At 35.9% G+C, this 72089-nt stretch overlaps 1 protein-coding gene and 2 pseudogenes across 1 annotated transcript; all 3 read left to right on the top strand.

Moving 5' to 3' along the window:
- The first annotated feature begins 13561 nt into the window (after window positions 1-13561).
- Window positions 13562-14134, top strand: LOC139437881 (olfactory receptor 7A5-like). The gene has a single exon (XM_071212779.1). It carries the CDS (start codon window positions 13562-13564, stop codon window positions 14132-14134), a length of 573 nt encoding a protein of 190 aa, XP_071068880.1.
- A 2440-nt stretch (window positions 14135-16574) lies between these two features.
- On the top strand, window positions 16575-56219 carry LOC139437880 (olfactory receptor 7A10-like; annotated as a pseudogene).
- A 12836-nt stretch (window positions 56220-69055) lies between these two features.
- Window positions 69056-70008, top strand: LOC131276748 (olfactory receptor 7A10-like; annotated as a pseudogene).
- The last annotated feature ends 2081 nt before the right edge of the window (window positions 70009-72089 follow it).

Below are 72089 nucleotides of genomic sequence, written 5' to 3'. Positions count from 1 at the left end.
GTAGTTAGCCACCTTGAGGTTCTTGTCAGGGACAAAAAGGCAGCCCTTCAAGGAATGTCCAGGTGAAGGAGGCTAAGGAGAGATACTTAAATTCCCCTGCAGTGATGGAGGTGGGGAGAAGAATTTCTCAAGTGTTTGATGGGAACAAAGAGCACAGCATCCACTATTGACTAAGACAAGTTTCTTTGGTGATGGTTCATTAACTTTTTAAAATAAATTATCAATATTTTATTAGATGCCAGATTGTATGTGGATTGTGTGATCCCTTTGTCTATTCCTCTGAGTTAGAAAGTTTTCATTTGGACCATCTAAAAAAATGAATATGAATTTAAGTTCCATTCAATCTTCAATATATAAAAACCCAACTTAAAATGGAAGAATATCCAAAGCATGCTTAGGGTTCTAGACATGCATTGTAAGAAATAAATCTTCTTCTAGAAGAAAATAAGGCTCACCTGATTGTGGAGAAGAAAAAAAAAAATATTCTCAATCTTGCAAGAAGGGGCCCACACCCACAAAACATGGCTGGCATGCCAAACAAAGAAAAATGATGCAGTCTATACCCCTAAGCCTAGCATGCAAGTCCTTTCTCTGTTTCTCCATAGAATGCATATTTCAGAAGTTACAACCTATCTGAAAAGACCTAACTTTCACATGCAAAATTTGTGATTAACAACTTCCCCGATCACATTCCAACCATTTTAGTTTTTACCTGCTCCCCTTTGCCAAATAAGGAATGGAATTAAGTGCTGCATTGGTATTGACTTAGCCCTTTCTTGGGCAACTTTTTTACTGCCTACGGGACTGGCTTAAGCTGGTTTCCTTTGTTCCTACTTAACTGGGGAGTGGGAGAATGAGGAGGCTACATTAATTAATATTTTCTTCCTTTATGTGAAAACTAAACTAATCTTTGTTTCTTAGATGCATTAACCCCTTTGTTATCTAATCCACACTAAACTTCTCTAAATCAAGTTATTCTGGGTCTAGCAAGGGCTGGCTATTCCCAGTGAGACCTGAATTAGCATCTTCTTCCCTTCCTCCATCTCTGGGTGAAGTTATTGAACATTTGGTAATTACTTATTCTCTCATTTCTCAAAATCCCTCTAGTCTTGTTCACTGCCAAGAATGAATGGTCCTCTAGACATTTGGCATATAGTCAATTATTCAAGTAAAGGTAGGATGGATGAATGAATGACTTTTGTGAAACTTTTATTTCCATAAGACAGCAGAATGTTTCATCACACTTGAGACATAGCACCTTAGCATCTCACACGGAAAATTTCTGAACTGAAATCCATTTCCATGGTAACCTAACTCTTCTGCACACTAAGCATCTTCATGGAATATTCCTTCCATGCCCTACATTCACACATAACCAGACTTTCACTTGAAGACTACTTAACATGAATTTCAGGTAGACAATGGCCACTCTCCAGATCCAGTTGTAGTGAGAATACCCCCCTCCTACATTCATTTCTCATACAAACAAAGCCTTCCTCCCATGCCTAAGGCTTTATTGTTTCCTTCCTTTCTTATACTATCCACTCGATAACTAATTTCTCCTCCTCATTCCCAGGGCCTGTGGTAATTAGCAATCATATCTGGCTGACATCAAACATCTCAGTCTATGATATAAACCCAGGGCATTTAAGACCTGTCTCCTTCCTGCATACCCCCTTCATTTCATCTATGCTGTCAAAAAATTGGCTATTACCTGGGAATGAGCACAATGGAAACATCTAGATCTTGATCAAAGTGATGATTACATGAGCGTTTGTATGTGTATATATATATATACATATATAGGATTATCACATTTTGATTTTTTAAATTGTGCTTCAATTAAAAGATAGTCATCAGCATTTACAAATTGGATGATTTTGAATTATATATCCCATCATTCAACTTCTCTAAAATGTGTTGATGCAGCATTATTGTTTCCATCTCTCTGAGTGGAACAACAGAGTGGAACAGAGAAGCTATCTTTGTAAATAGGCATATTATCCATGGTCCTTGGAAGGGTTGCCATGAGTTTGGTGACAAATGATGCAAAATGATTTCTTGCCAGATGCTGGATGCATTTCTGTATGGATCTTTGTTTCTTTCATAAGTGAAGTAGCTCATTTTGTTTTGCATAATAAAGAGCCTCCCACCACAGAATGGAAGGAAATGTGTGGAAATCATATAAGGGACTCATCCTAGCAGGTAAGGAAAATTTGTCTAAAATAAATAAAGAATTATTATAACTCAACAATAAAAAGTGAAACAACCTAATTTACAAATGGGCTAAAGATCTGAATAGAAATTCCTCCAAGGAGGAAAGAAACATGGCCAATAAGCACATGAAAAAATGCTCCACATCATAGCCAACATGGGGAAAATGCAAATCAAACCCATAATAGGATACAATTTCACACCAACTAGGATGGCTATAGTAAAAGATCAGCTAAAAGCAAGGGTTGGTGAGGGTTTAGGGAAATTGAAACACTCATACAGTGTATTAGACAGCCAAAGAGGTGCTAATGAAAAATACCAGAAATCTTTTGGCTTTTATTTAAGGGTATTTATTTGTGTTAGAAACCCGCAGTTATTGGGCAATAAAGCATATGTTATTTCCTCACCAAAGTCTGTTACCATGTGTTGGAGCAAGATGGCTGCTGATGCCTGCAAGGGTTCAGGCTTCCTGGGTCCTGTCTTCCTGAGGCTTATTTCTCTCCAGTCTCAGCTCCTCTGCTCTCTCCACAAGGCAAGCTATAGACTGCAAGGCAAATGCTCATCTCTTTTCCCTGGGCCACTGCTATGTCCAATTAAGCCTTCTCTCCTTCCTTACATATCTGCTTCCCTGTGTATTTAATTCCCAGGCTCCAGGATCAAAACTCCCACCTCCCTTTACTGCAGTGTGTTTTCTCTGTGAGTGCCTGCCCACTGAGTTGGAAGGGACTCAACATCTACTGATGTGGCCCATTCAAACTGTAATAATTGTTTAATCAAGTAAAAGGGAAATCTCAGAATCCAATAGAATCTAATAGGCCCAGAGGAAACAGACCATTTCACAAACGTAATCCAATATCTATTTTTGGAATTTAAAAACCATATCAAACTGCTACAACCACAGATAGAAATGTAAGATTTTTCAGCCACTTTGGAAATCATCTGACAATTCCTCATATGTTTACATATAAAATTACCATTTGAATCAGCAGTTCCACACCCAAGAGAAATGAGAACATATGTCCACACAAAAAATGTGTACATGAATGTTCATAGCCATACTTTTCATAATAGACAAAAGGAGGCAATTACTCAAATGCCCATTAATCAATGACTGAATAAATAGAATACTGTAAATCCAAGTATACAGTGGTTTATTATTCTACAACGAAAATTATGATGTTCTGATACACACACCAACATGGGTGAACCTCAAAAACAATCATGCTAAGTGAAAGAAACCAGACACAAAACCATATATCATATGATTCAGATTAAATTAGGCAAATGTACAGAGAAAAAAACCCAGAGGAATTGGGGATGATGACTAAGAAGGGCCGGGTTTCTTTTTGGGTTAATGAAAACTGATTGTGGTGTTGGTTGTTCATTTCTGAAGCACTGAATTCTTTATTTTAAGTGGATCAATAGTGTGGATTTTGAATTATATATCCATTTGGCTGTTTTAAAAATAAAAGATAGTTTCTCTGATCTTGGACTCAATTTGACTGATGCCTGTGAGGGAGAGGAGGTGGGTAAGGAGGTGAACTGAGGTGCTGGAGTTCTGGGTGGGTCCACACAGGAGGACGGTGAAGGCTTCAAGGAGGCCCAGCAGGGAGAGGCTCAGCCCCATGTGGGTGACCACAGTCAGCATGAAATCTTCCTGGATCCTGAAAGAGATAAGTCATTTCAACTCTTTTTTATTTGGACCCTGTGGCTACCTACAACCCAGTTCTTAATAACCTCTTGGTGTTGGGTCTATGTCATTCACTTATGATGGGATGTTTATGAGAAAAGAAGACTCCAACGTTCTCCTTTGGTCCATGAATCCTCCTCTTCTTCAGTATTCTACACCTCTCTGTCCTACTCAGTGATATATTTAAAGTTGATATTCTCACACATATTATGTATGCAAAATGTCTAGTCACATTCATTATTTATCTTCCATTCTAGGCTGATAAGAAAACTTCCCTATCTTGGACAAAGCTAAAAATATGTTGAAAACTTGAGAATGTTTAAAGATCATTCAACATATTAAACAGAGGTGATCAAATAAGAGAGAGGGGAAGAGTGTAGTTTTTTGAATGAGTCTTATTAGTTGAGTGAAAGACAAACAGATGGGATGGCATATTTACATGAGATAGTTTAGCATTAGATTTAAGTTTTAAGCCTACTTGCTTGAGGGTTGTCTTGCAGCAAAAATGAAACACTAGCTTTAAAGGGATAATGATCATGATTATATCATTTGCAAACTTCAGTACTATTTCAGTGTCCTCATGAAGGCAGAAATGAAGTGATGGCAAATTGAAGATTGTACTTTAGGTATCTTAACACTTTTTATTTTCTATGGTCTTGTTCCTTGTAGTCAGACCAGTGAGCCATGCTTCCAGTGAATGGAATATTCCGGCACTAGGGTCTCATGAGTGGTTAAATCAATCCCAGGCATGGTCTCCTCACTCTTCTGTCCTGTAGCTGGGCCCTGAGTATATGTTTATTGCTATTTATCTTATATGACAATACAAGAAATATTCTTTCCTCTTACCCATTTTTTGCCCACGTATATTTGCCAAACTGCTCCACTGAGAACTTCAGGTGAGATCCTATATCCTATTTGTAGAAATATTTTACATTCTCAGATAATGTGCAGGAAAGAACTATTAATAGTTTTTGCAGTGCAATGAATTCTTGATTCCTCAACAGGAAGGTCAGCACTGCAGCCTCATCCTCAAAATTCCTGATAAAATACCACCTGGGTGTTCCCAGGGAAAGGATTGAGCACCTTTTGCCATTCCTAAATTTGTGTGACAAGAGGTATTTTAAATGTTCATGAAACCTATCCACATATTCCTAGACCAAAAGTTAGAGGAACATATGAATATGACTAGCTTCTAAGCTGCTTGAGAATGTGGGTGCTGAAACAGTACTTTCTACCGTATTTTCAGAATCATACCTTTAATATTTACACATTACTTCAAAGACAACTCTCAAGCAAATAGACTTCTAGATTAGTACAAATGCTAAGATGATGTGGGCTATGGGGAGGGGGGGGAGGCTCTTTGTCTCTTCAGAGATAACCTTAACCTTAAGCTGTCTGTCCTGATTTGTGGGTATGGGATGATGAGAGGCTGCAGTCCTGCCCTTGGTGACCATGGCAATGACTCCAGTCTCAGGAAATAGTTTAAAAATGTAAAGTCTATAAACTTTAAATATTCAAGGGAAATGCAAATAAAATGTGCTAAAAGCTTATCTAGAATGTTTGAAGTCAATACTAAAAGCTTACTTATTGAGAAATGAAACAAAAGGACCATTTGGCCTTTCCACTCTTTATAAAATGGACTCAAAAATCTTGTTCAGGGCTCTGGATTGAAATAGAAACCTCCCAAGGCTGACTGGCCATCAATAAACCATTTTTCCTTCTCAAAATCATTCCTGAGTCCTGGCCTTTCTATACAAAAATAATTGAACCTTTCTCAAATTCTACAACATTTTTGGGGGCTCTCTCAGGATTATAAACGATGGCCAGAGATGGTAGCATTTTGCTGCCCCTTCCAAATCCCTGAGGAGGCTTGGAGGACTCGGATGAATTCCAATCTGGGCACCCCTGGATTAAATTCAATCCAGAAAAGATGTGGGCTCCACCAGAATCTTCCTGACAAAAATCAAGGGCAATGGAAGGTCTGAAAAGAAAGATTCTGGAACAAAAAAGAACTCTGAACATGGAAGAAGGTAAGACTCCCTGGGTGAGCACAGTCTGGGAAGCCCTAGCTTTAATTGCTAGGAGGGGAGGCTGATCACCTCTCAAGAGAACCCTAGTAGCCCTAGAAAATTGGGGGGAAGCTGTTCTCTCTAGGTCTGGAAAAAGGAGGAAAAGTGTGGGGGGGTGAAAGTTGTGTTTTGGGTTTGTCTAACTGCATGTTAGAATCTGGTACTGGTCTTATATCCACTGAAGGAGTTGAGGCTTCGTTATAATAGGAAGGAATGTTTATAGGTTCAAGTCCTAACGTCCTGGAAATTGATCTGGATTTTTTAAAAAACTTGGTTACAGGAAAATGAATCAGCTTTTCTCGTGAAGCTTGGTCTGGGTGTAAAGTTAAACACTGAAAAATGTCAGCTGGACTATTTTGTTATGATGCTGAATTGTGAATGAATTTGTTTTATAACAGATATTAATACTAAGTGTTCTCTCTAAAGTTTATGATGGTTGCAGAGGCAGCCATGCTGGAAAAATATATTTTTGGAAATTTTGGGTCAGATTAGTGCCCTTTGTGCTTCTGTCTGTGTCAGGTTAATGCTAGTGTTGTAGTTGTGTGATTATGTAAAGTAGAATTCAATTGAGCTGGAACCATCATTGGCAAGGGGGTGAATTGATTATAGGGCAAAACTGTGGAGTCTGCATGTTTGCAGAGTCTGGATGTTGCCCAATCTATGCTGCCTTGTCTCTGGCTCACCTCTTTGCTGGGGCTTGGCTGCCCCAGTCTGGGTGGCTGGGTCTCTGGGAGGGGTGCCAAATTTGAGTAAGTTCTGTCTGCTCATTTTAGCAGAAAGCTGGAAAGGGGGGAGTGACTTGCCCCTTTCCAGTGAATCCACACCTTCTATTCATAAGCCACATTCCTATTTGATTGTTGTGCACCTGACTGCCTGGAAGGGGGGGGGAGTGAAGGGGATGAAAAGCAGAATCAAAATAAATGCAGTAAATTTCCCTCCCTGGGGTGTCAAAGGCAAAATATGTTTGTATTCTGTCCAGTTTCTTAGAAGGTATTGTGATAATTTTCAGTAAGGGAATGCACACAGTGAAGGTAAAATTTGTCTTAAAATTATAAATAATTATAAAAATTTTAAAGAAGCATTGTTTAAATTAAGGAATTTAAGTGGCTAATTCCAGAAAGTCTTTATTAGACAAAACATGAATTGATAATACTACTAATAAAAGGTAATTTTATAACAGAAAAACTTGTTGGTGGCCAGCCTACCCTGCCAACTTGCTTCTAAAAATCTGTTTCTGGTATTACATGCTACTAAGTATTTAAAGTGAAGAAAAGTTCATTATTTTAACAAGCTTGTTTAGTGTTAATGGCAATTATATATTGTAAGAACTTTGCCTGGTAACTTAGTATGTGGGATATATGGAATGTGTTTTTATTGTTAAGGAAGTAGGAGATGATTTTGTCCTAAGATAAAATGATTGATTATTGGGAAAGAGTAGAGTGTGTGACAAAAGCAGAATGAATATTGAAAGTGTAAAGGTTTGTGGAAGAAAAATTTTTATAATTAAAATTCTGTAAAATTTGATGTCTGTCTATAAATTTTTAAAATGTTTAGTATCAAGTAGTATACTGATGCAAAGTTAAAAATTTTATTCTTTCCCAAAGTCTCTCAAGCCATTTGTCTCTTTTAGGAGAAGCTTCCTGAATAATCAATATACAAAGAAAATCTGTTTTATCAAAAGAGCTTCTTGTACTTTAACCTCATCATTTCCTGTATTTGAAGAAGAAAGGGTCTTATCTCTTTTAAAAGAACATTATGTTCTAGAAATCAAATCCTGAAAAGTAGCTTTTTATTTCACACTAACTGCAAGAGATTTGTTCTTTTACCTTAAAATAAAAATTAAAGTAATAGTTAAGTTCATTTAATATGTTATAAGTAGAATGAAAAATGTTTAAAAGTGTTATAAAATTAACAGGTTTAAAAAATTAATAAAAACTGTAAGAGTTAAAATATTTTATAAATGCATTTATATTATAAAAAAGTGGAAAATTAATAACAAATTATAACTGAGTAAATTTAGTCTGAAACTATTATTGTAAGTATAAATTCTAAACTAACCTTTCCTTCATTTATGGTTGCTTCAAACCTGACCTTACCCCTTGTCTTTGCCTATGGTTTTCTCACGATAGCAGAGCTTCTACCCCTGCAGTCCAGAAAAAGCTGGAACATCCCTTTCTCCTGTCCTGGTATTAGTAACCCTGCTTTCTCTCATGAATCCAAGCTAAACTAAATTGCTGCCTGGTAGAATTCTTAGCCCTTAGGGTTAAATGACCACTGGAGTTTTCTTATCTCCAAGGACTGGAAAAAAAAAAAAAAAAAGGGAAATCGCCTGCCTTAACTATCAGTGTTCCTAAGAGTGGCAATTCATGAGAGAAACCAGTCTGTCTTCCTGAGGCTTTGAAAAGTCTAAATAAATATACGTAAAATTAATCTTGATGCTTATCCAAAATTCTGCTAAATTCAAAGTAAAATATAAAATTCTGAAACAAAAAAAAATGGTGCTAAAGCATTGGGAATATTTTGGTCACAAGCCATTAGTTAAGAAACAAAATTCTTGTGTAAAACTGCATGGTTATAGTCTAAAACTACACAATCATAGTGCAAATTAAGAAAAGTTTCAGGAGTCTTTGAAATGTTTTGCAGTCACACTTATTCTGTAAATAATGGAAGTTTAAGTAACTAAAGTTATATTTTTGTGTCAAACTATTCATGTCTGCCTATTTGCTCAAATTGTTGTGGTTAAATATGCAGTTATATAAGTAAAATATATTTCTGGAACCCAAGTTAAGCTAAACAGTATATAAAATAATGCAAATTTTAAGTAACATCAATAAGTTGTGTTTCTGTGTCTAACACTATTTGTGTCTGCCCATTTGCTCAGTGTATGTCTTCATACATCAGGAAGATAGTATCAAATTAAGAAGTGAAAATTCTTAAAAGAGCTCTATTCAAATTGTTAAAAATTAAATAGGCAGTTATATATGTGAATAAATATTCTTGGAGCCCAAATTAGACTAAGCCGAATGAAAAAGTCATATAAAAATCAAATTATAAAAACTATTGGAAAAGGGCCTCCTCTTTGCAAGAGCTCTGAAGGCAAGTCTAGGTGTGGCAGATTAAACCTATCTACTAGGCTAGAGAATTAAGAATCAGTTTGCCCTGTAATTTTGCAGTTCAAACCTTTTGTCAGCCATAAAATGCAAAACACAAAAATTAGGTTAGTTTTCACATAAAGGAAGAAAATATTGATTAATATAACCAGGCATCGTACCGCCTCAGTCTCCCACTCCCAGGTTAAACAGCAACAAATGAAACCACTTAAGCCAGTCATATAGGCCATAAAAAGATGCCCAAGGAAGAGCTAAGTCAATGCCAATTCAGCACTAAATTCCATTCCTTATTTGACAAAGAGGAGCAGGTAAAAACTAAAATGGTTGAAATATGATAGAAGAAGCAGTTAAATCACAAACTATTGAGCAGGAAAGTTAAATCTTCTCAGATAGGCTGTAACTTCTGAAGTATCCTATCTATGGAGAAACAGAAGAAGAGCTTGTGTGCTAGGCTTAAGGGTATAAATTGTGTCATTTTTCTTTGTTCAGGGCCTCAGCCATATTTTCTGATTGTGTGCTCCTTCTTGCAAGATTGAAAATAAATTATTTTCTTATCCACAATCAAGTGAGCCTTATTTTCTTCCAGAAGATTTCTTTCCAACCAAAATAAAGGTAATTAGTGGCTCTGTTGACAAATTTCAGTAAGTAAAGAAAGGTGCATAAAAACTATAGAGAGATCTTTCCAGGATTATGATTAAACAAATTAAGTAATTGTATAATGTATTTTGAAACCTGGTAGTCAATGTGCTTCTAAAAAATTATTCATTTTCATAACTTAAACAAAAAAAAGTTTTAGCTTCCTGTAAAGATAAAAAGAGAACATTCCTTGCATAATAATCTATAACAGTTTCAATTTTATTTAGCTTAAGTATAATCACCCATAGTTAACTTATAAACTAAATTAACATTATATGTACAAAATCTTTAAAGTAATAAAAATTTAAGTTCATGTTAATAAAATTAAGCTAAAAAATTGTAAGTATGCTCTCTTAAAGAAATAAAGTAAATTTCTTTGGTTAGTAATTATAATTTACTAAGTTTATTTAAAGGTAAAATAACTAGTCAATGTGGTTGTAGTAATTATAAAAAGTTTGTAAAATATCTCCAAACTGAAAACATTTAAATAGTTCTAGTTCTAGAAGTCATTGTTAACTAAAATCTTGGATTGGTATTAGTTGCAAAAATAACTTAGTGATAATAAAACCTGTCTGAAGGCCACCACAAATTGCACATTTAATTAAATGTTAATAAAAAGATATCTTGATTCAATTGGGAATCTTCTGTTTTCATTTTAACAATGGAAAATAGTTTTTCCCCACTATCACTAAAGTAAAATACTATTATCTTCATGGTAAAATTATATAAGGAAACAGTCATTTGATATATGATGTGTTGCATTAAATTGTTTAAAATATATATAAAAACAAGGAATAAACTTTAAACTTGTCAAACTCTTTTGTGCATTCAAACCAGGCCTTGAATAGATTACAGGTTGCCCCTCCATATGAGTTATTGGCTGGACTGCTCACTAACACCTCAATTAGAAATATTTGCTATATCAGTCTCTGATTCTGCTCCTGAAGTCAATGGAAACTACACTGCAGTTTCAAGCTCCTGCAACAGCCAGTGATGACTCAGTACAGCCAAGTGTACAATGGATATTGCCTCCAGACTGGAACTGTTCCGTAGTGCCAGAGAACACTATGAACCAGGCTGGTAAAACACTGGAAACTCTGTCTAGAATCAATGATGCTGTGACTTGCTCACTGTGAAGAACATGCTAAGTGGAGCCTTGATACCAGGATACTGCACATAAAACTTAAACACAGTTGGTATTATGGCCTACTTCAATGGAGAGATAACATGTAAAGTATTACAAACCTGAAACTTAAAACTATTAATTGCAATCTAAATCATTTGCATTAAATAATACATTAATTAATATTAAGTGCTGTACTCTTATCCTGTACTAAATATATGCCTAAAAATAATAATGTTATCTTTTCTATTTTGGATCAAGTGCAAAAGTATATTAAACATGTTAAATTCCTAGTAAATTCATTTTGTAAACACTTAATAAGCATGTCTATAGAATAAAGTGGCAGTCTCAACCAGGCTCAGTCAACTTACTATATTCTACTGTACTCTACTGTGTAAGAAAAATGAGGTTTGCTTGCTAATAATGAGTTATCTATAGAACAAGTCAAAATTATTAGAAATTGTACAATTAAAACCAAAATGTAAAAAAAAAAAAAAACCTTTATTCTGTACTTCTGATCAGTCCACAGCTAAAAACTTAAAAAATTTCCAACTTGTTGTACTAATCCTGAATGAAACCAATTGCCGAAAGGGTGCCAGTTCACCAGGGGCATCTGACAAAGCACATGAGTGCCAATCATTAAACAGCTTGAAATGTGTCTTCAAACAAAGCTAAGTATCTATTACAATTTCTCTCTTAAAAGAAATAACTTAGGAAAAGTATATATATATACTGTTCCCACCAGCTTTTAAAAAGGAGTGCCATCTTTATAAGCACCTAACCTGTCTACCTCTGTAATCCAATGTCCCTCTTAAAAATGGGTATTCCAAATTTTTAAATTGTTTGTTTCTTTAAGAATGAACATCTTATTAACCATATGAAAACTTCATCCAACTTTGTACAGAATGCCAGACCCATCTTCCTCCAATTAAAATAAAATAAGAGTTTTACACCTTGTTAGGCAATAACTACAGCCCATGGCCAGCAGGAAGCAGTTACAGAAAAGAGATCATCTCCCTTCAGCACCCCTTTAAGATTAAATGTGTAAACTCATTGAGGGTAAAACAAAATTAATAGGTGGATCTGGAGCCTGACTGGAAATCCACGTGAGTGCCGGTGGCCCCAGGATGACTTCAGGGGGGCCCCCACCACAGGATTCTGCTGTCCAGCATGAAAACTTCTAAACTTCTAAAAACAGTCCTGGATGCTACACTAAAGATTGATAAATAAAGTAATCAATCAAAACAACAAACAGCCATCCACCTCATAGCTCCAACAAAAATTATGCCAAAGCTTAGCAAGTTAAACTTTGGCATAAGGGGGGAATGATGTGGACTATGGGTGGGAGCATATTTGTCTCTTCAGAGATCACCTTAACCTAGGCTGTCTGTCATGACCTGTGGGTGTGGGATGATGGGGGCTGCAGTCCTGCCCTGGGTGACCATGGCAATGACTCCAGTCCCAGGAAACAGTTTATCAATGCATACTCTATGGACTTTGAATACTCACAGGAAATGCAAACAAAATGTGCTAAAAGCTTATCTAGAATGTATGAAGTCCATGCTAAAAGGTTACCTAGGATGTAGAAGATATATATGAAGTCAAGCCTATTGAGAACTGAAACAAAAGAATAATTTGGCCTTTCCTCTCTGTATAAAAGGGACTCAAAAAACTTGTTCAGGACTCAGGATTTAAACAGAAAGTTCTCGAGTCCAGCCGGTCATCAGTAAACCATTTTTCCTTCTCAAAATCATTCCTGAGTCCTCGCCCCTCTATAGGCAAATAATTGAACCTCTCTCAAATTCTACAACATTTTTTTTTCCTTATTGTGCCTTTTGGAAGTTTGTGGTTAGATCTTCCTTTGAAATTGTATCAGCTTCTGCCATCATTTGGAAGGAATTTTTCTTTCCCTTGGACCACAAGTTTTCTTTAATATTTTCACAATCTATGACAGTTTCCAGTCTGAGATTGCCAGAAAGGATCCTGAAAAAGTTAAATGGGACTTTTGAATAGACACTGAGAGATGCAGAAATAATAACACACTTGACAGTGGAAAATTTGCCTTATATCAACAGTTGAAAACTATTTTTTTTCCCATGAGGATGGAGTGATGTTGAGGTTATCTCTCTCACACACACATACATACATACATACATATATATGTATTTTTTTCTATTAAATGTCTTATGAGAATGGATGCCATAGTGTCTACTATATAGGTGAAAATCTTAAAGTTCAAAATTTACCATCTAATATATGGCACATCTGAAATTCAAAATCAGGTTTATCTGTCTCCAAAAAAAATTGTGCATTTAATATCATTTTAAAGACTTCAGATGCTTCTCGTGAAAAAATAATCCCATTTTTTCCTGAGTTTTGGGCTTCTGAATTATAGGACTCTAGACTCATTGCTTTGATTATACTTGTCTGTTAGTTATAAATCAATATTTATTCTACATTTGAATTAACTTCTCATAAAATCTGTACAGTTCATGAATGCTTGAGAAAGCCTGAAATTTGGGGATGGAGTTCCTAATCAGACATAACACTAGAGTTTGCACTAGAAATATGCTAAAGACATGATTTCCAAATAAAAATATGGGAATTAAAATGTTCAATAAAGTTTACCTTTTTTGGCATTTCTATTTTCAGAGAGCTGCTTCTTTATATGAAAACTAGTCAAGTTCTTTTTATAATTCCTGTTAATAACATCTACCATATGGAACCTGGAAATGAAACACAAATTTCAGAATTTCTTCTCCTGGGATTAATAAGTGATCCAGAATTACAACATCTTCTCTTTGGGCTGTTCCTGTCCATGTTCCTGGTCACTATCTTTGGAAACCTGCTCATCATTCTGGCCATCATCTCAGATTCCCACCTCCACATGCCCATGTACTTCTTCCTCTCTAACTTGTCCTTTTGTGACATTGGTTTATACTCCACCATTGTCCTAAAGATGCTAGTGAACACTCAGGCACAGAGTGGAGTCATAACCTATGCAGGCTACCTCACCCAGATGAGCTTTTTCATGGTCTTTGCAGTACTGGAAGTCTTCCTCCTGGTTGTGATGGCCTATGACAGCTTTGTGGCCATCTGTCACCCCCTTCACTACGTGGTCATCATGAACCCCCAGTTCTGTGTCCTTCTGGTTCTTGGGTTTTGGACCATGACGGTTCTGCTCTCCTGTTTAGAGGGGCTAATTGTATTACGACTGTCCTTTTGTTCATTTGTGGAAAGCCCCATTTTTTCTGTGAACTTCATCAGATGGTCCAACTTGCCTGTTCTGTAACTTTTTTTGATTACTTAGAAATTTATTTAGTAGCTGGAGTGCTGGCCAGGGGTTCCCTAGCTGGGTCCTTTTCTCTTACTATAAGATTGTTTCCTCTGTACATGCAATCTCGTGAGGTCAAGGGAAGTATAAAGCATTTTCCACATGTGCATCTCACCTGCTGGTCATCTCCTTATTTTATTATACTAGCATAGGTGTGTACCTAAGTCCTGCTGCTTCACACAACACCAATTCAGGTGCACCAGCTGCAGTCATGTACATCATGGTCACACCCTTGCCGAACCCCTTCATCGATAGTCTGAGAAATAAAGACATAAAGGGGGTTCTGAAAAACTGCTTTGGAAGGAAAGCCTGCAAAGTGTCCTGCAGCAGCTGAAAGGCCACTTATAGCAACTCTCAAACTGTCAGAGCTCTACATTGATTTTCTTTGTTCAGTGTGTGCATGTAGACCTGCCTAGAGTCAAGATGACCTCATATATGATGAAGAAAAATTTTGAATCACACATTGTTTTATAGAGCAAGATTTTTTGATGATGAAAGTGTTCTCCTTGAAGTATGAGAGCTTTATTTACATGTTTAAGGAATTTTATTAATGGCATACAAGAATGAGTTCCATTTTCTGAATTTTTTATTGGATGATGTACCTAGTCCTGCTTGAATCCTTCTAGGGCTTCCTATGACTCTGTGATTTCCTCTGAATAGAACATCTGCCCTTGCTCAAAACTGTCATAATATTTAAAGAATTGACAAGTTACAGCCTGGGTATTTACTCTACCATGCAGTTCTTTATCTCTTTTATGTTCAAATCTCTATTCTATATTTTTTCCTTAAAAAATAAAATTTATTGATACTTATTAATAAAGCATATAATCCTTTCAGAGGTATAATCACATAGTTATGCATTCATCAATTTCTAATCTAATTTATATTCTTGATCAGATATAAGTAAACACAGACATTTGAAATTCTGTCTATCATACCTCTTTCAATGAGTGTTTTGATTTACAGCCATAAGTTCTTACTGCACAAACCTCCATGCCCTTGCAAACACTCATGGCTACCTAGATGGTGACATTAATTTTATTTGTTTTTTCTAAACCAATTTTATTAGAGAATAATCACATACCATACAGTATATATAAAATGCACATTCAATTGTTTTTGGTATAATCAAAGATTTGTGCATTCATCACCGCAATCAGCTTTGTTTTTTAAATGTAATTACTTTTATTTTATTGAAGACAATAAGATTATACAAATATCATATAAAATATAGGGGATTCCTGTGGGCGTGCCCCTGGGGCCGTTAGGTATACGGCTGGCCAAGCCGTTAGCTAGACGGCTTTTGCCTCAGTGAGGTGAACTTCTCGAATGGGTTGTGAGTGACGACGGGGCCCCAGTATCACACAGCCAGGTTAAACACACAGTAACCACCCCAGAGATGCAGGCTCGTGGCGCAGGTCTGGTTTATTGGGGAAGTGGTCCAGCTTATATAGGCAGGGGTGGGGGCTTGAGGTGACGTGTCAATTATAGACAGGCTAAGGGGATTGGGATAATATGAAGCAGCTACTTGATGGGATGAGGTAGTTTTGAAGTTGGTGTGCACGGGCTTCTCAGGCAGGAAGCTGGCTAGGAAGAAGGGAGGTGCCTTTTGTGATAGCCATTGTGTATGTTTAGCGGCCATTCTGGCTACATGTTGTTTGCCAGCAAGCTCACCAACAATACCTCCGTTTTTGTTTTATTTCAAGACTGCAATAACTGTGCCTGTCTTAGGTTGTTCTCCCTTGAGAATCTTACCCATCTTTGGCTACCAGTTACGAGTCATTTATGCCACGCAGTTGCGCCTGTCTTAGGTTGCCTCCCTCTAGAGGTCTTACCCATCTCTGGCTGCCAACTGAGCTTTGTGGCTGGAGGGAAGGTGGCTGTGCACTAGCTACATGGCTACACAGCAGTGGTGGCTTCATGTCCTTGTGTTTCTTCTTGCACGAGCGGTTGGTACTGATGAAGCTGAAGTGAATAAACGGTGAAGGCTGAAATGTTTTCTATTCTTTTTTGTAGCCACTTAATGAGACAAGGAGCTACAGACACAACACAGATGATTAGCATTAAAGGACTAATAAGTGGTGTAAGCCACTGTACGAGGGGGGAGTAGAGCCAATTCATGAATGGGGGACTGAATGATTGAGTTTTAGTTAAATTTTTATGCAGGTCTTTTAATATTTGGATATTTTGTTCTACTATACCAGAGCTATTAATGTAGAAACAGCATTCTTCTTGAAGGAATAAGCACATTCCTCCTTTTTCAGCTGTAAGTAAGTCTAGGGCCCTGCGGTTTTGGAGGGTTACACTGGCTAGGGAGGTGAGTTGCTCTTGAAGAGCTTGAAGGAAGGCAGTTGTGGAATCAAGGGCTATTTGTACTGATTCTTTAAAATTACCGGTAATGATAACAATGTGTGCTAAGGCGCCACCGGCAAGTCCAACAGCTGCAAGGGAGGAGGTAAGGCTGGCTCCTACCAGAAGGGGAAGGAAGGTGGCTCACTTGCTATGGAAAGAAGAGAGCAGCTGGGAAGCTTCTGACTCTGTATATAGTATAAACTGCGGGACAATGACTACAGGAATACAGGGACCAGCAGTGGTGGAATTAATCAAGGGTGTGATTGTTTGATTGCACCAAAAAAAGAGGCCTCCTGGGAGCTGGATGGTATCTGTAAAAGAAACATTTTTTATGCAGGTGGAAGAGAAGGAGGTATGGCTGGTTTGGAAGCAGGTGATATTTTCATTGCTGCTCCAAAGGGGGATATGTGTAAGGGGGGAAGAGAGGTTGCTGTGTGTTGTTCAGGAATAGTTGGAATAGTTGGAGATAGAAACAGGGACAGCTGCTAGTAGGGGATGCTGGAGGGAGGCTCACAGGAAGCAATGAGAAATATTAGGAATTCCAGATTGATTAAGGAGAGAGATGGTATTGAGAATTGTGAGCCAAGAGAGGGGATTATATACTAGCAGTTGTTCGTTTAATTGCTTTTTGGCTGTTTTTATATTTAGGAACACCTTGGATATACTGATTGGAGATGAGGACTGGTTGTAGAGACTATAGTGGCGGGAAACCATTATGGATCCGGTGTGCCAAGTGTCACCCCCATGAGTATATAGCATGCCAGTGATTCCAGTAGCCCATCTGTCATTCCAGGGGTCTTTTATATGGTGGTAATAACCAGATTTATTGGCAAAGAAGAAGCTTGGGCAGGACGACTGCCATGGCCAGTTAACAACACAGCTCCAATAGGGGCAGCCTCCATAATAAGGGCCTTGGTAATAGGTGTTGGTACAGTATGCTTTGGTTTGGGTGTGAGGGAGGCAGGCATAAGGTTTATGGCTACTTTGTTGGTATGGTTTATGTGTTTTGGTGCGTTTCATAGTAAGAGGTGTTTGACATCCCTGAGGTGAACAGTGGCCTGTGCCAAAGGGGCACGATGTGGTGCTTGAGCGAGAGGTTATAGTTTCTTTTACTGTGAACATCCAGAGATAAAGAGCTTGTCCATTGACTGAGATAATGATTGAGATAATTAGAGAAAGAGTATGTATAAAAGGCAGCACATGGTGGGTGGGTTATACACAGCAGGCGATAGCGACTAGAAGGCAAATATGCGTTATGAAGAAAGTGAGGAGGAAGGATTTGTGCAGCATTGTCCAGTCACTCGGAGAGCCAGCGAATAACTGGAGGGCTCTAACAAGGGTGACGAAGCTACATAGAAGCATTCCAGGGAGGCTACACAGCTGCATTAGTTTCAGTGGCAGGTTTTACGAGATGGCTTGTGATCCACAAAGGCTGGTCGGTGTTTTCTGGAAAGATACAAGCAAATCCTCGTCCTTGTGTTAGTAGAGGGTGGGTGCCTTTCCATATGTTAGTGAGGGGGTCTTTCCACATAACAAGGGGGACCGGCGTAGGGGCTAGTCTTAGGCCTCCCCAATGCCGGATTGCTGGAGTAGTATGATTTTTGTCAAAGGTAAGGAAGTTGATAGTGACTAGGGCTCTGTTGAGCAAATCTTGGGGGGTTGCTGTAGGGAACTCCCCTGAAAGTTTCTTGATTGTATTTTTGAGGAGCACATTATATTGCTCAACTAGAGCCTGTCCTTGTGGGTTATAAGTGATTCCTGTTTTGTGTTGAATGTTTCAGTCATGGCAAAATTGTTTAAAAGTTTTGGACTGAAAGCAGGGTCCATTATCTGTTTTTATAGTCCAAGGGATAACCATTTGATTAAAGGCTTGAAGGCAGGCTGTTATAACATTTTTTGCTTTTTCTCCAGAAAAAGCAGTGGAGAAGAGAAATTTGGAGAATGTGTCTACTATCACGTGGACAAATTTATAGCGGCCAAACGAGGGGTCATGTGTGATGTCCATTTGCCTCAGTGCGTTTGGATGGAGGCTCCATGGATTAACTCCTTGGGGATGTAAGGGGCCTATAGGAAGGAAAGTTGCACTCACGTGTGAGGTGCTTACACTGGGCTTGAGTGATGTTGGGAAAAAGGTGAAGGAGGGAGTTAGCTGACATGTGGAATTTTGCATGTAGGAGCCTGGCTTAATCTAAGGAGGTAGAGAGTATGGAAACAGTGAGAGAGGAGTCAGCAAGGTAGTGCTCCAGGTAATCCAGTGTGTGAATGGATATGCTGGATATACCAAGGAACTGTACAATTTTCGAGGAGGAGTTGTAGCACTAAAAGGGTGCTATCAATTAACAAACTGGGCTTAACCTTTAGGATTGCATAGGGCAGTATTTGAATGGCATTGACGGCATAGGTGCTGTCAGTGAACCTGTGAGGCTAATTTTTTACCAATATAGGGAGGAAGGCGGCTCTCTTTGACACAGATGGGGATAGTAAAATTTTTAGTTTGCCTTCTCCATAGTATGTTAGTTGTGGGGTAATGGCTACTAGGATGCAAGGCCTCATTTTTATAGAATAGAGCATTTTTGGGTTATAGTTAATTTTCTGACAATCATAAGTAGGATTCTTGGTTATGATTAAATTGTAAGAGGGAAACAAAGTCACAATAAATTGATTATTACTATTTTTGGAAATATTTATGGCCTGATTTTTAACCTACATACAGGAAGGATGGTTACTAATGGATAAAAGTTGATAATCAAATGGTAATATGAGATTATCAATTCTTTGTCTTTCTTTATAGGGTTTAATGGGCAATCGATTATCAATTGGTTTAGGGAATATATGGGTTTTATTCAGATATATATGAAAGAATGAATATTTCCAGGTTAACACTCTAAGTAATGGGGGGTTAGGTATATAGGCCTAATAAGTGTAATAACTGGCAGCTTCCTTATTACTTATGATCACCATCATCAGAAGTTGTAGAAGAGTTCATCTCTTCATTCTGGGGTTTAATCCTTTTCACAGATAACTAAATTTGTTCTCCATTTTCTGAAATGATAAGAGCATAGCCTCACCCCCTTACTTTAACCCTGCCTTTTTCCCATTCATTGCTTAAAATATCTTACTAGAATATTGGTTGATCTTCATTTCCTGTGTATACTGTAGATGTTTGACATTTTCCAGAGTGACATTCCACGGGTGTTAATGAATTATAAACATTAAGAAAATGTAAAGTAAATAAAGCTTTTGCTAATTAATCTTTTGGTGTCATAATACCATTATCTCCCCCTTTTTGTTTTAAAAGCATAATTTTTAGGGTATGATGGCTGCTTTAAACTATGGCTTGACCTGTAGGATTATAAGGAATATCAGCAACATATTGAATACCATATTTTAAAAGGAAAGATTCAAAGGATTTACAAATGTAAGAAGGTGTATTATTAATTTTTAGAGGGCATCCCATTACAGCAAAAGCAGACTATAGATGTGAACGAACATGATGAAACCATTCCCTACTTTGAGTAGTAGCCCACATAAAATGAGAATAAGTGTTAATATAAACATGAACATATTGTAGTTTACCAAAGGATGGTATGTGAGTAACATCCATCTGCCATAATTGATTAGGAGTTAGGCCCCTGGGATTAGTTTCAGCTTGAAAAGGCACCGCTGTTAGTGGTCCACAAGTAGGACAAGTGCAAATAATTTCTTGTGCCTGTAGTTTTGTTAACTTTTGATATTTATTTCATAGGCCTTTAGCATTAGTGTGAGGTTAAAGCATCGTAATCACGAGCACTTTGTAAACACCCTACTAATAAATCAGCTTGAGCATTATTTGCTGTCACAGGACTAGGCAAAGAGGTATGAGAGCTTATGTGAGTAACGTAAATAGGATGCTGTTTTAACCTGATGAGATGTTGCAAGTAAGTGAAAAGTTAAGATAACTCATCAGTAGCAAAGATATGAGCTGTTTTAATATGCTTGACAGTAAGACTTACATATTTAGATTCAGAGACAATGTTCAAGGGCTCTTAAAACATTTGTAAAACTTTAATGATGGCTGAAAGCTCTGTGCATTGAGCAGATGAATAAGGAGTTTGTCAAACCTGGTCTTTTTGAGAAGTAACGTATGCTGCTTTTCCATTACTATTACTATCAGTAAATACTGTATAGGATGGTTGGGCTATGCACATAGCCCTAAAAAGCACTGCAAAAGTTTATTGTTGGGTTTTTTACAGATAGAGGAATGCAGCTGGCTTGATTTGTCTAAGAAGACACTAAAGAAAGTCTTAGCAAGTTTTAAAACAAAGTGATAGCAATACAGATGGACTTCAACTTTTTGCAACAAACTAGCAGTGTTTGGGATTGCTGCATATCTAGTGTTGTTACTTTAATCTATGATAAGAAGTTGTTTCTGTGACATGTACTCTTTTATAATAATTAAAACCATAAATAACCACATTGTACTTCTCTTTAATATTATGCTGAAATATTGGTAACTTTATACACTTTTATGCATTCATAGGAACCTTTTATTCATATGACTTTAATTAATAGAGGGTTTAAGGAAAGAAAAAACTTGTTAATTTTATAACACTTTAAAACAACTTTTATTTAACTTATAACATATTAAATGAACTCAATTATCACTTTAATTTTTCTTTCAAGGTAAAGAACAAATCTCTTATAATTAGTTTGGAATAAAAAGCTACTGTTCAGGATTAGGTTTTGAGAAAGCAGTTTTGAACATTATGTTCCTTTAAAAGAGATAGTGCAAGCAGCACAAGAAGCTATTTTGATAAAGCAGACTTTCTTTGTATACTGATTATTGAGGATAAAAACTTGTACTAAAACAGTTTGATTTGAGAGGCCTTGAGAAAGAACAAAATTTTTAACTTTGCATTAGCATAGTACTTGATACTAAAGCCTTTAAAATTTTATAGATAGACCCATTAAATTTTATTTAACTCTAACTATAAAAATTCCTTTTCCTCCAACTTTCTGCACTTTCAGTATTCACTCAGGTTTTATCCCACACTCTACTCTTTCCAATAATCAATCATTTTATCTTAGGACAAAATTATCTTCTGTTTCCTTAACAATAAAAACACATTCCATATAGCCTACATACAAAGTTATCAAGCAAACTTCTTATAACATAATACTGTGGACACTAAACAAGCTTGTTAAAATAAAGAACTTTTCTTTAGATACTTAGTAGCATGCAATATCAGAAACAGTTATCTAGAAGCAAGTTGTGAAGGGAGGCTGGCTGCAGCCAAGCTTTTTTGTTATAAAATTACTTTTATTATTATTATTATTATTATTAATTCAGGTTTGTTTAAACACTTGAATTTAAACAATGCTTTATAAAACTTCTTATAATTATTTATAACCATATAGACTATAATTATATTATTTTAAGACAAATTTTACCTTTACAGAACACATTTCTTTACTTAAAGTTACCACAATACTTTCTTTAACTTGCCACATGCATTAAGTTCCAAGAGTTTATTGGCCATCCTACTTTAGGAAAAAATACACCTTTTTGCAAAAACTTATTAAATTTCAGTTAGCATTTTCACAAACTTTTAACCAAATATTCATTTAAGTTTTACATCCTTGATATTATCCTGTTTAGAAAAATAAGTTATTTATTTCAATCTAGGCAAGAACAACTTTTTATAAAAAGGCTCATAGTAATTTTGTTAATCAAGACATGTAGATTGTAGAGATTTTATTAACATTTAAACTTAAGTATTAATATAAGCACTTATTTAATTTTTGGCCATTTGAATAGAGCTCTTTTTAAAATTTTTATTAATTTATATTACCATCTGGAGGTATCAAAATATACACTGACATTGAATGAACAGACAAAAACAGAACAATCACGACACAGTAACAGAAACATACAATTTACAATTAACTCATAATTCTTACTTTCTCGGTAGAGCTGCTTTTATGCTGTCCATTATACCACATTTTAAATATAACTTCTTAAGATTTATTCTGGAATCCATGTTGCCTGTAACATGCAAGCCTGTGCTTGGAAACATTGTTATTAGTTTAGTTATCATTAAACATTGTTCAAAGTAGGGGAGGGGGAACAGCTAGCCTGAACTTTTGGAAGGGTTTATTGCTCCTCACCTTTTAAAGCGTTTGGGGGAATGACTGTTATTCCATTAGTAATGTTGTGGGTACCTACACTTTTGGCTTCATTATAATAGAGAGCTTTTTAGGTAATGTAATTTCCGGGGGTTAAAATAGCAAGGACTAGGCTTTTCCAATCAGTAGGTGTATTGTGAGCATAAGAAATGCTGTTTAATAAGATCTGAGCACAGGGGCTATTAAGACTATATTCTTGAACAGATTTACAAAGGTGAGTAATGATTTTATGATGCTAAGGAGCCTAAAAGGGAGGAGAATCTCATTGTGGTAATTTACTGGAAAGAAGTGAGGAGTGAATGGGTGGTGATTAAGGACAATTGCAGTAAGTTGAGCTGAAAGAGGAGGTGTAGAAGGCGCGGCAGTGAAAGAGTTAATAAGCAGGGCTGAAAAGGGAGGTGTAGTAGGCGTGGCAGTGAGAGAGTTAGGCTCCAGCGGTTTTAGCCAGTGTCTAGTGGGGTGCCTGTAAGGCAGCTGTGAATAGCTAAAAGAGTGGATATGAGACTAAGAGGGAAGGCTTTGCCTTTGTGGGGCTTGCAGCTAGCTAATAGGGCATATAACGCCTGTGCTTGTAATGCGTTCTCAGAAGAGGCTGAGTTCTCCATTCTGAGCTTCACTCACCGATATGAAGAGGATCGCTTCAGGTCCCACTGGTTGCTGTCCAGACAAGGTGGGGGTCCCTGTTCAGGGCGCCAGTTGTGGGCTTGCCCCTGGGGCCGTTAGCTATATGGCTGGCTGGGCCGTTAGTTAGATGGCTTTCGCCTCAGTGAGGCAAACTTCTCAAACGGGTTGTGAGTGACGACGGGGCCCCGGTATCACACAGCCAGGTTAAACACACAGTAACCACCCTGGAGACACAGGCTCATGGCGCAGGTCTGGTTTATTGGGGAAGTGGTACAGCTTATATAGGCAGGGGTGGGGGCTTGAGGGGACGTGTCAATTATAGACAGGGTAAGGGGATTGGGATAATATGAAGCAGCTACTTGATTGGATGAGGTAGTTTTGAAGTTGGCGCATGCGGGCTTCTCTGGTGGGAAGCTGGCTAGGAAGAAGGGAGGTACCTTTTGTGATAGCCATTGTGTATGCTTAGTGGCCATTCTGGCTACATGTTGTTTGCCAGCAAGCTCACCAACAGATTCTGATATGACCGGCTCCCCAAGTCTCCCCTATTTTCCTACATTTTAACAACATCCTTCATGAGTGAGAAACATTGATTGTAGTAATGAACAAATTCTGGAGCATTACCACTCAGTGTGCATTAAAGTTTACATTATAGTTTATACCCTCATCCACCGAAATGTGTAGGTTATGATCAGATTTATGATGACCTGTGTCTGTTGTTGCAATGTCATTCAGGACAATTTACACATCAAAAAATGCCCTTGTATTTTACCTGTAGTTCCCTCTCTTTGCCCTCAGAACCTACAGTAGCCACTCTGTCCACATCAATGATATAGTTTATTCTGTTTCTAGAATTACAATAGGTTTATAGTGTGGGAAACAATAGCATGCTGTTTCCATGGTAGCAAGTTACTTTCTGACCACTGGGTCATGCTGTCCCTAGAGATATACATGCAGGTGGCTAATCTCTCTTGGAAACATAACATTCCAGCAGAACCCAGACTTGATATCTCAAGTAACCTGGGCAACAAGATTTATGAGTATATTTGTTTCAATAACATAATAGAACATCTTAGACTTTAGTTACTATCTTATCCACTGTGCACGGTTATTTCATTAATGAAGTTATGGGAATAGTTAACTAGGATAGTTGCTGGTTCTCATGATTGCCTGGGGTATATAAAGAAGCCCCTGATATTAATAAATTTGTCTGATGAGCTTGAGGAATCAATGCTCTCAGATCTCCTGATCCCATTCTCTCTTTGTCTTTCATTCCCAATACTCTTTGGTTCTGCAGCTCTGACATCTGGTGCCCAATGTGGGGCTTGAAGCAGTGACTGCAGCAAAGATTCTTCCAGGGCAGTATTGGGAATGCCAAACTGACAACCTTCCTGAAAGTTTGAGGTGTCCATCAAAGGGTGACTTGAGTCTGACCATGCAGTGGTAAGAATTTTAAATAATCCTGTTATCCACTATGATCAGGGTATGGGTAATCAACCAGGATGGCTGGAAGAATATTCACAGGTACTAAAACTCTCTTAAATACTGTCAGAGTCTCAGTAAAAACTGTTATTTACTTGAACTTTTAGATCTGGTTCAAAAACACTGTTACTGGTTTCAGCTGCAAAGGAAAAATCTTTTGAATCTGAAACAGTGGAAACAGGTAATGAGGGCTCTATGTAGAGCATATGAAAGAGGGGAATCCATTCCTTTATCTGTGTGGGCTTTGTGCCAGCAAATTGCTGCCACCTTAGATCCTTTACAATCAGACACTTTACCCTATGTAAGATAATTGTTCCCAACTCCATTCCTCAAACACCTTTAATGCCTTGTTTATTGCACAGATCTCAATGAGGGGTCTGGATGCCATGCAATTATTATCAGCTTTTCTGGTTATATTATGACCAACTCCATCAGATGCTAATAATCCTCAGGTAGGTGTTGAGTTCCATCTTGAACCAATACCTCTTAAACTATTGAAAGATTTAAAACAGGTAAAAATACTAAATAAAGTCCTTGTTAGTGAAATCAGGCTTGCAAGAAAACTCTCTGTTAAAGTGTTCACTAAGATAAGGAAACTATTCTGGCAGCAACTCTGCAAAACCCCTGCTGTCTACATGACAATGTAGCTGTGGGCTAGTGGGGGTTGATAGAGTTAAGCCATGTTTCCATGCTAAATCTGATTGGGCCTATTTAACCAAGATAATAAAATTAGTATACAATTTTTATCAAGGTTTAAAAAGGAATTTTCAGTTTTAAATCAATAGTTTACTTCTGAACTTCAAGTCTCAGTATAGTCTTACAGAGTAATAATCCAAAAAATGTGTGTTAACGGTCTGTCTAAACTGCTAAATTAGAGCTTAACTACGTTTATGCTGCTCAAGTTATCTTAATTGATTGCTGATAACTAATAAAAATGTTTCCAAGCACGAGCTTGCATGTTTCAGGCAATATGGATTCCAGAAGAACTCTTAAAAAGTGATATCTAAGATGTGATATAATGGAGAACTTAAAAACAGTCATACCAAGAAAATAAGAATTATGAGTTAATTGTAAACTGTATGTTTCTGTCAATGTGTTGAAATTGTTTTGTGTCTGTCTGTTCATTCAATGTCATTGTTTATTTTGATACCTCCGGATGGTAATATAAATTAATAAAAAATTTTAAAAAGAGCTCTATTCAAATGGCCAAAAATTAAATAAGTGCTTATATTAATACTTAAGGTTAAATGTTAATAAGATCTCTACAATGATAAAAATTGTAAGTCCTGATTAACAAAATTACTGCAAGTCTTTTTATAAAAAGTTGTTCTTGCCTAGATTGAAATGAATAGCTCCTTTTTCTTCACAGGATAAAATGAAGAATGTAAAACTTAAATGAATATTAAAGAAAGTTAAAAATTTGTGGAAATGCTGACTGAAATTTCATAAGTTTTTTCTAAAAAGTGCATTTTGTCTTAAAGTAAGATGGCTAATTTTCACAAACTCTTGGAACTTAAATGCAAGTGACAAGTTATAGAAAGTATTGTGTTAACTTTAAGTAAAGAAATGTGTTCTGTGGAGGTAAAATTTGTCTTAAAATAATATAATTATAGTCTATATGGTTATAAATAATTATAAGAATTTTAATGAAGCATTGTTTAATTTAAAGTGTTTAAATGGCTAATTCCAAAAGTTCATTATTAAACAAATCTGAATTAATAATAATAATAATTTAAAGGTAATTTTATAACAGGAAAACCTGGCAGGAGCCAGCCTCCCCTGAGAACTTGCTTCTAGGACACTGTTTCTGATATTGCATGCTACTAAGTATTTAAAGTAAAGAAAAGTTCATTATTTTAACAAGCTTGTTTAATGTTGATGGTATTATGTTATAAGAAGTTTGCTTGATAACTTTGTATGTGGGCTATATGGAATGTGTTTTTATTATTAAGGAAACAGGAGATGATTTTGTCCTAAGATAAATTATTTGATTATTGGGAAAAAGTAGAGTGTGGAACAAAACCTAGGTGAATACTAAAGTGTAGAAGGTTCATAGAAAATAAATTTTTATGATTAAAGTTAAATAAAATTTGATGGGTCTATCTAAAAAATTTTGAAAGGTTTAGTATCAAGTAGTAAACTAATGCAAAGTTAAAATTCTGTTCTTTCTCAAAGTCTCTCAAGTCATTAATCTGTTTTGGTAAAAGTTTTTATCCTCAATAATCAGTATACAAGGAAAGTCTGTTTTAGCAAATTAGCTTCTTGTGCTTTAACCACATCATTTCCTCAGTGGTCTAAGGAGGAAAATTTTACCTCTTTTAAAATAACATAACGTTCAAACCTGCTTTCTCAAAATAAAATCCTGAATAGTAACCTTTTATTCCAAACTAATTATAAAAGAGTTGGTCTTTTACCTTGAAAGAAAAAATTAAAGTAATAGTTAAGTTCATTTTATAAGTCAAATAGAACGTGTTTAAAAGTGTTCTAAAAGTAACAAAAACTTTTTTTTCTTTAACCCTCTGTTAAAGTTGTATGAGTAAGAGGTTCCTATGAATGCTTAAGAGTATATCAAATTATGAATATTTCAGCATACTAAGCAAAAGCAATGATTATTCATTATATGGATGATATATTGTTTGCTCATGCTTTAAATGACAAATTGCAACAGTAATTTCAGCATGCTGAACAAATTCTTCCTGAGTATGGTTTGCAAATTGTCCCTGGAAAAATTCAAAGGAATGCACCATATTGTTATTTGGGTATAAAATTGGCTAATAAATGTATTACATCACAAAAGGTGCAAATACACCAGACAAGTTAAATAATTTATATGACTTCCAAAAATTACTAGGAGATTATTAATTGGATTCAGCCTACCTTAGGAATCTCTAACTATATGTTAACTCATTTGTTTCAAGCATTAACAGGTCTATCTAGCCCTAGAATCTTGACTAAAGAGGCTGAAAAAGAATTGGTGTTAATAAGAAATCGAATCTCTCCAGGGCAATTAACACAAATAAACCATAACAAAGCTGTTGATTTAATTATTTTCTCAACCCCTCAATCTCCTACAGCTTTATTTTGGCAAGAACATATATTGGAATGGGTTTTTTTAACCTAATAATAAACAAAAGAGATCGCAAACTTATCTTCAAAAAATTATTTCCATACTAACAAAAGGTTGTGTGAGGTTGTTACAATTAAAGGGGTCTGATCCAGATAGAATTATCTGTAATCTTTCTCATGAAGAAATTCAACATTTATATATAACTAATCCCCAATGGCAAATTGCTATCAGTTATTTTCAAGGCATTATTGATAATCATTATCCTACTTCCAAATTGTTAATGTTCTTAATAAGAACCACTTGTGTTTTACCAAAAATTGTGAAAACTGTTCCTATTGAAAATGCATGTAAAGTATTTACTGATGGTAGTAGTAATGGAAAAGCAGCATATGTTACCTCTCAGAAAGAACAAGTTAAGGCAGACTCCTTATTCATCCGCTCAACACACAGAGCTTTCAGCCATCATTAAGGTTTTACAAAAGTTTCAAGAGCCCTTGAATATTGTCTCTGACTCCAAATATGTTTGTTTAACTGTAAGCCATATTGAAACAGCTCATATTTTTATTACTGATGAATTGTCTCAACTTTATGCTGACCTTCAAGCCCTCATTCGGCAAAGAAATGAGCCCATATACATTACTCATATCTGGTCTTATTCTTTCCTTCCTGGTCCTCTCACTTCCCAAAATGCAAGAGCTGATTTATTAGTAGGATGTTTGCAAGAAACCAATAAATATCATGCTTTATCTCATATTGATACTAAGGGGCTTAGACATAAATTTCCTCCATTAAAATGTCAAGCCCAAGAAATTATTCACACCTGTCTCACCTGTGGACCCTTAACTACAGTGCCTTTTCAGGCTTGGACTAATCCCAGAGGCCTGGCCCCTAATCAACTGTGGCAGATGTATGTGACGCACATACCATCATTTGGTAAATTACCATATGTCCATGTTTGCATTGATACTTACTCTCATTTTTTGTGGGCTACTGCACAAAGTGGTGTACGTTTTCATCATGTTCATTCCCATTTGTGGTCTGCTTTTGCTGTGATGGGATGCCCCTCAAAAATTAAAACTGACAATGGTCCTTCTTACATCAATAAGTTCTTTGCTTCATTTTGTGCTACATATGGTATTGAACATACTATGGGCATTCCTTACAATCCTACAGGTCAAGCCATAGTTGAACGCTGCCATCATACCGTAAAAACTATGCTTTTAAAACAAAAAGGAGGAGATGATGGTATTATAACACCAAAAGATCAATTGGCAAAAGTTTAATTTATTTTAAATTTTCTTAATGTTTATAATTCATTGACACCTGCATAATGTCACTGGAAAATGTCAAACATCTACAGTGGACACTGGAAATGAAGATCAACCAATATTCTGGAAAGATATTTTAAGCAATGAATGGAAAAAAGGCAGGATTAAAGTATGGGGGCACGGCTATGGTCCTGCCATTTCAGAAAATGGAGATCAAATTTGGTTACCTGCAAAGAGGATTAAACCTCGGAATGAAGAGATGGGGTCTCCTGCAACTTCTGATGATGGTGATCATAAGTAATGAGGAAGCTGCTGGTAATTACACTTATGGGCCCTATATACCTAATCCCCCATTACTTAGAGTGTTAATCTGGAAAGATCCATTCTTTCATATATATCTGAATAAGACCCTTATATTCCCTGGACCAATTGATGATTGATTGCCAATTAAACCCTATGAGGAAGAACAAAGAATCTATAATCTCCTATTACCATTTGATTATCAACCCTTATGCATTGGTAACCATCCTTCCTGTATGTATGTTAAAAATTGGGCCATAATTATCTTCAAAAATAGTAATAATCAGTTTATTGTGACTTTATTTCCCCTCTTACAATTTAATCATGACCAAAAATCCTACTTATGATTGTTCACAAAAAGACAGTAGGGATAAAGAAGGATAGCAAGAGTGCCATATAGGAAGAGGACCTGTCATTTTTAATGATTCCTATGCAATAGTGTGGGAAAGTGCCCCTATGGGGAGTCCCATTGAATATAATGACAGATTTATTTGGCATGGTCTAAATAGTAAAGGACAACAAAAATATTTTTTTCTAAAGATAATAGTGTTTGGAAACAGAAAGGGAAATGGATCCCTTCTCCATGGTGTAATATTACATCTATACACGAGCAGAAGAATCTGTGGAAAGTTTTTCTAGGAATAGCTCCTACTATAGTGTGGATTGGGAATGAGAGTAAGAAGGGTTGATATCTGCATTTAAATCAAATTCGTCATCTTCAGGCGTGTGTAAGAAATCCTTTTGTGTTTGCGGTTGGAAAATTAACTATAACTGAGAATGCTGTATTTTATAAAAGTGGGGCTTTGCATACCTGTTTGTCTGAGAACATTTTATAGAATAGAGATTTCATTACAATGGCTCAAAGGCAGTGGGGAGTGTGGATTCCAGTGTGACTGAACCTAATTTGGCAATCATCACCTGAGAGTAAACTGCTGTTCCATTTGGCTTGAGAAATCCTGAAGCACTTGAAGTGATTTGTGGGACTGCTAATAGCTGGCATATTAGATTGATTGGCGTCATTGCAGCTGCCTCTAAAACTACCGTGGCCTTGCATGAGATGGAGCAGACTCAACAATATGTGCATGAATGGCATAAGAATGATAGTGACTTATGGCATAGTCAAGAATATATTGACAGAGAATTAAACAGTAGAGTTAATTATTTAGAATCAGCAGTTTTACATCTTGGAGATCAAGTATATAACTTAAATCTACTTAGGGGATTGAAAAGTGATTGGAATGAAAGTAACTTTTGTATTATTCCACTTGCTTATAATAATTCTATGTTTGATTGGGAAAAGATTAAAAATAATTTGATAGGCCATAAAGGCAATAATATGTCATTAGAAATAGAAGAATTACAAAAAAGAATATTAGAAATGTCTCATAATCAAATTGATGTAGCTGATGCTAAAGATATCTTTAATGATTTAATTTCTCATTTTAATAAGTTTAATCCAGTAGATTGATGGAAGTCTCAACACTTTTTATCAGCATTAGGGATAGGATTTTGTGTAATAATCCTGGTGCTCATTGTTGTTGCTTGCCTGGGACAAGAAGTCTGTCAAAGACTGCACCATGTTGATGATTTGGGACAAGCTAATATGGTACTTGCTAAAACCCTGACATAATTCCGCATGGTCAGAGTGCTTGGCTGGTAGCCAATAACAGGTAAGACTCTTAGAGGAGGGCAACCTAAGACAGGTACAGCCACGGTGAGTAAAACAAAAAGGGGAAATGTGAGAAACAAAGGCATGCTGTTTCCATGGTAGCAAGTTACTTTCTGACCACTTGGTCATGCTGTCCCTAGAAATATACATGAAGGTGGCTTATCTCTCTTGGAAACATAACATTCCAGCAGAACCCAGACTTGATATCTCAAGTAACCTGGGCAACAAGATTTATGAGTATATTTGTTTCAATAACGTAATAGAACATCTTAGACTTTAGTTACTATCTTATCCACTGTGCACTGTTTTTTCATTAATGAAGTTATGGGAATAGTTAACTAGGATAGTTGCTGGTTCTCATGATTGCTTGGGGTATATAAAGAAGCCCCTGATATTAATAAATTTGTCTGATGAGCTTGAGGAATCAATGCTCTCAGATCCCCTGATCCCAATCTCTCTTTTTCTTTCATTCCCTATACCCTTTGGGTCCGCAACTCTGACACTATAGTAGAATTCCAGTAAGTTTACTTTACTACATAGTTTATTCAGCAAACTTGGGAATTTTTGGATTGTGATGTCTACTACACCAGTAATTCAGAGGGGGATATTATACCATAAGGCAAATGGGTGGGAAAGTCTTGCATGCAATTATGGACTCTCTCCATACCTTGGTATGGTAGTTATCCAACACCAACTTCATGTTAGTTATCCTGGGTGATACGAATGCCCTGGAGTGTAGGTGTTGCAACTCCATTGAGATTCAGGGCTCAGTTCGCACATAGAGAGCACAAAGATTTAAGAATCATGGATGTACATCTACCAACTCTAATCCTAATTATAAGTTCAGATAGAAGGATAGAGTTCCATGTGCAGAGAAGCCACAAGTGTGTCCAACTCTGTCACTCTGGGAAGCATCAATTCCAAAGTAAGGCCTACTGGCAAGGCACCTTACTCCTGAGCTATTTGCCCTGCCTATAGTGTTTGGATGTCTCCAGAACCCTCAGGAGACCCACTATTTGGGGTAGTATCTACTTGGGCAATGAAGGATAACCTGCTGAGTCATGCTTAATTGTGACCTCTTGAATGGTCTCCCAACTCACTTTGAAGTCTCTTAACCATATAAATTCATTCATCTTTACATTCCCCCCTCTTTGGTAAAGGTCTTTTAACAGTTGTATTGCTAGTTGGTGCTTGGTAGTAATCCTGTGATGCCAGGGAGGGACATCTCTGGGAGTGATGTCCCACACTGTGGGGAAGGTAATGTGTTTATATGCTGAGTTTTGCTTAGAGAGAGTTCACATTTGAGCAATAAGAAGGCTTCCAGAAGGGAATTCTTAGGGACATTACAATACTATGCTAAGTTTCAATTTCAAGAGTGCAGGTTCATATGCACAGTCATCAATATCAAGGGTTGGTCAATGGACCCTCCTTCACTAGTCATTGCCCCTGTACTTCTGGGCATTCTTGCTGATCTATTAGAGAATGTGGAAGAGCTCCCCAGGGTGGGAATTTGATATTTCTTCAGTTGTATGAATCTTCACCCACCATGAAAATGGCCCATGGACATTTGAACACATTTGTATGCCATATATATATGCTCAGGTGAGCATCCTTCCTTGTATCCCCCATCTGTGACAACCCACAACAATGGTACTCCTCTGCCACAGTTGTAACTCTTCCATGATCCAAAAGTTCTTCAAAAATGAAGCAAATAAAATAGCCAAATATAATTAATAAGAAAATTAAATAGTGATGGTATTTTTAAAAAGAAATGAAATTTAAAAATTTTTAAATTTTTCAGTAAATAAAGATAATGAAAACATATTTAAAAATTGTTTGGAATTTTCAATTTCATCAATGTAACATCTGTTGTCTTATATGTACAATAACATTGTCTTCCATATAGTATCCCAGTTACTTACTTTTCTATAATTTTTAATAAATTTTTATCATTTTGTCCTCAAAGAAGTTTTGGGTTATAGAAAAGTACTGTATCAAATACAGGGGACTCTCATATAAACAACATCTTTCCTTTTTTCTCCATCCCCTATTAATTACATTATATATGTGGCTGGTACATTTATAACAACTAATGTACAAACACTGAAACATAGCTACCATTCGTGATCAATGATTTACATTATGGTTTGCCTTTTGGACCATACACTTTTATAAATGTTGATGTAATTCTACATGGCCTGTATCCAAAATAGCAATATTATGTAGAACACTTCCGTCTCCCCCAAAATTCCCCCTCTTCCATCTATTCTATTTCTCTATTCCCCTCAGGATCTGTGGCAATTACCAGGCTTCATTCCTTGATGGAAGTAATTTATAGTTAATTGCAACGTCACTGTTGGCTTGCACACTGGTTTGCCCTTCCCAATAAGATACTGCCCAGGTTCTCCAAAGACACCTGCCAAAATATTTAAGAACATAGTGGGCTTCCCCAGGATGGAAACCCACCACCTTGATACTCATTAGGTGGGTCTCCACCCACCGATATAATGCATTATGGCAAGATGAACACTCATATATTCCCTAGAAACCTGTCCCTGGTGAACCCTGAATGCCCCCTCTTCCATTGACTTAATGATTAACAATGATTAATGTTTTATACATATTACATTAATCTTTAATAATGATTAATATTTTATATATTATTGCACTCTTGATTTCATACCACTGTTTTCTTTATTGTATTTTTGTCTTTTGTTGTTACACCTATTTCTGTACTCACATCACATTCTGTCATTGCCTGAAAGCATATTTCTTTTTCACTGGACAACAGGTCACCTTTATTCTCAGCATAATCTAAAAGGTACATCTTCACTGATTACTGGTAGGGATCCTAAAGAAGTGAAAAATGGATTGAGGATTGGAGACTTATTTGGAAAAAATAAGACATTGGAGAGGTAGATTAAAAATAAGCCACATCTTATCACCTGTGATAGTCATTCATTAGTGGATGGGAATGAACCGTGCTAATATTTTTGAACATATTAATTCATCATCTAAACTATTTCAGTAGGATGGATATCAAGGTCAATCCTTTATAGATGACTGTATTAGAATTAAAATATTTTGGCTCCTATCATATTTCAACAGCTAATATAATTGTAGATCAGTGCTTCAAAATCAATTTGATCTGATTCCACCATTATTTTGCATTTAATATCCCTTAAAGGTATTCTACTGCTTCCCATAAAATTTCCCAACCTTTGTGCTACTTAGTATATTTTCTTTTGTGTAATTTTGGTTTGTTCCCTTCACTCGTTTTAGTCTTTCATTGTTCAATCTGTATGATGTCTTGACTCCAAGAAAATATGACTACTTTTGTTTTGGATGAATTGGTTTTTGTTCTTTTATTAGCTTTTCTAGATATCAGAGTATATTATTAATTTTGGAATGCCACCAGAGCCAAGAAAATTTTCTTTATCACAGCTCCTCCATGGCAATTTTTAAAAATAATTTTCCTTTTCACCAGGTACATTATTTTATCTCTGCCTATGTAGCAGACTTTTATTTTTCTTTAAACACAGGCAAGAGAATTACTATATCCAAAGGAAACCCCTAACTTGCATATGGAAGGAGTCTTTGGAATTTTTGGGTACCATTCCTAAATATTTGGGGGGAAATAATATGATGGCAGCTTAAACTGTAGTCATCCATGTTCTTCTCAGTTTTCTGTGGGTGAGAAGGGCATTTGATCAACAGGGCACCAGGAAATCATTTTGTCATGTTTTTGTGAGTCTCTCTCTCTTTGTGTCTCAGTGTTTCAGTGTTTCTGTGTGTGCATGTATGTACATGTGTGTACATGTGTGTCTATCTTCCTGTGTGTGTGTTTCCATCTCAATGTGTGCTTACATATATGACTGTATGTTTCTGTTTGTGACTTTGTGTGCCATTGTGTCTGTATGTGTCTGTGTGTGTGTCTCTTTGAGTAGGTCTATGCATATTTGGTGGTTTGCACAGTCATCATAGCAGGCATATTTTATTCATAAATTCAAAGAAGTGCCTTCTACAATATAGAATATGGACACAACCCTTCTCATGGAAACAGGAGTGGTTCCCTTTCATTTCTGTGAGAATTTTTCTATGATTATTAATTTCATTTGTCAGTTTATCTAAGTTATGGTTCTTGCCCAAGCAAGCTCTGACCTAATGTTAATGTGATAGTATGTTTTTCTTAGAGTTTCTGACAAAGAGATTTAATTTTACACATTTTTTCTTTTTTTTTTAAAGATTTATTTTGTTTATTTATTTAATTCCCCTCCCCTCCCCCTGTTGTCTGTTTTCTATGTCTTTTTGCTGTGTCTTGTTTCTTTGTCCGCTTCTGTTGTCCTCAGACGCACGGGAAGTGTGGGCGGCGCCATTCCTCGGCAGGCTGCTCCCTCCTTCGCGCTGGGGCGGCTCTCCTTATGGGTGCACTCCTTGCGCGTGGGGCTCCCCCACGCGGGGGACACCCCTGTGTGGAACGGCACTCCTTGCGCGCATCAGCACTGCGCATGGGCCAGCTCCACACACGGGTCAAGGAGGCCCGGGGCTTGAACCGTGGGCCTCGCATGTGGTAGACGGATGCCCTAACCACTGGGCCAAAGTCCGTTTCCCTATTTTATTATTTTTAAAGAAGCTTTAGAGTACATAAAATTTGCATTATAAAAATAAGGGCTGAACCAGCAAGATGATTGCAGAGTAAGGAGCTCCTGAATTCAAATTCTGCTACAAGGCCATTAGTAAACACAGAGGTACCTGGACCTAGCTGAATCAACTGTTTGGGAGTTCCAGGAGACCAGAAGAGCATCCTGCCACATCCTTGAAAGAATTGAAGGAGGAAGCTTCCCATCTGCAGAGATTCTTGAGTAGACCATTCCACACCAAGAAGGTTGTTGCCCATCTTCCACTGGAGTCACAAGTCACCTCAGGAGCTGTTCCGTGGCTGGAATTGAAAGTTCCATTTCTCAAAAACTTGGGAGGAAGAGACGGTTGGAACTCAACTTGAGCTACTGATGAGTAAATTCAGTGGGCTAAAGTATAACCCTAAGAACAGCTAAAGATTGACCCTGTCCAAGTCAGAAAGAGGCTAGTAGCCACCATCTTAACAGCATACCTGGCATGAGGGGAATCAGGGCCAACTGAAAATCACAGTGCTGGTGGGGACCAACTTCTTTCCATCTAGATCAGATTTCAGGTCTAGTTTAAACCCCAGTTCCAACAGTTGGAGGGAAGAAGATGGAGGAAACTGCACCGGCCTCTCTGGGAAATTACTGGCCAAGCCATGGAGGCTGGTGAATATCTTACATCAGCAGCCCAAGCTGCCCAAGAGCAATTCTGTGGCTGGAATTGGAAGTTACATTTCCCAAAAACAGGGGAAAAGGGGACAGCTGGCCATTGATTTTGGTTACTGTTTAGTAGACTTGGCTGGTTGAGGTATAACCCTAGGATCAACTAGAATGTGAAAGAGACTGATAGCCACCATTTTGACCCCACCCCCAGACTGAGAGGAAGTCAGGACTGAAAATCACAGTGAGGGTAGGAATTGGTTTATTTCACCCAGGTTGACCTTCATCCCTAGTCAGAGCTTCAGCCCACCTCTTCCAGGGAGGAAGCAGGTGGGTCCAGTGCTAGCCTATCCAGGTTAATTCAGGTACCTTTGGCTTGCACAAATTGAATAATCACAATTCTTCTGGGGCAACTGCAGTCATCTTGGGACCAGACTGCATAGATTGCTGCCCACACCTGCAGTTCCATCCCTGCCCCAGGTAGGGGAGAAAGGGATGTGAAGCTTCATCAGTCTCTCTGGGCAACTACAGTCCAGGCCTGCACAACTTGGATAATTCCAAACAGCTGTAACTCTGACCCTACCGCTGGCAAAGGAGAAAGTTGGGAGAAGCTTCACTTATTCTTGGGGCAATGAGGGAAGCTTGAGCTTCCACAATTTATAGCACTGACTACATCCTTGCCTCCTCTTGCACAACCATCAAAGGAGAAAGGGCAGAAAACCCTAAACTAAAGAGAAAAACTGCATCCAGAATAAATACTCTAGTAAGCCAGATGTCAAGACACTAACAAAGAATTACAATCCTCACCAAGAAACAGGAAGATATGGCCCAGTTAAAGGAAGAAAATAAGCCTCAAGATGACATAAAGGAGTTGAGACAACAAATCATAGGTGTTTAAACAAGTCCCCTTAATAAATTCAATGAGATGACTAAAGAGATTAAGGATATTAAGAGGATATTGGATGAGCACATAGTTGATTGTAAACATCTCATGATATTATCCCATAATCAGAAAGAGGGGTTCCACTACAGTTTGGTGTGTTTGTGAAGGGGTGTTGAATGGGAATTCTACACATGTGTATGATTCCTTTATAAGTTAAGAACTTCAGTAATAAAAATGTATTTAAAAATTTTAATAATAGTATGAGTTCAGGGAAATTCATGAAATGAAAGATATGGACTATATTTAGTAGTAACATTTTGCTGATATTCTTTCATAATTTGTAACAAATTTTAACATGAAAACAAGGTGTTCATTGTGGGGTTATGTATGGGACCCATGTGTGATGCCGTGCATCCTTGATTTGTAAGTTTGCAATTATTACTATACACTTATTTTTTATGTGTGTTCAAGTATGAATGTTATACATCAATAAAATTTTTGAAGTGTGAAAAAAAGAATTTGAAAGCATATATAGAAAAATAGAAGATCCTATGGGAATGAAAATCACAATAAATGAAATTTTTAAAATATTTGAATCATATGATAGCAGATTTGAGGAGGCAGAACAAAGGATTGTTGAGCTTGAAGAGCTCCCTGAAAGAGAACATGCAAAAGGACAGATGAAAAAAAGAATGGAGAAAATTGAACAATGTCTCAGGGAACTTAAAGACACCAAAAGATGTGCAAATATATGTGTCATTGGTGTCCCAGAAGGAGAAGAGTAGGGAAAATGGGCAGAAGGAATATTTGAGAAATAATAGTAGAAAATTCCCCACGCCTACTGAAGGACATAGATATCCATGTCCAAGAAGTACAATGTACTCCCATCTGAAAAAATCTGAATAGACCAACTCTGAGACACATACTAATCGGAAATTCAAATGTCAAAGATAAAAGGAGAATTCTGAGAGAAAAAAGAAAAAAGCCACGCATAACATATAAGGGATACCCAAAAACACTAAGTGCTGATTTCTCACCAAAAGCCATGTAAGCAAAAATTCAGTGATATATTTAAGATAGTACAATAGAAAAACTTTCAGACAAGAATCTTATATACAGCCAAATTGTCTTTCCAAAATGAGGGTAAGATTAAAATATTCACCAATAACAGAAACTGAGAGAATTTCTAACAGACGCCAGATTTTCAGGAAATGTACAAGGTGTGCTAGAGCCTGAAAAGAAAGGACAGGAGAGAAAGGGCTGGTAGAGAGTCTGGAAATGAATATTATATCAATAAAATAACCAAAACTGTTCAAAAGATTGGGGATAATAAAGTATGACAGATAAAACACAAATAGGAACAAACTTAACCAACAATATATAGTCTTGTATTCAGCAAAATACATCTCAATATTCAAATAAATCAAAAAAGTCATAAATAATTGGAAAAACATTGCATACTCATGGATTGGAAAACTATATATCATAAAGATGTCTCTTCTACTCAAATTCATATGCAGATTCAATGCAATCCCAATAAAAATTCCACCAGAATTTTTCTTTTAAATTGAAGGCATTATTATCAAATTTATTTGAAAGTATCAGGGGTCCTGAATAGCCAAAAATATCTTAAAGAGGAAAAGTGAACTCTCATATCCAGACTTTATATTATCTGGCTATAGTGGTAAAAACAGCCTGTTACTGACATGAGGACAGACACATAGACCAATGGAACCAAATTCATGGCTCAGTAACAGACTCTAACATCTATGGCCAAGTTAATTTTGACTAGCATGTCAAACCCACACAGCTTGGGCAGATCAGTCCATTCAACAAATTTTGTTGAGACAACTGGATATCTATAGCCAAAAGAAGGAAAGAGGAACCCATTTCAAACCTTATCCAAGAATTAACTGAAAATGCATTAAAAATCTAAAGGAAAATCAAGGACCATATAATTTCTAGAAGAAATTGTAGAAAAATAACTGCAAGACCTTGTGGTAGGTGGTGGATTCTTAAAGGGCATAAGACAAAGACTGAAATGGACTACTGATGTTTAATACATGTATAAGTCTTAATTAGCTTTAATGTAAAAGTTTGGAACTGTATAGTGTGGCTGGTAAGAAATAACATTTAGATTATAAATGAAGATGTGGGTGATAGTGGCAGACTGGGGATGCAAATGCCAATTGACAGAATACTAGAGAATAATCTAAGAACTGATTAGCACAGTAAACCAAACCAAGAGGTGTATGGGAATTGTGGTTGATGGTACAGATGCAAGAGTGTCCTTTGTGAGCTAGAGCAAATGTACATCACTACTGCAAGGTGGTGGGAATGTGGGGAAGCATAGGAAAAATACAACTGGAATGATATATGGACTGTGGTTAGCAATAATAATGTAATATGCTTGCATCTATGCCAAAGATGAAATGTGTTGATAATGGGACAGTATGGAGAATGTGTGCCAAATGTACACTATGGATTGGTAACAAATAGATGATATTATTTTATCTGTAACAAATGTTCCACCACAGTGTAGTGTCTTGATTGATGGATGTTGTTTGGGAATTCTGCATATGTGCATGATTGATTTTTAAATTTACAACTTCTGCCATAAAAAATATATTAAAAAATAATAGGATGGGTTGGGGTAAAATATACCAAATATAAGGTAAGGGCCATAATTAGTAGTAAGATTTTGACAATATTATTTCATAATCTATAACATATGTTTCATGACAATGCAAAGTGTTGGTTAAAGGGTGATGTATGGGACCCCTGTATGATGTTATGCATGCTTACTTTGTAAGTCCACAACTTTCACTATACCCTAATTGTTTATGTATGTTCATATATAAATCATAGAAAGTTAATAGTAATAATATGGTGGGTTGGGGTAAAATACCTTGGTTAGTAGGAATATTTTGACAATACTCTTTAATCATTAGTTTAAAATTATTTTACTCAGGGAAAAATCATGTTCTTAAATTAATCCATTACTGTTGATGTGAACTCTTTGCAAGTAGGAACTTTGCATAAGGTTGCTTCAGTAAAGGTGTGGCTCAAGGCAATCCTCCCATTGCCTCAGTCAGGACGGGTCTTAATCTTATTACTGGAATCCTTTGTACGCTCAATGAAATTCATACAAATAGAAAGTCAAAGGAAACAAGAAGGTGAAGGTCAACAGAACCTAGAAGAGAAGGGAGAGGCAAGAGTCCACCATGTGCCTTGCCATGTGAGAAAGGACCCCTGGATCAAGGGCCACTGGCAGTCTGTCTTAGAATGCCTCAGTCTTCAGGAAGAAACATAACATTGATGATATATTGATTTGTCCTTTTCCTTGTCCTCAAAACATTGGGCTAATTAATTCATATTATTTAACTCAACCCTTTGCATGATATTTACTTGACCAGACAAGAAAATTAAAACATCATAAAAATCAAGTGATGTCACTCATAGCTATTGTATTAGTCACAGATCACTAGGGAAACAGAATCAACAGGAGATATCAGTAAATAGTATGAGAATTTATAAGAGTCTGTCAGGTGACTGTGAGGATACCAAGCACAGGTTCTGCAGGCAGCCTGCAAACCAAGAGCTCTGATGGAAGTCCAATGAACTTCATTGATAAGTTTTTGGGACATGTTGGCTGTCCAAAATTGAGTTCAGAAATTCTCTCTGAATTTTGAAATTACTTCCCTTTTTAAGGTATTCAACTGATTGGATAATGTCTCACTCATTGCTTATGACAATATTTCTGGTCCATGCAAATGTAAACAGCTATCTATGCAGTAAACACACCATTGATTAAAGCCCATAAATGCCCTTGTATTACAATTAGCCCAGTGCTTGCTTGACCAAACAACTGGGCACAATTACCTGGCTGAGTTGACATATTAGCCTAACCATAACATTCCACCCCTTGTTAACTCAGCAACCATACCCATTACCTTAAACCATAATTAGTTTCTAAGTAAAAACAATAACAGCTCTCTCTCTCTCTCTCTCTCTCTCTCTCTCTCTATATATATATATATATATATATATATATATATATATATATATATATCCACCTAACAATGTTCAACTCTCCTTTGTACAATCAGAAATACATTAATTCTCTACAAATTAGGGTGCATGCAGGTGGGTAACCTTCACTCTTAATTTTAACCTCTTCAAATATTATGATATGAAACTGTTTCAGCTTGTCATGTGATAAGGGAAAATGTTCAGGAAGGAAACAAAGAAATTCATTGTGTGTACATACACAGTCATTTTCATAATGAGAAGGTTTTGTGACTATTACAATCCTTGTTTCTGTATCTGCTCACATGTTCTAAGTTCATATTTATCATTTCTCCCACTACCTTTTCCAACTTCCCATTACCCTCAGCAAGCACTTCACCTGGCCATGGTTCTTTGCCTGGAGGAGTGACCCAAACTTTCAGTCCTGAAGATTCTGGGCCATTATTAGACTTCCTTCTATTGGCTGTTGCGATTTTCAATTTACTTTAATCACAGAACATGGGATTATTAGAAGACACCCTAGAGGATCTCCTGTAGACCAGGCAAACTCTTCTTTACCTCACTATGTAGATGTAGTCCTATTTCCCCTTAATTGACAGGATCAATCACCTCAGCCAATACAGTAATTTCCTTCTTTACCTGTTGATTCACAGGTAGGAGAAGCCCAAAGTGGCCAGGTTGCAATCTTACCTTCCAATTCAATGGAATTGTTGTGTTTCCTGCTGGAAGAATTCCTCCTGTTGGGATTAGGATCTGTAGATGATCCAAGCTTAAGGTTGTGGGGAGGGACTCAAAAATGTTCCTAGTGGGTCAGTAGGTGTAATAGGGAATGGTGTCACTCCCATTTATACCCCTTGATTCTGGGGCCATGAATCCTTGCTATGGAATAAACAGCACCATAAACTGATCACTGATTTAGAGCACACACAACCACCTGCAGGGCATTGCCCCAGGCCTGCAAGGTATTGCCAACTATTTGGTGCTGTGGTTGAGTCTTCCACCATTCTTTCAGTTCAGCTACTTCAGGGAGATGGGAAACATAGTAAGACAACTGAATTCTATGGGCATGTGTCTATTCCCACAGATAATTTGTTGTGAAGTTGTTTCCTTAATCAGATTCAATGCTGTGTGGGCTGCCATGGTGGTATATAAGAATTAAGTTTGTCCATGGATGGCAGTTTTGGAAGAAGTTTTGCATGCAGGAAAATTAAACCCCTATCGGGAATATGTGTTTATTTCTGATAAAACAAATCCCTGCTCCTTCCATGGTGGTAGTTGTCCAGTGTAGTCAACCTGCCACCAGGTAGAAGTCTGATCATGTCGCAGAATGCTGCCATATCAGGGGCTGAGTGTGGGTCTCTGCTGCTGGCAGATTGGGCACTCACAGTGGCTGGAGACAAGTCCACCTTAAAGTCCTTGTTGCTGAGCCCATGATAATCTCCATCCCTACCTCCGTGGCCACCTTGTTCATGAGCCCATTGGGCAATGACAGGGGTGAATGGGAAATGAGGCTGAGAATTAGCCACAGAGTGAGTCATTTTATCCCCTTGATTATTAAAATCTTCCTATGTTTAAATCACCCTCTGTTATGCATTCATGTAGGACACAATTACTTTCATGTTTTTTGCCCACTCAGAAAGGTCTAGTCACATACATTGAACATACACCACTTTGTTACCAATTTTAAAATCATGTTTCTTCCAATTCCCTAACCATTCAGCCAAATCATTGGCAACAGCCAATAAATTAGTTTGCAACACATGTCTGGTCATTTCTTTTTCCAAGCAAAATGAACAGCCAGGTGTTCTGCTAAAATTCATAAAAAATCACAAAAATTCAACACTCCACGAGTGTTGGGGTGATTTTCACACCTTATCCAAACCTTGGGTGAGAGTTTTAACCTGCCTAGCACAGTGATGTGAAGACAACATTCCCCCTAACCTTTGGCATACAGGCTCAGCCCTCTCAGAGCAACAAGTTGACCACCTGTCTTTTCTAACTTTTGGGGAAAAATTCCAGCCTTCTCAGATTTCTAGGGTGCTAATCTTAATTGTCCTAAACCTTGGGGAATGTGCTTCACACTCTCTGTACCATGGGGCAGCAAAACTCTCCCAGAATATCAATGGGGAAACATCCACCCTCTTCAACTGCTGGAGCAAACTCACCCTGTCTCTATACATGAGTGGGGTTCCTCTCTTGGCCCAAGATAATGTACGAATTCCAGATCTCAGCTTCCATAGTTTTCCCCTTAATCCTCTTTCTCCTTCAACCTCTCCTTTCCATGTATCTTTTATTCCAGGCTGACAGTGGTTTTGTCCACACAGCTCTCTCAAAAAGTCTATTGGTTTAGCATGCAGGAAGCAGGGGTCCAAGCCATCAGACAGTAAGACTTTCCACAAGTCTTTCTGACATAACTTCATCTTCATTCCTGATTTACAAGTTCCAAGTTTAGTTAAGTCTTCCAATGGGCACTTTCATCTGGGAACTTGATCCCCAGAGGCTTAGAATTTCCAGAATCAGTTTCTGTTTTCCTTTACCCAACAGTTCCATCCTCAGCATATCTCTCATGGCTAGCATTTTGCTACAAGCTGCAAGCAGAAGCCAAGCCACATTTTCCAAGTTTACTTTGGAAATTTCTTCCAATAAATGCCCAGGCTCACCATTTTCAAATTCTGCCTTCCATAAAAACACCAGGAGTTAATGTTGCTAAGTTCTATGTATCTTTAAAGCATGCACTGCCTTTCATCCAGTTTCCAATAATAGTTTCATCATTTGCTTCTAAGGCATCATAAAAAGTCTCTCTAGCACCCATATTGTAATCAACAGTCTCTTCAAAGCACTGTAGGTCTTTTCTTCCAATCATCTCACAATTCCTCCAAAAAGTACCCCTTACCCACTTGTAAAACCAATCCAGCATTTTGGTAATTCCAAAGGCACTACCCCACTCCTGGTACCAAATTCTATATTAGTCAGCCAAAGGGGTACTGATTCAAAATACCAGAAATTTGTTGGTTTTTATAAAGGGTATTTATTTGGGATAGAATCCTACAGATACCAGACAATAAAGCATAAGTTACTGCCCTCACCAAAGTCTATTTGGAGCAAGATGGCTGCCAACATGTGTGAAGTTTCCTGGCTTCTTATGATCGGGCGGCTTACCTTTCTCTGCATGTTGACTTCCCAGTGTTCCAGCATAAGTCTTCAGCACCAAACTCCAACATCATAACTCCAACATCAGAAACCTCAACAACTCGTGTTTATCATCCCTTTGAGCCTAGTGGTCCAGTATCTTCAGGTGAATAAGAAAAGAACTATTGGAAGTTCTTATAGAAAACTCTTATTTTGTATAAATAAGATAAGACATACCTCCACAAGTATATAGGCTGATTTCTTTTCCACCCAAGAGTAAGATCACTTCATCTCTATGTATTGTTCTAATTTTCAGTCAACTAGAGTGGAAACTTGAACAAATAATTTATTTAAAGTTATTTTATAGGGACTTTTATAAAAGGACTCATGTGCTCTAGTTTTCCATCCCCTGATATAAAATGTGGTGTAAGAATGTGGATGAATCTAAGAAGTGTAAATATGAGTGAAAAAGCAGTTTTCTAAATCATATATTGAGGGGTTGCCAGTTATTTATTTGTTTTTATTGAGATAAAATTCATATAACTTAAAATTAAACCCTTAAATATACAATTCCATGGCATCTAGAACATACATAATGTGTAACCATCACCATTATGTATTCCAAAATTTTTCATCATGCTTGAAGGAAATTCTGTACCCATTAAGAAGTCACTCCTAGGCATCCCTTCCCTAGCCTCTGAGTAGAACTATTTTTTTTTTCTATGTCTTTGGATTTACTTCTTTTGGATAATTATGTAACCAGAAGCATGTTACATATGTCCATTTGTGTCTGGCTTTTTTCACCTACCATACTTTCAAGTATCCTCCATGTTGCAGCATGTGTCAGGGCTTCATTTCTTTTTTCAAATATATTTATTTTTAAAAGATATTTGCATAACATAAATATTACATATAAAATGCAGGGAATTCCCATATGCACTGATCCCCACAATCCCCACAATTACCCACATTAACATCTTTCATTAGTGTGGTACATTCATTGAAATTGATGTACACATGTTGGTGCATTGCCACTCAGCATGAACTATAATTTAGTTTGTACGTTATCTTCTCTCCCACACTATTATGTAGATTATGGCAAGATATATGATGGCCTGTATCTCTCATTGCAATGCCATTCAGGACAATTCTCAAGTCCCAAATATGCCCTCGTTTACACTGGTTTTCCCTTTTCCTGAACTCAGAACTTCCAGTTGACACTGCCTCCACATCAATGATATAACATCTTCCATTACTATAATCACAAACAAATTATGGTAGAATGCCTTTAAGTTGATTCTAGTCTGTGGTAAATTTATTTATATGACTGGATACTATGCATATAATGCATTTTGTTTATTCATTTTTCAGTTGGTGGGTATTTGGTGGTTTCACCTTTTGACTACTTTAAATAGTGCTGCTATGAACATTCCTGCAGATGTTTATGTTTAAGCACCTGTTTTCAATTTTTTGATGTTTATTTGTAGGATTAGAAATGCAGAGTCATATGGCAGTTTTATGTTTAACTTTCTGAGGAACTGCCAAAATGTGTTCTAAGGCATTGGCACCATTTTGCCTTCCTACAAGCAATGCACAAGGGCCGTATATTTATTAAAGTGTAAAATGGTGAAAATTAACAAATGAACAAGTAAAATTCAGAAGATAAAAGAAGTACAGGATACAAACCATTTACAGTTACCGGGTATCCGTCAGGGTTGGGACTTTAAATTACATTGACATGAGTCATTTTCAGGACTTGGCATTGTCCTGAATGATATTGTGGGAACAGATACAGTAGATTCTATATTCTGCTATAACCCACTGAATGGACGGCAAGAGACTGTAAACTACAGTGTAAACTGTAATCCATGCAGTGTAACAGTGATCCAAAATGTATTGATCAAATGAAATGAGTGTGACACACTGATGAAGGAGTTGGTCATGTGGGAGGGTTCAGGGTGTGGAGAGTGGGGGTACATGGGATCCTATTATATTTTTAATGTAACATTTTGTATGATCAATGTATCTTTAAAAATAATAAAATTTATTAATATGCAAAAAAATTAAGTACATTGAAACAAAGCTCTGGAGTAGGCTTCACCAATGTTCTTCTCAGCCCACAGAGTTTTCAGGTAGGTTTAACTTACATCGATATTACATGGCTATGGAAGAAAAGTGAATTCTGGATTTCAGTCATAAAGTTTCCTTCAAAATATCAGAGTCAGGGCAAGCCTCTCTCCATGGGATACAATTTCCCCATGCCTCTCCAACAAGGACACTTACATCATGGTCTGTGCTCCATAGAAAACTGAACTCTTAAGGAATTGGAAGCAATTGGATGGTTCACCTACTGGTTCATTTAAAATACATGTATTGTGCAGTTGAAATGTACCAGTCACTTTGCTAGGTACAGAGAAATAAAAATTGTGTCACCATTTTTATTCTTGGCATGCCTATAGAAAGCATATCTTGCCTATATTCACAAAAGGATGAGAAATTAATCCAGGAGGGATGGTTCTGCCAAATTTTCATAAGTTTCATATCATGTCCATGTGGATATCATCTCTACTTCCTTTGGATCATGACTTAGATGCCTTCTTCTCAGAAAAATTTAACCTCTCTTCTCCCAGTATAGCTAACTTGACTGATTTTCTAGGTAATATGGAAACACAGGTGTTTGTACTTCTCATTCATAATGCAGACCTCAACAAATGGGCATATACCCTTTACTGTAAACAATAATTCACCTCTATCACCAGTGTGGATTATCAAGTCACCTTTAAAACTATTGATATAATATTTTAAATATATAAATATTATGTTACATGGTATGTGATGTTATGAAATAAACTTTGAGTTTTATGTGTGAGCCTGCTTCTTCACAAAGGAAACATAATAAGTTGATGTGTTATCACTGTACCCGTGAGACCTCTAGATCTACATACATAACCAGAGACCATGCCTCTGAATCTATACTTCAATCCTCACACCCTATGTCCTCTTCACATGGGTGAATTTTACTGTTAAGATCCATCATTCAAACTATATGGAAGTAAACCATGATAAAAATACAGTTGTGAAATGATGAGGGTTTTTTTTTTGGGCCCATGAGTATTTGCATAAAACATTTTTACCTTAAGAAATTATAACCAACTATGTTCCTTATTTCTTTTTAAATTTAGTGTTTTTTTTGAGATACATAGATAAAAAAAAATGTTACATTAAAAAATATAAGAGGTTTCCATATACCCAACACACCATACCCCTCCTTCACAAACATCAACAACTTCTTTCATCTTTGTGGCATATACATTGCATTTGTTGAATACATTTTGGAACACTGCTGCACTGTATGGATTACAGTTTATATTGTAGTATACAGTCTCCCCCAGTAGTTTCAGCGGGCTAGGGCAGGATATATAATGCCCAGAATTTGTCCCTATAATATCACTTAGGACAACTCTGTGTCCTGAAAATTCCCCCACATCACATCTCTTCTTCCCTATGCCTGCCCTTGGGAACTATCATGGCCACTTTTCTCCACATCAATGCTATAGTTTTTTTTCCATAAGTAGTCACAATAGTTCTCTAGTAGAATACCAGTAAGGACACTCTAATCCATATTTTATGTTCTTTAACTCTTTGAAGAAGATAATGCACCCTAGAATTGACCAGAGAAATTATTATGGAGTAACTGAAATGGGAGACCAAAACCAAAAAAAGTTGACATCTCCTAGGAGGAAGAAGTCCAGAAGTCCAATGGGATAAATTATATAAACGGAGTGCCAAAGAATACTTCCATGCGTCAAAATTGGCATACATTTGCATTCTGTTTCTCTTTCCTAGTTCCAGAAAGCTGTGTGGTAGGGGTTAGAGATCAAAGGCTATTTCATTAATGAAGATCATAAGACTCTGGATCCTAAACGACAGAAACAGTAAATACTTCCCCAACACCACCTCACAACTTTATTAATAGTCTCGGTGATGTTAAAACAAAATTGCATCTTCCCAAGTGCTCATGAATGCCTCCATCTCCTTGTCATTCCTAAGGGAAGAGCTTCCAACTTTATTCATAATCCAAAGAAGAAATTGTGTCACTGAGATTGTGATGTTTCCGTGATAATTAATGGGTGAGTCACAGAATCTTTTCAAGTTTTGGGAGATGTGGTTTGGTGTCAAGGACCTCTTTTTTGATGGCAGCAACATGGAAAGAAAGTTAAGGAGAGTTTAATGACAAACTTCTTCCAAGTGGAAGTCGCTGACTCTGGAGCGAGATTCTGAGTACAAAAAACTATTCATTCTCCCATCTCCTCAGTCTGTTCTTGGCTCTCACTTATGGCAATATATGTTTAATCTCATTCCATCATTTGTTCTTTCAGTCAGGCAACATACAATTATTTAGCAACATTTAAATACATTACTAAATTATATTCTGGGAATGAACAAATGGTAAGACATTGTTCCTTCTTTTTAAAGGACTCACATTTTAACAGGGCGCTGCAAGATCTTTATTTGGTACAGCAATCCTAGTGAAGTGTTTCATAAAATTTATTACTTTTCCTGAAGAGTTTAGTGAAAGCTCCCCAGGTTCTCTTATCATTGTATCAAATCTTAAAAGAGGATTTGAAGTTCTTTTGCATGGATATTGGGCAAGAGGAAGAAGGAGAGACTATTGGCAGTCAAATTAAACATAAACTGTGCTTAGAAAATCACATTTCTTTACACATGAACAACAATAGTGGTCAGGGAATGAAAAGTGTTACATCAGCTTAGCCAGGTAAACAGCAGCCAAATAATAGGGAACTTTACATTTAGGCAAAAGAATTGATAATAATTCTGAAAGTAGTGGAAATTCATTGAAGGTTTTACTGCAGGTGAAGTCTATGATCAGACTAGACCCATGGAAAGTTCACTCTGGGTGAATGTTGTCCAAGTCATAGAGAGATGCAGAGGTGTGGAAGTAGCATAGTAGAAGTGGTTAATAGTATAAGAATGTTTTTCTTTCACGAATTGCTAAGAATATGTGATATACAGGAAAGTTACAACTAATGTAATTGAAGGACAATATTTATCAGTAATATTGCAATATTTTTCCATGAGTGTCAAAGAAGATATTTTATTAATTCTAAAGGACATTAATAGGGAACTATAAAGGTTATGGAATTTTTCCTTTTGGAGTAATGAAAACATTCTAAAATTGACTGAGGTGATGGCTTCACAACTCTGATGAAACTGAGAGCCATTAAGGGTATGCTTTAGATGAATTTTACAAATCAGGGGGCTATATATCACAGGGAATCTAGTAGTGGATTACTGACTATGGTTAACAGATCAAATATGAGAAAGTCACTCCTGAAATATAACATATATATAATACTAGTACAGGGTGATAATAATTGTGTGGTGTGGGCTTGGAGAAAAACACACCCAATGTAAGAAATGGGCAATAGCTATTAACAGTAGTCATGTTTTGACAATGTTTTTCCATGGTTTGTAAAAATTGTTTCACAATTTTATGGGAGCCCTCTATATTGATATACATGTTTCTTTTGTAGGTTCACAAATTTTATTATATATTTACTTTTTATGTTCATGTATGAAAGATAAACTTCAATTTAAAAAGTTTAAAAGAGTGGGAATGGAGAGGTTAGGAATAAATCTGTGAGCGATTACACCAAAATTCATAAAAATATTCACTCATTAAAATTAAACACAATCCTGTACATTTCATATTTGCTCTCTCATTTAACTATATGAAATTGGTAACCATATTTAGAATTTATAGTTCAATAATTTGACTCAGAGGAATGCTATTGTTTGTCTGAGGCATTTAGTGGAGTCTGGAGTCAAGCATACAGTTTGTTGCTTCCAACGTATTTGCATTTAACCAACATATTAAATTTTTAATAAAATGTATTTTGAATAGTGTTACGCTACATAAAATTTGTGAAGCTATATACAGAAAGTTTCCCACATTATGAATATCTCCCACCCAGTAGGCCCCATTAGATTAGGGGGTCATTTCTCTTTAGGTTTCTCTTGTCTGCGACAGTTTCTCAAGTTTTCTTTGTATTGATGACCACGATAATTTTGAGAAGATTGCTAGGCTACTTTTTTTTAACCAAAAATATGGACTTTATTTATTTATTTATTTATTTTTACCTATTCCTTTCTCTTTTTCTAAAAATGTTACATTAAAAAAATATGAGGTTGCCATATACCCCCCACCCCCTCTCCACACTCCTCCCACATCAACCACCTCCTTCATCATCATGGCATGTTCATTGCACTTGGTGATTATATTTCAGAGTACTGCTGCACCACATGGATACTGCTTTACATTGTAGCTGACACTCTCTCCAAGTCCACCCAGTGGGGCTATGGCAGGACATACAATGTCCAGCATCTGTCCCTGCAGTACCACCCAGGACAGCTCCAATTCCTGAAAGTGCCTCCACATCACATCTCCTCTTCCTTCTCCCTACTAGCAGCAGCTACCATGGCCACTTTCTCCACATCAATGTTACAATTACTTCCACTACTAATCAAAATAGTTCCATAGTAGAATATCAGTAAATCCACTCCAATCCATATTCCATTCCTCCAGCCTGTGGACCCTGGGATGGCTATTTCCACTCCCCCTCTATATCAAGAGGGGGCTTATGTCTCACATGGATGATGGATGCAATTCTCCTGCTTTCAGTTGTAGGTATTCTTGGCTCCCTGGTGTGATGGTTGACCTTCTTCACCTCCCTGTTAGCTGGCCAGGGTAGACTGTCTGGTTTATAGGGTACTTTTTAAAATGTCTCTTTGTTTTGGTTTGTCTAAGTTTTCTCTCAGGGACTATACAGGAGGTATAGATTTTGGGAGGAAGAACACAGAGTTAAAGTGATATTTTCATAAATCATTTCAAGGATGTGTGTGTGTGTGTATGTATCTTAATGTGACCTATCCTTGCTTATGCTAACTTTGCATGGCTGAGATAGATTTTGTTAGGTTTATCCACTGTAAATTTACTTTCTCCCTCTTTTTCATGCTGTACACTGTGTAAGCAAGTCACTATATGCAGTAGAAAATTGAGGAGTGAGGTGTTAATGGAGTTAATGAACTGACTTCTTAAGAGGAGAATATTGACACAAATTATTAAAAGTATCATGGGAGATGCTTTTCATTCTTTCATTCGTCTATCCAATCATTCATTATTATCATTATGACTCATGCACTTTTATTTTATACTTTAGTTTATGATCTAATACTAATTACTTATTGGTTGTTAAATTCTTTGAACTCTGGCTCTTGGGTGTCCCTGAAAGAAATTGCCATGCTGTCTTCCACAGTGCCTGTGCTATTTTGTATTCCCAAAGCAAAATGAGAATTTGTATTGCTCCTCATTCTCTCTGGTAATTGGTATTGGCAGTTTTATATATATTTTAACCATTCTAATAGGTGCATAGTAGTATCACAATGTTGTTATTTGCAATTCCTGAATGATGGTTTGAGTTAAAAACTTTCCATATACTTGTTTTATGTGTGTATATCTCCTTTGGTGAGGTTTTGTTCATATATTTCATTCATTTTTAATTGGATTCTTTCTTACTGTTGAATTTTAAGGTTTTTAGTATGTTTTGGATTCAACTACTTTATTAGATATGTGTTTGGCAAGCATTTTCTCTCATTTTGGTGACTTGCCTTTCAATTCCCTTAACAGTGTTTTTTCTGAGCTAATTTTTAAATAAATCCCACATGTAATGTGTTTTTCTTTAATGGATCATGCCTCATTTTTATTTTTTTTTGGTGTTTGGTTAAAAAGCCTTTGCCTATCCAAAGCTCTTTAAGTGTTCTATGGCTTTTTTTAGAAGATTTTTAGTTTTTCATTTTATATTTAAGAATATGATTTAAAGTTTTGTGAATGGGGTAAAATATGTATGCTTCATTTTTAAATACATGTGCAGCTTATTGTTCTAGCACCACTTTTTGGAAACACTGTCTTTTCTCCATTCATTTACCTTTGCTCCTATCCCTGAGATAAGTTGACTTTATTTTTGTGTGTCTATTTTTATTTTTGGGTTCTCTCCTCTGTTTCATTACTCAAGTGTCTATGCTATCATCAGTAGAATGTTATCTTGATTTAGTAGATTTATAGCAAATCTTTTTTGAATAATAATAGACTTCACGTTTAAGGAAATTTTAGATTTATAGAAATTACGGGAAACGGACTTGGCCCAGTGGTTAGGGCGTCCGTCTACCACATGGGAGGTCCGCGGTTCAAACCCCGGGCCTCCTTGACCTGTGTGGAGCTGGCCCACGCGCAGTGCTGATGCGCGCAAGGTGTGCCCTGCCACGCAGGGGTGTCCCCAGCGTAGGGGAGCCCCACGCGCAAGGAGTGCGCCCCGTAAGGAGAGCCTCCCAGCGTGAGAGAATGTGCGGCCTGCCCAGGAATGGCGCGGCCCACACTTCCCGTGCCGCTGACGACAACAGAAGCGGACAAAGAAACAAGATGCAGCAAATAGACACAGAGAACAGACAACCGGGGGAGGGGGTGGAATTAAATAAATAAATAAATCTTTAAAAAAAAAAATTACACTGAAAGTATTGGAAGTTTCCATATATCCCTCCACATGATTTCCTTTATTATTACCATTTTCATTATTGTGTATATTTATTTCAATTGATGAGCCAATATTGAAACATTAACACTACCCAAAGTCTAAATTTAACATTATGTGATCCTCCAATGTTGATCTTGTTCAGTATTGTGTTGGCTACTCTATGTCTTTTGCCTTTTCATAAAACCTTAGAATACTTTTGTCAATATCTACAAAAATAGCTTAATGAGAAATTGTAATTGAGTTGAATATATAGATCAAGTTGGAAAGGCTGACATCTAAACAATGTAAGAATTGTGAACCATAAATTGGTGGGATATAACATTATCAACTAGAATACAGTGCTTGTGCACAGTGCCCATTGACTTCATTTTATAAACCCTGTTCATATCTGATATGACTATTTCATCAACTTTCCCTCCATAACAGTCAGAGAGGGTATTTCATATATTTGTAATACAGTTAGGTCATTTTTGAATTCTTTGTATATCTTGCAAATGTATTTTTACTTCCATACATTAATGTTCCTCCTTTGTGTTGTCTAGTTCAAAGGGCTTTGGCAAATGCATAATTTTGTGTGCCTACGATTTCAGTATAATGCAGAATAGCTTCACCTTTCTAAAAATTCCCTGCATTGACCTATTCAGTTCACCTGCACTCCCTCTAATCCCCTGGCAATCATTCCATTGTCCCTGTTGTTTTGCTTTATCCCGAAGGTCATAAAATATGCTGATATCTTACAAATACAGTATTTTAGACTGGCTTCTTTAGCAGCAATTATTTGAGATTTATGCTTGTCTTTTGTAGTTCTTTTTACATATGCTTTATTGACTTCTGCATATATTTTTGGTCAGGATTCTGTTCAGATTTTTGCTTGTTTTTACATTGGTTATTTGCCTTCTTATTGTTGGATGCTAAGAGTTCTTTGTATTTTTGAATACAGATAATTTATTGGCTATGTGTTTTGCAAATATTTTCCCCAAGGCTTGGACTGTATTTTCAATGCCATTTACTGAGCAGATTTTTATTTTTATGTTTAATAATGTAAAACTTAGAAATTATCTTCTGCCATGGATCATGCTTTGGGTGCTGTATCTAAACACTCATTGCCAAACAATTGGCCTCTTGATTTTCTCATATTTTTCCAGAAGTTTTAAACTTTGCATTTTATTAGTAAGTGTGTGGTTCAAGTAGACTTATCTTTTCTTAAATGTATACAATCTCTGTCTAACTTCCATTTCTGTTTGCATGTGTGCATCCCATTGTTCCAGAACAAATTTTTGAAAAGACCACACTTTCACCAATGAATTGATCTTTTCCCTTTGTCTCATGCCACTTGAATGCATTTCTGTGGATCTATTTCTGGATTCTTCTCTAATATTAGTTTTTGTGTTCTTTTCAACAATATCACAGTGCTAGATTATTAAATTTTCAAATAAGTCTTGAAATCAGTTACTGTAGTCCTACAACTTTGTTCTTCTTCAGTCTTGTTTTGGTTATCTAAATATGGCAGGTGGAATAGGTCTTACAACTTTGATCTTTTTCTTTAGTATTATATTGGCTTTCTAGTGGTTTTCTTTGCCTTTTCATATAAACTTTATAATTATTGTTTCAATGTCCTCAAATAACTTGCTTGTATTTATAACTGGATTGAATTGAATGTACAGATCAAGTTGGAAAGACATTTCATTTTACTATATTGTGACTTACATATTTTAAAAGATAGTATTTCTAATTATTTATTTAAAACATTTCATTATAGAAACCTATATACAACTAAAATTATCCCATTTTATCTATTACCAAGTGTATAATATTTTAACACAAGTTAAATTCAGAATTGTGCTAGAATCAACAATAACCTCTTCCATAATTTCATCACAAGGTACAAAATGAGAGTTTATCATTTTTTTGTATAAAATAAATTCTTAAGAATTTGCAGCAAAAAGTGTTGATAGAGAAAATCTCTCCAATTATATACTTGCATGGCTAGTCAGAAATAGCATCAAGGGGAAGCAGGAATGGGGAGCAGGTAAACACCTGCTTTGCAAGTATGAGTTCAGGGTTCACTCCCTAGCACATCATTTAAAAAATAGAAGCAGGATGATTGGTTTCCCTGGTGTTTTCAGATAAGAGGCACTAGATCTATGCCTATATAAGAAGAAATTAATATAATGTGTTTACTCACCATAGCATTTAATTTAATCAGGTGATAGATTCTTAGGACTAAATTTGAATTTGTTTTATCTCTTTTCCAGCAGATGCATCAAGTAAATGAAATGGAAAACCAAACACACATTTCAGAATTTATCCTTTTGGGGCTCTCAAATGATATGAAAATCCAGTCACTGCTATTTGGGATGTTCCTGTCCATGTATCTGGTCAGCTTCATTGGGAACCTACTCATAATCCTGGCCATCATCACTGACTCCCACCTCCACAAACCCATGTACTTCTTCTCCAACCTCTTTTACAGATATGTTTTACCTCCACCATTGTTCCGAAGATGTTGCTGAACGCCCAGACAGAGATCAAAACCATAACTTATGAAAGCTGTCTCAGTTAGAATTTGTTTCTTTATCCTTTTGGAATATTAGATAATTATCTCTTTACTGTGATGGCCTATGACCACTTTATGGCCATTTGTCACCCCCTGCACTACATGGTCAACATGAACTTTCAGATCAGTAACCTCCTACTACTTGTATCCTGGTTATTGAGTGTTTTGCTTTCTTTTCTATGTGATTAAATGGTTTTGCAATTGTCTTTTTCTACAGAGTTGGAAATGTCTCACTTCTTTTGTGAAATTAATCAGATAATTTGACTTGCTTGCTCTGACAACTTCTTCAGAGACATAGTGATGCATTTTGATGCTGGAATTCTGAGTAATATTCCACTTCCTGGGATCCTTTTCTCCTACTCTAAGGCTGTATCCTCTATTTTGAAAATGTCATCATCTGGGGGCAAGTATAAAGTAGTTTCCACTTGTGGGTCTCATCTATCAGTTATGACCTTGTTTTATGGTACATGTCTTGGAGTTTATGTTAGCACTTCTGCTGCTACCCAAAACTCAAGGTGTAATGCAATAGCCTTGGTGATGTACACAGTGGTGACTCCAATGCTGAACCCCTTAATCTATAGTCTCAGAAAAGAGGACAAAAAGCAGTCCTTAAAAAATCTTACCACCTGAGATACATTATCTGTATAAAATCATATTTTGTGTCAAGTTTAGAAGTTTTCTCATAATTAACAGAAGTTGAACCTGGGGAATCTAAATCTAGGTACTTTTATTTGTACATAGAAAGATAGTGTGCTACGTGCCTAATTTCTAGAATTCTCTTTAAATTTTGCACATCAAATCACCACTATTTAAAGTAATTTCTTAATTTCTTTAAAATCATTTAACCTCTCTGATTGTATTCCTTGTTGAAGACAGAATCTTCTGTCTTGTATAATAAAATCGTTACTACTAGTAATTATTTGTTTTTTTCCTCTCTTTTTTGGATAATGAAAATTCTGTAACATTGATTGATGTGATGAATACACAACTCTGTAATTATACCAAATGCTTTTGATTGTAAGCATGTTAGATGGATTGTATGGTTTATGAATATGTTTCAATAAAATTGATTCAAAATGAAATATAGGTATTTTTCCACTGCCAGCTGTAGTCTTTCTCAAGGGTTATTCCTAAATATTAGTAAATAATATCAATACATTTTCATAAACCTGTTTTCTCAGTGAGCTAGAAAAAGTCTAATGCATTGTTCATCAGACTACTCCAGAGCCATCACTTCAACTGTAAAATCAGAATGGCATTTTGAGATTAGTAATTGCTCAGATTTAGTGTCAAATTTTGAAAAAAAAAATGTGATCTAGTATTCACTTTACATTATTTTACAAAGCTTTAATTTCATCATATTTTGTAATTTATTTATCCACAGGATCAGACTCTGATTTTGCTTTATCCACACATCGGACTGTAGTTTTCTGAGGTTCCACTTATGAGAATTTTGGATTTCATCATCATATGAGCCTACTGTAAAAATGTAGATCCTCAGGCTCCTCAATGTTGATAGTTTGTCAAAACTGCAGCTGTCATTTAAAATCCTCTGTTCTGGAATTTCTCTATTTTTTTTTTTTTTTTGCAGCTTAATGAATTCCTTGTGTCCAGCCAGATTAGGGATGAATTTAAAAGATGAAGGGAAATGTATAGGTATGAAAACATATATTAGAAATGAAAGATCACAATCAATTCTCTTTCTACACATCTGTGGGAACCATAAAAAGAAGGACAACCAGAATTTAAAAGTAGTAGAAGGAAGAAAATAAGATTCATTTGAGTGGAAAAAAATGAAACAGAAAATGGAAATAAAATTGGTGGGTCTAATGAAATTAAAAATTCTTGGAAAAGATAAAATCACAAAGGTTTAGATAAACTAAAAAGAAAAGAATAAGAATATGTGAATTACAAAATATAAAATGAAATAGGGGTCATTGTTAGATATTGCAGATATTAAAACAATTATGGTTGAATACTATGAAAAACTGTATGTCAATTATTTAGATAATCTACAATTAATTGACAAATTCCTAGAAGCACACACCTTAAGTAAATTGACTCAAGAAGAAATAGAAGACCTCCACAGAATTATAAAAAATTAAGACATTCAATCAATAATCAAAAACTCCCAATGAAATGAATTTCAATACCATGCAGCTTCAAAGTTGAATTCTATCAAACATTCAAAGAAGAATTAATTCCAGTATTTCTCAAACACTTCCAAATTTAAGACAAAAGATATCTTCCAAACTCATTCTGTGAGGGTAATGCTAATGCGATACAAAAACTACCTAAAGACTTAACAAGGAATGAAAATCAAAGACCAATTTATTTTATTAAAATAGATGCAAAAGCCGTAAACAAAAAAAAACCTAGTGTATTGAATACAACAGAATATTGAAATAATTGTCCTCCATGACCAAATAATATTTGTCCCAGGCTACAAGGGTTTTCAACATAATAAAATCAAAGAGTAGAGTAGAACAAATAGCATAATCAAGGGAAAAATCACTTGAAAATCTCTATTCACTCAGAAATTGCATTAGACAGAATCCAATGAACTTTCATGATAAAAATGCTCAGAAAAAATAAGAATGCTGGGTAAAGTCCTCAACATGCTAAAAGACATATAAATATATATATTTATATTATATATATATACACACAAACATATAAACAAATGTGTATATATATATACACCTAATTCTACACTCAATGCTGAAAGATTGAAAAATTTCCCCATGAGTACTACAACAAGACAAGCATGCCTGCTTTTACTCTTGCTACACAGTATTGTAGGGAAGTACCTGTCAAAGAAATTATGCAATAAACCTTTTAAAAAAGCATCTAAATTAGTCAGGAAGAATTAAATAATCTGAATTCAGTAATGACATTATCCTTTATATAGAAAGTAACCAAATTTCCCCAAGGAAATTTCTAGAGCTCATAAGTAAATATAACCAAATGCAAGCTATGAGATTAACACACAAGAATGAGTTTTATTATATTCACTAGCAAATAATATTCCCAAATAGAAATTTTTAAAAAATTCACAATAATATTTAAACAAACAAAATAACTAGGAATTATTTTACCTAAAGAAATGGAAGACTTAAACACTGAAAACTACAAAATAGTCCTACAAGAAATTAAAAAAAAACAACAATCCCTAAATAAATGGAAAGACAACCTGTGATTATGGACAGGAAAATTCGAAATTATTACGATGCCAATATTCTTCAGCACTTGGTATTAATCCCTGAGTACCATGGAGGCCCATCTCTTGGAGTCGAGTTCTACACCATGGGTTGGGGGAGGTAGTGCATTTATACACTAAGTATGTCTTACAAGGAGGCCACATTTGAGCAAAATGAATGTTTTGAATAGGTAACTCTTAGGCATTTTCTAATACTAGGTTAAGTTTCAGTTTCACCAGAAAAAGTTCAAAATTACAATCATCAGTAGCATGCTCGAGGAAAAATGGTAGGTCTTCTTTCACTAGGCACTGCCCTTGTATTCATGGAATGCTTGAACTTTTATTAAAGAATGTAGCAATACTCCCCAGGGTGGGAATTCAATATTTTTTTGATTAATACTTGGGTCTCCAGTCACCAAGACAATGAGCCTTGAACACTGGGACATATTGATATGCATTAGAGGCATGCCACAGTTGCACACTTCCATATATCCCTCAATTAACAACAACCCCTATTAGTGATCCTCCCCTGCCACATATGTGACACTTCTGTGATCCAAATCCCCACCAAAAACAAAGCCAATAAAAGACATATAAAATTTAAAAGAAAATGAAATATTTTAAAAAATAAATGAAATAAAAGAATTTAAAAAATTGAAATAACAATTTTTAGACACTGTTTTTCATCATGGTAAGATTTGTTGCATTATATGTATGGTAACAATTTCTTCCTTATATTTGTCCAGTGCCTTTTTTAAAACTTTATTTTCAAACAAAATTCACAATAAAGAAATGTCACAGAGAAATTATAGGTCTTTCCCATATTCTCCATGAAAGACACCTTGGGCAAATGTGTGAAATGTTCAGGACAATTAAATTTTTATGGCTAAGAGTTTTCAATATGAGTCAGCAGATCACTCATAGATTCCACTTATTCATGTCTTAACAGGATCTCTTCAGCTGCCAGAGAAAACAGTGTCTCAATTAGCAGGATTCCTGAGTGCTTTAGATATCCGGACCCTAAAAACAGTACAGGCAAACACAAGAATTCAGCACCATCTCAGTTGGCCTTACTCTGGAATTTATGATCCCCAGTGTAACAGGCTTTGACACATTTATAGTTTCCATACACATGGTTTTTCTACCCCTGTTATTTGATCTTTTAATAAGCATTACATTTGTTAAATATAGGTCCCAAAGACTTAAAACTTTGGTCTTTTCATGTGCCAGGTGAGCCCTGAATCTCAGCAGAGTTGTAATACTACTAAACAGTTCACAGAATTCATCCAGGAAAACTAAAGAGGAGATGATGAGGGAAAATGTCCATTTAAAGAATCACAGATTGTCAACAACTGCAAGCAAGATAGTTCCATCCATCTCTCCCATGGGACCTAAGCGCCTGCTAAATTAGAAAGAGTGGGTATCACTATCCCAATATCCTCAAGTTTGGGTAATGTACAATGGTCTAAAGTAGACTTGGTATTATTCTATTATACACTTATTACTATTCTAGTAAAGGATGAACTTTTATCATTGATGTAATGGCAGTGGCCACCACAGATTCTGATGGGAATGGGATGGAATAAAAGGTGTAGCTTTGGGGCATTTTGGGACACTAGATTGTCCTGCATGACATTGATAGATACAGGTCATTATATATTTTGTCATAACCCACAAAATTGTGTGGAGCAGAGTAAATCTATAATATAAACTATAGTCTACATTTAGTGACAATGCTGCTATATGTGTTCATCAATTGTAACAAATGTACCACATTAATGAAAGATAATGTTAATATGGAGAAGTGTGGGAGGGGGAGTAGATGGACAGTTGAGACTTATCTGGTTGTTTTTTTTAGTGTAACTTTTATGAAATCAAAACTTCTTTAAAAATACACATACAAAAAATCCAACCATAGGTAATAGTAGTATTTTAATATTTTTATTAGTTGTAACAAAGGTACCATAACAATATTAAGGATCATTAATATGGCATTATAAGGGATAGGGTATTTTTCTTTTTGTATTACTGAAAATATTCTAAAATTTATTGTGGTGATGAATGCAAAACTATGTGATTAAACAGTCACAGATTGTACACTATGGAAGGAATATATGGTGTGTGAATAAAACTTTTTTTTAAAAAACATGACAATAATACTTAGAGCGATCTCTAAATTAAATGTAATCCCTATCAAAATCCCAGGAGCATAAGGGAAGAAATATAAAACCCAACCTTCATTCATAAAGAAGTAAAATTCACCAGGACCACTGTAACCCCTTAGGGTGTGATATTTGCACACTTCTCTCTTGGCTTGTTTAGACTCTGAACTGCTTGCAGGGAAACACAGTACCTTATCCTTCTCTTCATTACCAGATAGTAGATGAGGCTTTACCATATCATATTGTTGAATGAATATTCATTGAATGACTGAGAAAACAATTCATTGTGTGAGTTGAACAGAAATTGCTAATTATGGGATAGAAGGAAGCACTGGGACAAGAGGAAACCCTCTTGTGAGATGGTGGTTCCATGTATGAGCCCAAAGCCCAGAGGAGACAACTTGGAGACATAAGAAATTTTAGTCTATCCAGAATCTTTCTCCAGAAACAGAAATAGAGTAATCATTTTGGGAAACCTGGCAAAAGTAGAGACTGACCTAAAGAGGTGTGATCTTCTCCTCGGAAGCAGGTGTTCACTGGAATAAGAGAGGAAATGGAGCTCCAAAGCTGTCAAATAGTTCAAAATTTCAAAAGGTTTCATTGCAATTTTCTTTCCTCTCTCCAGATAACTAAATATCATAGGGAATATTAAGACAAAAGAATATTTCACTAATGTGCCTTTTGGGAATGGAATCCCTAATTGCTTGTAAACTCTAAAAGATTCCCCATTCTCTATATCAAATATATTTTTCTAATCTCTGGTGAAGCAAAAACACAATTTGTTTTCTAGAGACCTCGTGAGTGATTCCATCTCTCTTTTCTTCCTGGGAGCAGAACTGCCAACTTCATTCATAATTCATGAAAGAATCTACATTTGTGAACTCAGACCATACCTTGATAATTTCAGGGTGAGTTACAGAATTTCACAGGTGCTGGGGGAATGTATTTTGGGTCCGTGTTCCCATTTTTTTCTAGTAACTTTAAGGGTATGAACAGAAAATGCTCATAAGGAAAACTTAACATGCACAGACCCAATTAAAATGTCATAGTGAAAATAGATAGTGGATACACTAAATATCTCTTTTTACCAAGTTGCCTCCTCTAGCCTTAGCTCTCAGTCTTGGTTTGTCCCTCTCTCAGCAGCATTTTTACCTTGATTCACTCATTCTACTTTCTCTACAATTGTTGAAAGTATCCGTTTCATTACATTCTTTCTTTGTTTTTAATATCCCCCCCCTTGTTGTTTTTGTATACTATCTGCTCTCTGTGTCCATTTGCTATGTGTTCTTCTGTGTCAATATTTATTTAATTTTTTTCTCCCGCCATTCAGCTTCCTTGATGTCTGCTCTCTGTCCATTCACTGCACAATCCTCTGTGCTTTTGCTTGTCTCCCTTTTTTGTTCTTGTTGTGTCACCTTGCTGAGCAAGTGCTCTGCTGGCCAGGTGGCTCTCTGCTGTGTGGTGTGCAGGTAAACCTGCCTTCACAAAGAGGCCCTGGGATGCAAACCCAGGGCCCCCCACATTATAGATGGGAGCCCAACTGATCGAGCCACAGCTGCTTCCCCTTCATTCATTTTTTTCCTTTCGTCAATTCAACAAATGTTTAGTAATCAATTATTTCATAAAATGCTCTAAATATTTTTTGGAATAAAGAAATGGATAAGATTTTGTTCTTCATATTAAAGAGATTGTATCCAAATGGGGTAACTGACATAGAAATGAGTATATCCAATAACTAGAAATGGCTCTGAAATTCTGGTGTAATGGATCGAAAGGTATGGTCTCATCCCGTGGAGGCTAGTGAAGTCTTAACAAGGGAGCTAATGTTTGTACTGTGCTTTGAGGGAGGATTTGGAGTAATTCCAGAATGAGAAAGCAGTAGAAGTAAACCAAGAAGGTGCAATAGGGACCCAAATGTTTAATCAATGTAACAATACAATATGTACAAGATCTGGTGAGGTTTTAAAATAGTTCTTGAGTTTGGATGAAAAATGAGGGGCAGGGATGCAAAAGGGGAAAATGAGCCTGGCCAGGTTGGCAGCAGCCAGATAATAGAGATCCTTGTGTTTTGTCCACAAGATAGACATTTATGTTTGGAGTAATTGGAGAGTTAGTGCTGGTCTATAGATATGTGATGATCATGAAAAATTTTGACCTGAGATAAGTTCACTCTGGGCCAATGTGACTCTCACTCTTGTTAAGACCCCACGCTGATGATGAGGGATGAAAAGTTGCACAGTGGATTTGGGAAAGGTGTGGGGAGTGAATCTGTGTGTGATTGAATCATAATGTTTAAAATAGTGGATTTTGATATTAGGCACAATGCTTGACATTATATATTCATTATTTTATTTAATTATTTCAATTACTTTATGAAATCAATGTTACTGTTATGATTCAATTGATGAAGAATGTGACACTTAGAGCAATGTGCTATTCTTGTACAACTCATTTAATTGTATCTGGATTGAATCTTGAAATTTGATGTCTCTAAGATTTTGTATTTCACTAATATTTTTACTTCATAATAAATTTACATTAAAACAGTGTTAGATTTACAGAAAAATTGCAAGGATTTTAGAAATAGCTTCTGAGAACTTCTTACTCTCTTTCCCCTCTTCTTAACATCACCCATCCAAAATAATCTCTTGTACTTACCTGTCATAAATTCTTAATCTCTTTGTGATTCAGACAGCTTCTCAAGTACTCCTCATTTTTGAAGTCCTGGATACTTTTGAGGAGTGGAGGTCAGAGGTATTATAAAGTATCTCTCAATTATAATTTTCTGATGTTCTGAAGTTTTTTGAGGAAGACACCAGAGATAAAGTTCCATTTCATCACATCATAACCAAGGTGCAACTTACCAGTACGACTTATCATTGTTGATGTTTATGTTGATCAACAGTGTTTTGAAGTACCCTCAGTGTAAAGTTCCTTATTTCTAAGCCTTTCCATATATCATCTTTGCAAAGAAGCCACTAGTTGAAGCCTGCACTTCAGATTGGGGATTTATTCTCCATGTCCTTGAGAGAGCAATATCTATATAAGTTATTGAAATCTTCTGTTTAAGAGATATGTCTCTTGTTATGTATAATTTAGTTATATCAGGATTGACTCATGACATATTTCAAACTTTGGTGTGTGATACAATACTATTTTTATTGCTGTTTTGCAATTTGCTCTACTTATCCATCGAATCTTTTTCCAGTTTACCTTATTTCTCTGTACAATAACCCCATCATTGGGAGGTTAATTTTAGCACCAATTTACTTTTTGATACTACAAAATATACCAGGTGCTTCTTTCATATTTTTTTCCTAGAAACAACAATTTCTCTAAGAAGACGTTTAATGGAGAGTGGTTTTAAATTCCAAAGTCTGGGCACTGTCTGTGCTCCTTGCTACTGCAGCCTCTATGCCCTCTCTGTGGAGTGTATATGAAATATATGTGTGTATACTCAGATTTGTACATGCTCATATCTAGTAATATGTATATATAAAACCTTCTGTATCTGTATTCCCCTACACATGAGTTCATACTGATTTGTCTACCTCTAATCCATTATCTCATAGAACATTTTGACCTCTTCTTCTTGCTTATCTGTAAGCTCCCACTTTACAGTGAGAAAAATATTCCCTTAACTGCCATCTGACTATGGATATCTTGATTTTAGTGGACATGTATAGAAGCATTAGTACTGTTAATCCATACTCGGTGGAATGCTAATTTATCAACTAGAGTACACTACATATGCACAATTTCTTTTGACTTCATTTTACGGGTTCCATTCATAACCAATATTATTTTTCAGCACCTTTGCCCTCGGTCCCCTCTGTTGGGACAAATTACACTTTTTTTTATATAGTCAGATTTACAAAAAGTTTATTCTCTCTGAGATTCCCTTGACCTTTTAATTAATTTTTATTTGCATATGTAAGGTTTACTGGTTGTGTTGTCAAGTTAAATACATTTTGACAAATGTATAATAACATGCATCTACTTTTACAATATCAAGCAGGATAGATTCATTATTCTATAAAGCACCCTGTGCTTCTATTTATTCAACCTTACTCTCTACTCAAGCAAGTAGTGAATATTCTATTATCCTAATGTTTTGCCATATCCAGAAAATGATATAATTGATATCAGCATATGCAGCATTTTATAACTGGTTTCTTTTAATTAGCAATAACCATTTAAGATTCATCAAATATATATATTTGTTTTGGAAAGAACATTTCATTTTATCTCAATAATGTTCCATTTTTAGATGTAGTACAGTGAATTTACCTTCTATCCTGTTGAACAACCTCTTCATTGCTTTCTGATTTGGAAATTACAAATATAGCTACTATAAACAATTGTGTGTTTTTGTACAAACATAAATTTTCATATATATGCCTAGAAGCACAATTGATGGATTGTATGGTGTATTAGTCAGCCAAAGGGGTGCTGATGCAAGGTACCAGAAATCTGTTGGCATTTATAAAGTGTATTTATTTGGGGTAGAAGCTGAACAATTACCAGGGTCTAAATAATCCAACTCAAGGTACTGTAAAAGTATTTTCTTATCCAAAGTCTGTTGCCACATGTTGACAAATTGACATGCATTTTCTGAAAGGGTTCAACCTTCCTCCTTCCTCTTAAGGCTCCATGGCTCCAATTTCTTCTGAACTAAGGTGTAAATTGGCAAAAAGCTTGTCTCTCTTCCTGGGGCTCATTTCTTCCTGGGCTGCTCTATTCTCTTCACAAGGTCGACTGCACACTATCAGGCTCATCTTTCTTCAGGGGATCAAAAGATCCTGTCTGATGAGCTGTTTTTCTTCCTCTGTGTTTATTCTGTGTTCTCCTTCACCATGTATTTACTACCATGTGAAAGTCTATTTTACCCCAACCAAGGGGGTGGGAACTGAACCCTGCATGCCCTATTGACATGCTCAGATAAGCCCTGATCTTGATTTAATTAAAAGTTAAACCTCTGAATTTAATACAATCTAATATGCCCAGAGGAATTGACCATTTTATAAACACAACCCAATGTGTATTTTTGAAATTCATAAGTAATATCAAAAATATGTATTTTTGGAATTCATAAATAATATAAAAATACTATCTTTATTTGTACAAGAAAATGCTGAAGTGTCTTATGGCTGCAAAATTTTGTGTTCTCACTAGCGATGAATGCAAATTGTATTGCTCCACATCCTCAAGATCAATTGGTATTGTCAGATTTTAGCTTTTTATCTATTTTAAGAAGTGAGTACAGATATTTTATTGTGGGATTTCTTACTTGCTTTGAATTTTTAAATTATGATTTAAATATAAAAATATCAAATTTAATGAATTTTCAATTATGTAAATTCCCTTGAACATTTGCGATGTTAAATTCTGGGAATTCTTCACATAGTAGGAAAACATTATAAAAGACCAGAGAGTCTGTGTATATAATCTTCAGCACTCAAGTATCTTTTTAAACATGGAATAAAACACTTTTCAGCATGCTTCCCCTTTGAAAGATATACCTTCAGTTTAAAATATAATAAACATTATTCCTGTTAAGGTTGCTCCAGTGTCATTTGTAACTGAATGGCAAGAATTAAAAGAATTGACAACACCAAGTACTAGTGAGGAATAGAAGGAATGGGACTCTTATAAATTGTGGATGAGAGGATATATATATATAGAAATACCGTGGGAAGCTGTCTGGTAGAATTTACTAAAGTTTAACACATTAATGCACTCTTACTCAGAATTTCTGCTATGGGTACGGACCCAAGAAAATGGATATGTTTGAGAATGTTATGAGCAGCATTATTCCTAATGTCCAAAACTGAAAACAACCCAAATGTTACCAACAGAAGAACAGATATATAAATTATGGCATAATACGACAATGGAATAGCACACAGGCATGAAAAAGTTCAAAATACTAATGTTTGGAACAAAATGAATGAATCTCCTCTCAGGAATACTGTGGAGCAAAGAAGCCAGGCACAAACGAATGTTTATTGTATATTTCAATGCAAATAATATTTAAAAACAGGCAAAACTAACTTCCTGAAACAGCAGTCAAAAGGATGACTATTTATTATTTTCTTTAATTTTTTAATATAATGAACTTTTTTAAAAAGAGATTTTATATTACAGAAAATTTAATTCAAAAGGATCCCCTGAGGGATTCCCAGGTATCACCTCCCTCTCCCACATCAATTCCCTTTTTTTACATGTAGCTTTAAAATTTATTATGATGAATCTGTAAAAGCCATTCATTTTAAAATGCACATTTAAAGAAATGACTCACTTGTGGTAGTGACTAACCTAATTATAGTAATAATCTATAAAATAAAAGCATCACTGTGACATTTGTCAGCATTTCACACATCTAACAAATGCCAACTGCCATTGTTATAAATTTTTTAAAGTCAAAAACTTAAGCAAATAAAAAAACCCCATAATTTTCACATTTTCATTCATTTTTGGCTGACATTTAAAAGATTCCATATATAATAAAACCTCAACTCTGAATCAAAATAAATATTAAAACTTTTATACCTTGTGACAACCTTACTCTACAGAAGCAAGGAAAACAGAGTAAATAGTAAAAGCAGTATATTTCTAGCATAGAAAGCAATCAATTTTATCCTTTTTCATAAAACAAACGTCAGTGAGACAACATTTTAATAACACTGATCAAGTTATTTACTATTATTCAAGAATTTGCTTTTCAGTTTGTGCCTTTACTATGCATCCATCCATATATTTGGATTATAATTAAATTTCCACATCAAAAACATTTCATTCAAAATTCTAATCTTAAACATAAACAATAATTTTTGAAAGCATAATCAAACATTTTACAATAATGCTATCATTTTAATTTATATATTTCATTTGAAAGAATGATCTTACAAACAGCGTTTTTTTCCCTGTTTTTCCAGAATAAATGTCCCTCTGTCTAAAAGTTTAAATTGTAATAAAAAAGACAGATTGAAAAAATTCATGTTTTTCATTTTTTTCATCAGACATTGATAGAAAAAGAGCCATTTGATGTTGGAGTACCACCTTCCTTCCCAGTTACAGTCTCGACAGACACAGAGGCAGATGAGAGCTTCTTTTTGTGTGCTTACTTGGGAAGTGTATATATTCTTAGCTTAGGATTCTGTTCAGATATTTTGAACATTTTTTTAATTCTTCATTTGCTTTCTTATTTTGGGGTGTTAAGGCTTCTTTGTATATTTGGATGTAAATCATTACCTGACGTGTTTTGTAAATATTTTTCCCAAATCTGTAGATTTTATTTTCAATCCCTTATGAATATCTTGCAAAGAGCAGAAGTTTTACATTTGAACAAAAACAACTTATAAATTTTATTTTCTCATCGATCATGTTTTGGGTGCTTTATCCAAACACTCATTTCCACACCCTGGGACCCTAAACATTCTCTATGTTTATTCTAGAAGTTTTACCATTCATTTTATTTTTAAGTGGTTATGATTCACTTCGATTTAATATTTATGAAATTTTTACAACTTGTGCTTAAGTTCCTTTTTGTTTGGCATGAGTATATCCTATCGTTTTAGTACCATTTGTTGAGAAGACCATACTGTCTACATCAAATTGCCCTTGTCTTCTGTGAAACATTCACGAAACACATTCGTATGGGTGTTTTATTCTATCTAATTCTTTAATTAATTAATGTGTTTAATTAATGTGTTTCTACATTAAGTGTTGCAATTAAGTCATATGGTTCTTACAACTTTGTTCTTATTCTTCACTGCTTTTTTCTCAAGGTACAAAAAGACTGGTCATTCGGTTTGTTTCTGAAAATAAAGTCTGAGAGAATTTGTAGGGGAAAATATTGCTTGGGCATAGTTTTTTCCGTTATGGACAAGTATAGTTAGTCAACAAAATTTTCAAGGAGAAGCAGGGGCATTTGATTTCCCTGACATTCTTAAATAAGGAAATTAAATCTTTAAAAACTCTATAAAAATATAATCTTAATTGGCTTACAAAACAAATCATTACATTTATTAAAATTTTATAATTTCTGTTTGTGGCTAAATTTGCATTATTCTGATATCTCTTCCAGGAATTCCATCATCTACATGGAAACAGAAAACCAAACATGTGTCTTAGAATTTGTACTTCTAGGGCTGTCAGAAGATACGGGAGTGCAGCCCCTCCTCTTTGGACTGTTCCTGTTGATGTACCTAGTCACCTTCACAGGGAACCTGCTCATCATCCTGGCCATCATCTCAGACTCCCACCTCCACACACCCATGTACTTCTTCCTCTCTAACCTGTCTTTTACAGATATCTGTTTCACCTCCACCACTGTCCCAAAGATGCTGTTGAACATCCAGACAGAAAGAAAAATCATAACTTTTGAAAGCTGCCTCAGCCAGATATTTTGTACATACTTTTTGGACAAATAGATAACGCCCTCTTGACTGTGATGGCCTATGACCGCTTCGTGGCCATCTGTCACCCCCTGCACTATATGGTCATCATGAACCCCCGGCTCTGTGGCCTCCTGCTACTGGCATCCTGGTTATCGAGTATTTTGTTTTCCCTTTTACAATGTTTAATGGTTTTGCGGTTGTCTTTTTGTACAAAGTTGGAAATCCCCCACTTTTTCTGTGAACTTAATCAGGTAATCCGACTTGCTTGTTCTGACACCTTCCTAAATGACTTAGTGATATATTTTGCATCTGGACTTCTGGGATTTATTCCACTCACTGGGATCCTTTTCTCTTACTATAAGATTATATCCTCCATTTTGAGAATGTCAACAACTGAGGGCAAGCAAAAAGCATTTTCTACTTGTGGGTCTCACCTCTCAGTAGTGACCTTGTTTTATGGTACATGTCTTGGAGTGTATCTTAGCTCTACTGCTTCCCACAACTCAAGGACAAATGCAATAGCCTCAGTGATGTACATGGTGGTTATTCCTATGCTGAACCCCTTTATCTACAGTCTTAGAAACAAGGACATACAGCAGGCCTTTAAAAAGCTGAGAAACATTCTCTCTATAAAAGAATTCTTTTCCCAAATTTAGAAAATTGCTCATGATTAATAGAGGCCAAAAACTGGGAGATATAAATATAAAATCTTTGTAACTGAATAGAGAGATAATCTGTTATTTGACTCATATCAGAACTCTAATTCTGTAATTTTTTTATGAAGAATACCTGTTTCTTTTTTATTATTATACATCATGTGATCTTTCTTATTTTATTCCCTGGAATCAGTATTGAAGTCAGAAACAACTACCTAGATTTTCAGTAGTGAAAGTTTCCATACATGTAATTATATATATATATATATATATATATATATATATATATATATATATATATATATATATATAGCAGGTGTTGGAAGGATGAAGGTGTACTGCAGTCAGTGCCAGATGAAAGAAATTCCTGGTGTTTATGGTTTTGGTGAAAAATAAACTCTTTTATAAAAGGCTGTGTATCACCTAACAGGGTTTTTATTCATTGGCTCCAAAAAAAGTTCATAGCCTGAATTGGAGAAATCATCTGATTGGTTTACAATAATCCACAGTATATCTCTGATATGCCCTTCGTCCTGCACATTCCAAATCATAAGTTAAGTAAGATTGTAATCAACAACACTATCTTTGATCTTTCAAACACTGATGATCTCAATAATTACTATTATTCTCCCAGTGATCTATGGTTACCCCTTAAAACTTATTTTCCTAATAAAGAATATTTTCTGGAAATTTCTCTAAGCATGTCCTATAATACTAGTTCATATTTACAGATCATAAAAGCAAGGTGCATGTTTTCCCCATTTCTTACAATAACTTTTTCAACTATTAAACCCAGATATTAGGAGATAACTTCAGGTTTTTATGTAGACCTACAAATATGGGATTACACAAAAAAATTTTTAAAGAGGAAAATTTTTTAAGCACGTTTCATTAGCAAGTATTAGAGAGTGTTTCAAATCTCTTATATCTTCCTTGAATTGATGTAACACCTAGATCTTTTCTGACTTTCCCATTCTTGCAGCTATTATTTTTCTCTCTCAAAAAAAAATGCGTTCCTTGTTTTGTCAGTAAATTTTTAGTCTTCTCCGGGACCTGAATATGTGTGGAAACAATAATGATTTACTCTAAATTAGTATATAAATTTGCTCTCGTGGAAAACTAAACATATTCCTTAAGAATCTATTGTTTGTTATTGATGAAATTAAAGTTCATTTTAGATGTTTTTTAAAATGGGAAACCTTGAAGTGATGCCTTAAAATATGGCATTCATCTAAAGAAACTTCCATAAATTGAGTGAGAGATAAATGCCAGGTTACAAAGATAAACACTAGTTTATTTCCTGGAGAAGTGGGAGGCTTGATTGCTGCCAGTACAGCATTAATTTTATATGATATAGATGGAGAAGAAGACTCATTGTGAGCGAGCTCTGTTCTGTTCAGTTGTATTATGTTGTGTGAGTAGAATAATTATTTACTAGGATTGTACCATGAGAAATTTAGAGAAGATGAACACTGTTAATTAAAGATTAACAGTCCAGAGTGGGGGAAGTGAGAATAAACACCCTTAGTTCCAAGGAACATAATTTAAACTAAGACACAGTAGAACCAGGAACAGAAATGTACCTCTTATAATCCACCAAAATAATGTAGCCAGTGTGTAAGTGAGTACATTTCAAACATAGGAGGAATGATTCCTTCCTCCACTGCAAAGAGCTGAGTTTCCAATAGAAGCAAATTCTAGAGTAAAGGTATTGAATAAGGAGGCCTTGGACTTCACCTCCTAGTTTCTTTCCCAAATGCCACTCCTCTGATGTCTCATCACTTCCAGATCACCCTTCTCACAAGAATTAGAAGCACCCACATATTAATAGCTCTGAAATACATCATCCTAAGTGTGGTTCATTGTGTTTCATCTCCTGGAGCTTCCAGAATGAAGATATTTTGTATTTATTCACTATCCAAGGAGGAAACCACCAGAAGAACAAAAAATCACTAGAATGAATCACCGAAGTTCTGTTTTACTGTGGGAAGAAAATACCGTGGGAGGGAATGTGTCACTGGTAGTAACAGCAGAAATATACAAAAGTGTCAGATGTAGGAAAGTCCACCAATATAAATTTG

Source organism: Dasypus novemcinctus, chromosome 30 (assembly GCF_030445035.2).
Source record: "Dasypus novemcinctus isolate mDasNov1 chromosome 30, mDasNov1.1.hap2, whole genome shotgun sequence".
NCBI classification, from domain to species: domain Eukaryota; kingdom Metazoa; phylum Chordata; class Mammalia; order Cingulata; family Dasypodidae; genus Dasypus; species Dasypus novemcinctus.
This window is presented reverse-complemented; position numbering and strand designations above follow the sequence as displayed.

Excerpts from the sequence above, each read along its gene's own strand:
- LOC139437881 (XM_071212779.1), top strand. The coding sequence starts at position 13,562 with ATGGAACCTGGAAATGAAACACAAATTTCAGAATTTCTTCTCCTGGGA.